Genomic DNA, 72,089 nt, shown 5'->3' on the forward strand with positions numbered 1-72,089 from the left:
AACGAAGATGGATCAACCCAGATCTGTGACTGGGGGTGAGTTTCTGAAAAAGGTCAGCAGTCCGTCCATCATCTCCTTGTGTTTGCTTTGTTCACCCTACGTTGGCAGGGTATGCTCAGACGTGGGTCCCTTGCACACTTTGCCACTGGATTCAAGCTAGCCTGGCTGATGAGGGGTTTTACCCCAAAACCTGTCCCAGGATGCTTGTTTCTGGTCCAGGGAAGATATGGCTTGGCAGTTCGGGCTGGACTGTTCGTATGAGGCACAGGGTCAAGACTGATTTGCATATAGCTGTGTCTGAACTGGAATGGCGAAGTGAACTAAAGAACGATGATGGATTCAACCCAGATCTGTGACTGGAGGTGAGTGTCAGAAAGGTTTAGCAGTGCATCCATAATCTCCTTGTGTTATCAATATTCTAATAGCGGCATTTTCAGAATTGTGACTAAAACTCTGACTTGACCATTAAAGAGGGCTTTTAATTGCAATTCTTTAGGCACCACACTCAACTGCCCCCAAGTGGAAGTTATCATTTATTAAATGTAACAGGTTAACTCAATGTTCTCCTATAGGGGAGGTGGGCCATACAATAGCGAAAAATGAATTTAAGAGATTTTTGTTTCTCTTCCTGGACATGTAAACCTTAAAAGTACATGTCTAAAAAGTTTAAATACATTGCACCCTACCCTATAGGCAGTGTATTGCCTACAGTAAGGGTGACTTAAATATATTAAAAAGGAAGTTTTGGGTCTGTCAATTTAAAAACTGCACACACAGACTGCAATGGCAGGCCTGATGCATGTTTAGATGGCTACTCAAGTGGGTGGCACAATCAGTGCCGATGGCCCACCACAACCATTACATTTAAAGGTCCTGAGTACATGCAGTACCACTTTTCTAGAGATTTGCAAGTTAACTAAATGGCTAATTAAGTGTAAGCCAATTTCACCATGTTTTAAGGACAGAGCAGAAGCACTTTAAGATTGGTTAGTAGTGGCAAAGTGTGCAGAGTCCTAAAAGCCAACCTAAAAATGCCAAGAAATCAGAAGTGGGGAGACTAAAAGTGGGAGGATTACCCTGCAGAAAGGGCCAAGTGCAACAGGAAGCTATTCTTTTTCTAAGTGAGTTTCTAAGTAAGGCAAGTTCTCCGATGGCCTTTTTCTAACAGCCTCTACTCTGTCAGGCATCAGAGTACGTTTTCTGATGGTGGAGCTAATGTGGCATCACCTTCACAAAAGGGGCAGTCACCTTGACTCATATTTGAGCTGATGGGTCAAGGATATAGAAGAGAGGGTACTCTGTTGCATTGGTGACAGGGTACTCTGCTCATTAACCTCTAAATCAGGCCCTAAGTTCCAGCTCTCCTGCCTAACCAAAAAGCAGAATGTCACGGTTGCTAGGTTAAACATCTGAAAGTCATGGGCACATTTCTCAAACATTGCCATCTCTGCAGAGAATCTTGGTTTTATCTTAGACACCATGGTGCAACTGATTAACATTTAAAAAAAATGACTAAGACAGCTTGATATCAGCCAAGAATGCTGAGCAACGTACGATCATCCATATCAAAGGATGGCATTAAATGAGCAGCAGAAGTTAAGGATATTTCATATATAGAGTACAGTAGGTACCAGTTCACTTAACAAAATATGCTTAACAATATTTTCAACTGTATGCCTTCAATATGCTCACCTTGTCACAGGCTACATGAGGTAATATTGACCCATTGGCATCCTACCAAATGGCTTATATCACTTATAGATCATTACACATGCATACTCCAAACTATCCAATAATAATTCTGTTGGAAAATGTTGTGAGAAGGAAGTCACTGCTACTGATTGAGATCATATGCATTATAGAAAAGTACCTTTAGTTATGAAGGTAATCCTCTTCATGAAATGCCAATTTACTCACAAATGTCCTGTGACTATCACAAAATTAGCTACTTCTTTTATTCTGTCAAAAGAATGCTAAAGAACTCTTACTTAAGGCAGCTGTCAAATTCCACTTAGAATAATTTATTTTCAGTTGAAGAGCTGTGTTTGTCATCCATTCAATAGGTGTCCTGATAAAAATATTTGTATTTTTGCACACATGCATAATGCCACTGATACTTTGCTGGTTTTACATAGGTCTTGCAACTGTGCATGGCCTACTCTCTCTAGCAGCCAGGTGGTTGCCCTGTAGGCCTGGTCACATGACATTTTGTCACACGGCCCTTCAGAACCCAGTAGATACAGGGATGTAGGCTAGAGGTTTGAAATTTCCAGGCCCAGGAGACAGTCCACTGTCACCACCTATTCCTAGGATGTGAAGGCATAGACTTTAATGTCTCAAGTTCACACTTCTTCATCTCTGTACCTACGTGGGACTATCTGTCAGACTTAGCTAATGACAACTACATGTGTGGACCAGGGGAATTTGCCTTTGTTGGTAGAGGAAAACAGAAACAAGCCCACTGCAGTTCAGAATCCCATTCAACCCTTTTCGTGTCCTGTTACAGGCACAGTACGCATGTGAATGCGGAGACCATTCAAATGTGTCCTCTGGACACACAGAGGTGCCCCTGGATTTCTGTAAAAAAACAAGCACACATTGCCATAGTATTCCCTATCATTGAAATGAACTAATTTGTGCGTGTATGAAAGGGAAGAATGGCATCACTCACATTGAACTTAGCCTATGGCTGATGTGAGTTGTCCCATTGATCCATGTTGTACGCTGTAGTTTAAGAAAAATGAGAATGGCACACATAACAGACCATTGGATGAAAAGGGCTGGCTGAAAGTCCCTATATTACCTATATAATTTAAGTATAATCAAAAGGTCTTGACATATGCCAGAACTAAACACTGAGGACCTAATTCACAATGGGCCTACGTACTCGTGGTGGAGGATGTGCAGTTTTGGGAGAGTCTACGCACTCGGGTGGAATCTCCGCAATGATGATTCTCATTGCGGAGATTCGCCCCAAGTGTAGAGACTCCCCCAAGATTGCAAGGCTTCCTCCATGAGTGCAGAGGGCCTTTGCGAATCAGGCCCTAAGCTGGCAACATGAACTCAGTTTAATTCTTCGGGTGCTATAGACGTTACTTCTTTAACCACAGCACTCCCAGTTGGGTGCTATGAAAGTGGAAGTCAGGTCCACTAGCCCAGCACTGGAGCTTCAGCAGTTGGGTGGCGGTTCTGAGCCCACCCTCTTGGTACACCCCCTAGGTCAGAGTGGGAGACTCATGAGGAAGTGTCCAAGGAAATGTGACTCTCCTGACAATCGCACTATGCACTGGTGGCACAATAACCTCATTGGCAGACTGACAACTAGAAAACCCTTTAATAGTTTCCCTCAGAGTGTGGAATGGTCTGAACATTGCCTCATTCTCTGTGTTCCTAGGGAATTGTGCCACAAGGGAGGTGTCATTTGGATGATGAGAAACACAGCTTTCCAGCGATACCTCCCTTTTCCTTCAATGAGTCGGACGATCACGGTAGGATGTGGTTGCCTGGCATTCCCCCCTGACAATAGGGATTTTTGGCAGGGGGAGTTGCTTCCTGGGCATGAGTCTGTGCTCACCCACCCCCTAACAAACTCAGACTCGCCCCGGGGTTGGTGGATGGTGATGATTACACCCAATCTGACAGGTGGGGGGCAGGAAACACTCTAGAAACCAGGGATTAATAGAAAAAAGCAAAAGTGTTGGGGCAGGCCACAATGGGCAGGGCCATTCCACCACGCACAAAAGATGTCAACAGTTTTTCAGCCTACTCTGGGGAGTGGATTGTGTTAACTTCTCCAACCTGCCACCTTAGGACTGTCAGATAGCCACTAGAAACCTGGAATAAGTACATAAAAGAGAAGGGTTTAGGGCAGCCCACCATGTGCCAAACCATGCCCCCACCCCAAAACAGGCACACCAGTCTTTCTTACCCCACAACAAAGGAGATGGGTGCTCATCATTTTCAGAGCCATGCCCCCACTTTATAAAGGGGCATTTCATCCTTTCTGCTCCCTTGGGTGGTTTGGGGGGGGGGGGGTGAAGTCCACTAGACACCAGGGACAAGTACACAAAGAACAGTGGATGTGGCTCACCATGCATGGAGCCATGCCCCCACCCAAATTGAGAATAACAGACTTTCTGCCCCACCTGGGAGGCAGATTGGAGGATTATTTTCAATATGCCCCCCCAATTAAAAAGGGGAACCTAGACCCATCTCTTACCCCAAAAGGGTGCAATTCAATATTTCTGCCCCACCTGGGGCCACACAGGGTAATTACCCCCATCTACCAGCTCCACAGGTGCGGAAAGCCCACTTGACACCAATGATTAAACATTTTGGAAATGCAAAGTGATACAAGGGTCCAACCCTGGCATTGGGCTATGCACCCACCCCAAAAGGGGTAACCAGTCTTTCATCACTAATGTGGAAGAGTAGCGGTTTTTCCCCAATTTGCTCAAGGGAGGCAGAAGGGCCACTAGACACCAGGGATTTAAAAATGGTAACAAAACAAACAAAAGAATGGGGGCAGTCTGCTCTGCCATCAAGCCATGCCTCTACCTCAGTAGGGGAAATAGATACATTTTCCCCCTCTTGGGGCAGGTAGGAGGGTTTTCCTGATTGGTGATGTTGCTCAATCTGCCCTTGAAGTGTAGAAAGAAAGCCCAATAGACACCATGAACTTTACATTTTGGGTGAAACAAAGAAGTGCAGATGTCCCATACTGGCAGTGGGGTGCCCCACACCAAAAGAGGCAACCCAGTCTTCCTGACCCCACCTCATGGCTCAGAAAGGGGTTTGCACCAATATGCCTGGAAGAGGCCGAGTGGCCAGGCATTTCAATACAGCACCATAACAAATAAAAAAGGATGGTGTGGCTTACCCTGGCATTGAGCTATTCCCCTCCCTAGAAGGGTAAATAAGTCTTCGTGCCCTCTAAGCGTAGGTAGGAGTTTTCTCTGAATTAGAAGGTTAAACCTAATATGCTCCCTGGGGGTCTAGAAAGTTCAGTAGACACCAGAAATGTTACATTCAAGAAGGTAAAGTTGTGTTGGCATCCAACCCTGGCTTTGGGTTATATCCTTATCCCACGAGGGGAATACCAGTCTTTCTGCCCACAAGAGCAGAGAGGGGTTTCCCTCAATTCCCCACCTAGAGTGCAGAAAAACTACTTGAGGTCAGGAATATTTTTTATAGAATAATGGGGGGGGGGGGTCGTTCCAACATGACATCAGGCGCACTCCCACCCTTAAAGTCTCAACAGTCATTCTTCCCCCCTGGGTACTAAAGCAAAACCATTCCTATGGCAAGTGACAGGAAATGTCCATTCTTTTTGGCATTGCTTTACATATGGGCCAGCAGGGTGAGTCAAAATCCCAGTATCATCCCAGTTCTCATGCAGACTGACTGCACTTTTCAGTCTTGGTTCAGCTGCCGCTTAGGGAAATCTACCAAACCCAGATATTTTTAAAACTAGACACAGAGGAGTTAAGGGTCTTATGTGAATCCCACATTTTTTCTTACCAGCAATGCCCTGCAAAACTCGAACTTTGCCTAAAACCATGCAAGAACTTTTTTTAGATTCCAGACATTTACATAACAGAATAAGGAAAATGTGTGATTTTATGCAAAGTTTGATATTTGGACGGTATTGGAGGGAATGAAAATGTCATGAGATCCACAAGAGTCACACCAAACTGTACTCCCCTTGCTGTCGAGGTTTCATACATTTCTGGGTTTGGAAGGTTTCCTTATGTGGCGGCTGAGCCTGGGCCCAATAACTGCAGCTCCACTTTGTGTTTGGGGCATTTTGTGAGGGGGCGGTGTAGTGAAGACACCAGAGATAATTATGGTTAAAGGTGTTAATCTAGAAACCTGGCACAACAGCATAAGTATAACCCCCTCGCCCTCCAGCAGCTCATCTCTCCAACTGTCTCAACTGGAATCTCACTTCACAATAATTCAAATAATAATGTAATACTGATGTAACAATAGAATAAGAATCAGAATAAGCATCATTTAATTTTATACAAGTAAAATCACAAAAGCAGACAAGACAGACAAAAGGACAAACATTTTAGACATTAATACCTCTAGATGTAAACATACAGTTCCTTCTACAATTCATCCTGTATCGAACAATAAAAAATAAACATGGGCCGTAAGATATATAAAAAAAACATTTTAAAAACGAGTGTCTTGCGCAATTAAATACATCAAAGAGTGTTAAAAAGCCCGACCTTTTGCGAGCTTTAAACACTAGTACACTTTCTAGTCCTTTATTATACTTTTTAGGAAACAAGCAAAAGCTACAGTAAAACAATAATTGTCTAAAAGTTATCAATATAAAAATGCTGGTCGACATTGCCCCATCCACCCAGCCTTAAGATAGGGAAGATCCACCTTGCTCCCTGCTTTCCATAAAATTTACAAAACAAGACCATATGCATTGTAGATTGTGTAGAAGCATCGTCACATGGACAGCAACTTAACTCTCTAGACCAGCTATTAGTTTCAGGGTAACTAATCAACCTTTGAAACTTCCCTAATCTAAATCAAGTTAAAACATATCTGTCATATCCACTTAACTTACACAATAAATACGGCTGAATATCGTATGTTATTAAAATCAATTGATGCTGTACTACTAACGGTTTGTTTACTTCCAAAGAAAATATGTCTGCCTCCAGGTGGCTCATATAAATTCTTTTAAACTCCTTCCTGGAGACAGAGTTCATAGATTCAGGGAAATTATAGTAATCAGGATACCCGAGATCATACATGAATTTTTTTATATAATCCAGTCATGCGATCTGGGTAGCTTGATCCAGCTTCATTGAATCTTTAATTATGTCTTGATTCAGACCTGTACTACTAGAAGTCCAAATCCGGTGCCATAATAATACCGGCTGGGCTTTAATGATGTCTACAATATAAGGGACGCCCAGCTCACAGTGACAATTATACACAGAAGTACTTCCTGGTACTGCTACAATAAACTTTAAAAAAGCATGTTCAACAAGCTGAATGGGTTGGAAGTCTTGAACGTCCCACAGACCCGCACCATAGATAGCAATGCTCACACATTTACCCTGATAAATCTTAAGAAGCATTGCTGGTGACCTTTTCACTAATTTTTTTGCAAAGTTAGCCACAGCCGCTGTCGACTTCATGAAAAGGAGACTCCTACTTTTGACAGCCTGGCACCAAGAACCAGTGCAAACAAGTAAAATGCCTAAATATGTAAACGTTTTAGTAGATTCTACCCTGCTTCCCCCTATGGGAAGACTCCTACATTTCTGTCTCCCCTTCCCACAAGTCATAACATATGCTTTCTTGGCATTCAGTGTTAAGCCTAGGTTGTCCACGAAGGTAGCGTAGGTGGTGAGGGCTAGTTGTAAACCTAGCTGTGTGCGGGCCATCAGCACTGTGTCGGCCGCATAGAGAAGGGAGGCTATCGGGTGTTTGTTGATATAGTGTGGGTCCCTAGCCTTTATAACCACTTGTTCCAAAGCATTTGTATAGAGAGTGAGCAAGAATGGCGCCAGGACGCAACCCTGTCTAACCCCCCCTTTCTACTCTGAATGACGCAGTGTATTCACCCTTGGTACCATATCGCACCATAGCGGCTGTCCCGCTGTACAACTGTCTCAAACACTGGACAAGTGGAGGGTCCACCCTCAATTCCAATAAGATGTCCCATAATGTACTGTGTATAACACAGTCGAATGCGGCTGTGAGATCCACAAAAGCTAGATAACATATACCTGCTTTGGTCTAGGTATACTTCCCAATTACAATACTAAGATTAAGCACTTGCTCCGTAGTACCCGGCCCTCGCCTAAAACCATATTGCACATCAGTTATGATATTTGTTTCCTCTACCCATGATTGTAGATGATTTAAAACAATGCACGCTGCTACCTTCATCAGCGAATCTAATAAAGATATTGGGCGATAACAGGCCGGATTTTGCCTTTCTCCTTTCATAAAAATGGGTAGAATGATTGACTCAGACCAGGCCTTAATAAAACCCTTCTCACAACACCAGTATTAGTAGAGGAAACTAGAGGGGGAGATTCGATTTAAACAATCAATTGGCACGCCGTCTGGGCCCGGGGCCTTTCCACCCTTACTTTCAGTTATTGCTCCAGCAACCTCCTCGTGTGTGAATTGAAGATCTCTAGGAAATAATTCATGGGGGCGTTCTCCCTGCTGGATACACAGGATCCTTTCCCCATCTTTATCCACCTGAGGATTATAGACTTTAGAAAAGAAGTCGACTCATCTATTCTCATCTATTGCAATGTCTATCGAATGGTTTATTGTGAGTTTTAAAGAACGTGGCATAAGTTAGGGATAGTAACCTTATACAGTGCAGGCGATACCTTCATGCAGTGCTAAATATGGAACATGTCACTTACCCTTATATAGCCAATATTCACCTAGTAGTTAATAACTTAAAACAATATCCCTTAAAAACCACATACCATTCTCATACCTTAAATGCACAACATAGTATAAGTATAATGGTGAGTAATGGTGGGTGCTACAGAGAGAAAAAGTTACCTAAATAACTCTAAACAAAAACATTCTGTATAGTAAGTTACACATTTTTCTAGGTTTTATGGTGAGTGATGATAGCTATTACACATTAAAAAATGTTACTCACAAATATAATCCTTAAGTCTGTTTGGTTTGTTTATGCATCCACCAAATCTTCCAAACGTCCCTGTCTGCTCTGCACTTATTTCATTACAATGTCCATTGTGAAAGGGGTTAATCTTAGTGTGGGACTGTAATGAATAAGGTTTTAACCAATTTGCCGCAGTGGACATTCCGCCGGGGTGCGGCCCCAATCCGAAGCGTGAGCAGATTGGATGGTCCCCAGCCATCCGAAGCACATGCCCACCGTGACGTCAGACGGCTGGGGGACATCGGACGCTTGTGAGGATTGTGGTGAATGGGATGTGACATCTTCCTCAACCTCATTTCTCTGTACACTCACTGGGTCATTGGCCACAGCATTAGTATCATTCTGCAGTAGCCAATTGTAATTTATATTAACAATAGGTCTATCCATAGTAACACTACCTCTGTACAAGGAGATATGGCATAAATGATACACTTTCTAATTACTGACAAGTATAAACTTGCAAACTATTTTTCCTCCTGCAAGGGTGGTGAGAATTTCCTCTCGCATTTCTTAACCAATATGTATTTTCTTACTTGCACATAATTACCTACTTTAATGATTTACTGCTTGCATTTTCGTCTATTGTCATATTATTGTCTGTTCATCTTATTATCATTTGTACACCATAAGTCAATTGTTTCCTAACTTCTGTGGGTGACCAATTTACTCTCCTGGATTCAGACATCCAGCCTAAATTATCTTTTGCAAAAGCAGTCCTACCTCTCATGAGATCCCTGCGTAAAACCTCTTTACTCCAATTCAAGTGGTATAGCACCTTTTATCACTCGGTTGAAGAGCTCTACTGCACCATTACCAGTGCGATGGTATACTGACGTTGTTTTATGAGTGATCTCATTCCTCTTTATAAAAGATTTTAAAATATCTGATGCAAATTGTGGGCCATTGTCACTAATAATAATTTTGGGATAACTTTCTCTTGATAATACGTTATCTACAAATGTTGCTACTGCCTCTGAATCTGCTTTTTGATTTCTAACCACTTCAAGAAATGATCCATAGTAACAATGAGATATTGTGGTGTATTATTTTTACTAATTGCACCTGTGATATCTATGCAAATCTTTTCCCATGGCATTTATTGGACTGCTGACAGGACACAAAGGGGCGTTCATGGTAATCTGGGTTTTATCTGCCTCATTATACCACATGCATCCTCTAACCAATCCTCTAACCAATTTCCCAATAGTTCCCTCCATACTAGGCTACCAATATGTGCAGTTCACCTTGGACTTAGTTTTGATAATCTCCAGTTTCTCTTTAAGGCTTTAGGGGGGTATCAACTTACCATTCCTCAAAATCTTTCCATCTATAATGGGATGTTCCTGTCTTAACTCCCAAACATTGTGCAATTCCTGTCTAAGAATTTCTAGACCATCCTTCTCCAACCCATTTCAAAACTTCTAGTAAAACAGGCTGTCAGTTTTGCGCACTCATTCATTCTTTCCCTGAAATACCATTTTCATCATCACAGACATCTGGGAAACAACGATCCTCAAATTCATGCTCGGCTGTATATTTTATGGGTAATATGAGATGACTAGTCTGAAATTCGGTGTATTAATCCATATAGATACTGAACCTTGAAATCAAAGCCCAAGAACCACATTGACTTACAAGCTCAATGTTTAGACATATTATTCAATCTTTTAGTGGTAACAACTTTGGTAAGGGACCTAGTATCACACTGCAGCGCTACTTGAGTACCCCAATGTACAGTTTAAAATGCTCAAGACCCCATGCACAAGCAAGTTCTTCCTGCTCAGTAACTGAATACTTCTCCTTTGTGGGAGAGAGTAAATGTGATGCAAAAGCAATCACATGTTCGATACCATCAAGGTTAAAGTGCATCAAGAATGCACATAATAATTTCCAACTCACATCAGTAGTAACAATACTCCTATGGGTTCTATCAAAGCCTTGTGAAGGTGGTGTGTTACAATCATTGTCTTTCAATTCTTGAAATATTCTCTGACACTCATCAGACCATTCACATTTGTTGTTCATTTTTAAGAGTAGTCCATTTTCATTTAGAATCTCTAAAACATGTGCAAGCTTTTTTTTATCATATTCAGATCTTGTCTCACCCATAACCAATATTCCACCTTGATAAAATATCACTTTCGTCATCTCTTTAATTAGTTCATGCATTAATGTTTAGAACATCAGCACAAACGAGGCAAGTAAAAAGGGTACTCAGACAATTTGGAAGCAAACAATGGGGGTGATAAATGATGTTAACCCTTAATTTTCCTGATGCAATGGATTTTGGTGGTAAGCAGTGGTCAGATCAATGGTATTAAACCACCTTATACTCTTGGTCAAGGATAACTTCCCATTCATTTTTAGGAGAGAAAATTGAGTAACAATGATATTCTTATTTAGATCCCTTAGGTTCACACGTAACTTTAACTTACAATTGGCCTCCTGTGCCACCACCAAGGAAGTCACTCCAACAGAGGATTCTAAAGGTTCAGTTAAACCTGCAGATTGCAGTTTTCAAGTTCCCACGAAATTCTTCCTTTAATAGGAGTAATCCTGCCTTATGGGTGCATGGTACTGTGCCTTTTTTAATACAATGCTATGTTGAAAACCATATAGGGGCCAATTGTAACAGCCTGTCAGTTGCTATCTGACTAACATCTTTATATGCAGTTTGACCGCCACATTATGATGCGGCGGAAAGAGGCAGGGGGCAGAGGGGCCGATTGCTGCCTATCGGACAGGCTCAAGGAGCCCATCAAGGCAGCAGGTGGAAAGTAATTCCCTACCATAGGGCAGTGCCTGATAAGGCACAGCCATAGGGATTATGATGCACCATTCAGGCAGCTTTCAGTGGCGGTCCAACCGTCATTAAAAGGCAGTCGGAAATGGACTTTGGAGCCTGTAGCAGAGCTCCCTCAATCTGCTGCTTCCGCTGAGAGGCCTGCGGGGGCACCTGTTGTGCCACCCAAACATCAATACCCCGTATGCCATGCACCACATGGTGACTGGATCACAGTGAATGGATGTTTTTAATCATCCATTTTCCTAATGCGGGTTGTGCAGTTGCCCTTTTCCGCAAGCTGCACAAGTCGCATTAGGAAAATGGATGTTTTCATCTGCCTCATGGGCAGTCTTTTCCAAATTCTTCAGGTGGAACTCATCAATCGGTTCCCATTCTGACACGATGCTGGTCAGACGCTTGCCCCACCACCACCATAATTAGGGCCTAAGGTACCCTGCTATCTTCCCTGAGAAGACCCCTGGGTATAACTTTAGGATTTATTTTTCTCTGTCACATTCTGTTTGCATAATCATAACTGGCTCAGGATTGTTGGGATCTAGGATAATTGTTAAAAAAACAATTTCCCTCCCGTTCTAACACCTAAGGGCCATGTTTGGAAATATAAAGTTCACATTCCGCCTGCCTATTTTTTTATTTAGAAATGATTCTCCTAAATCGAATAAGTTCTATTGTTTCTGCGGTAAAACATTTTGTTGAAATGTCTGATGGTTCTAAGTGTCCTTGCAATGTAGCAATAACCTTACCAGCCCACACTTAGTTAATAACAATGGAATAGGGCAGTGTTTCCCAAACTGTGGGTCATGCCAATGTTCTTTTTAATTATTTTTCTTGGTGTGCAACAGCGCTGTGTCTGTGTGCATTGTTTTCCGAGTTGTGTTCCCATGTACTGTCTCAGGCAAGACCTAAACACTGAAAAGACCCAAACAGTATGCCTCACAGGTCTTTTACATTGGCCAAACAAAAATAAAGTTGCTCTATGTGCATGTGGGAATTAAGGATTCCTATCACCACTTAGACACAACCTCCACTGAAGATTGATCTATATAGATGCTATCAAGTGAAGCACAGGAGATAATTCCTGAACCTCAGGCTTGTCATTCAAGACAGTCCCACTCCAGATTGCAATGAATAATTCAACCCTAAACACATCATCTCCCCACCCACTGCCGCTGCCATTCAGGTCACCCAGCAGCCAGATTGCTTTAACACTTTCAACTGCCACGCATCTGCCTTCTAAGAATACCCGTTTGGGTAATCACTAACGGTGCCAATGCTCCTACATGGTATCTCCTTATTCAAGAACTGTTGCTATATTAAGAGCCTTTTGGAAGTCTTGTGTGCTCTCCAGAACACAGATTGTCGAGTTGTCATTCACAAATGGGTTCTTTGGGTTTCAGTATCGAGGGTGATTCTACTAATGCCTCGAGGGCAACGTAAAAGCAGCCCAGTTTCTATTGTTTGTATAGATCAGAGGTATGAAGATGGTAGGATATTGCCTATCTGTTCAATCTGCAAGCAAAGGAATGTCACAGAGATACAAAATGATTTCCCACCTCTGCTTTAATGACTGATTGGGTGCAAGTGTCAGAATATATAGGCAATAATCTCTTGAGCAACACCGGTGAGTACTGTGATGACTCTGCCAAATAAATATCCTTGATATCCGTTCAGGCACATGCAAGCAGTGCTTTCTTCCGGAACTCACCACTCATGCCTTTGTCATAGGCTCAACATCTATTGATTACAAACTTCTTTAAAAACATCTTGCAAGGCTTACTAGGGTGTGTTCTGGTTCTAGATCACCTTCACAGGTCACAATGGAGGCCGTTTCGGGAAGCGATAAGCAGCTGATATCCATTATGAGGGTTGGAAACACCCTAGAACATTGACGACAGACTCAGTGACCCTTTGGCTTTCTTTTCTTTGTGTGGCGGAGGAGTTGCGGGCTTGGTTAGGGGCCTCTAAGGTTACTATCGGCACGAGGCCCACCCCCTCTTCACACAGTGAAATTAATTAGTGAATTGGCAGGTATGATTCCACTATCAATCTTATTAGTAACAATATTTTATTGAAACTTTTTTGTTGTTTGAAAACACTGAGCCAACAGCAATACTGTATATTATACTTCATTTAATTTATATAGTATTCTTTTGGGATTCTTAAAGTGTGCATTTCAGCTGTCAAAGGTCGCCTTGACTTGCTGTTGGTGCTTTGTGCAGCTTAAAGTCTTGCTGCAGTCATCAGAAATAAAACATCCTATTACAGGACGCTATCAGCAGGCCATGCATACCACAATATAATGCAGCTATTACCTCTAACCTCCTCAGGCTCCAGCGATTTCCAAGGCAATCTTTACACTTCGCATGCTAAGAGAGGCACATGTTTACCTTCATCCACTGAAAGAAAAGAGGCCCTGGTTCTCGCATGTGAATCCTGCTATAGATGTGAGGTTATGGCAAAGGAGGGCGTGTGATTTGTTCACATTCTACATTTAGCATTTCAAAGGTGCTGCTGTTGCTCCGTAGAAAAGCCCTTTGTGATGCACGCTCGCTGGTCCAGACAACCCTGCGTGGAGGGCAATGACCGAATGTGAGGCCGCCCAGGTGCACACTTTCCCGGGTACTGTGGTCACGGCCCATTAGTGGGTCACAAGCTGAATTGTGTGAGTCGCGAAAGTCCAAGCAATAAAAGATGTCTTTAAATTCTCAATTTATCTTGTCACATTTGCTGCTTTTAAAAGCCAGAGGTCAAATATCAGGCTATGTCTTCTGACAAATTGCTGGTTATATTTTTAACATACGGGATGGTGTTTACAAACAACTCGCACTTCGTAGTCAGGGAAGGAAAAGTAAATGAAACTTGTTACAATCTTGCTGGGACACAGGAAGTGTTAAAGAAAAGGCTGTAGGGTGTCATTTTTTGTCACACACAGCAAGCTAACTGTAAATGAACTGTACAAATTCAGCAGTTAGGAAAAAATAAATAAATCACTGTTAAGAAGGTTCATTACACATGTTTAAGTAAAGGAATTACTTTATTCCTAAGTACATGAACAGCACACCAGCATGACTGGAGGGGTCCGGTAAGCAGAAAGGTAGGGCAAGAATAACACTCAACTTTAAACGGTGAGAATATCAGCTGGCATTCTAGAATGCCAGCTGATGTCATAACAATGCCAGCGCGAGGGTAGGGAACGCGTGAGGATGGGGACAGCCTCAGCAGACTGTCTGAGGTACCGACGGAGAGGGCGGTGCCTCCCTGTACCTGAGTCTGAGCCAGGTGAGGTGAGTCGGATACCTCACACAGGATAGGTTTGAATAACCATCCGACCTGTGCAGAGGTATTGTACAAGATCACAAGCAGCGGTACTGTGATAATCTTAAGCTTTTCCTTTTTATGCACTTTTGTCTATCTTTGTCAAAATTGCACTGAATGCAGTAGCTTCTATTTAAAGATCCTGAAGAAAGCCGGGGTCCTGTGACCCTATACGGCTGAAACTAGTAGACCACTACATCCGGCAGATTTGTTTAACGCCGATATACTGTTTTTTAGAAAGCTCAACAGCAGTCATCAATAAAGGTATCTGGATTGCTGCTGAAACTTTTTTAACATCACTTTCACTTATTCTTTATTGTGCACTGCATTAGTGGATTGATTTGGTCAATTGCTTTTTACATTGGTCTCTTCTTATGCCCAGTCCACCAGTTTTTGGCTTGCTGCCAGAAGAGCTGAGGTGACAGGGGCACTCTGGGAGTTCCAAATGATGACACTGGCCACGAAGGGCAGTTGATGGAAATCCTTACTGTTTTCTCCCCTCCTCAGGGTTCCTTCTGTCACAGAGTTGTACATGTGTCAGTAACTGTAGTGATCACGGTCTTTAGTTCTGACGAGTGACTTGTTCGATTTTCTTAGCCTCTGTAGTGTTTTATCCTTCACTAGACCACCAGATTTTTCTATGTGTTGAAAGTGCTCCAAGCCCCACACACAAGCCAAAGCCTCGCGTGCAATCACCGAGTATCTTTCCTCGGTGGGGGTGAGTGAGCCGGAAGCAAAAACAATGGCTACCTCTTTGCGAGTTACACTTTTCTGAGTAAGGACTGCACCTATTCCCCTCCCGCTAGCATCCGTAGTGACCAAACTGTTTAGGCTTGGGTCAAAACCCTGCAGGGGTGGTGCCTCGCAAATTTCTCTTTTGAGTGCCACAAAGGCTTTATTGCAACACTGTGACCATTCAAACTTGTTCTTAGATTTTAACAATTGTCTAATGTCATATGTCGTAGTTGAAAAATTCCTTACAAACTTCAAATAGAACTCCACCAGGCCTAAGAAGGCCCTTAGTTCTTCCTGGTCTGTGGTACAGGTGCATCCCTAATTGCATTAAGTAACTCCTTCTTTGGTTTTATGCCCTCTGCTGTGATTTCATGTCCCAAATATGTGACGTTCTTTTCTGCAAACCTGCATTTAGCATACTCTGCAGTCATTCCACATTTTTGTATGGTATTAAGTACTTGTGTTAACCTTTGTTCATGGTCTGTTTGGTTTTTGCCCATTACTAGAATGTCACCTTGGAAGATGAGCACGTTTTTGACACCTTTAAAAATGTCATGCATGAGTCTTTGAGAAAAAGCGGCTGCTGATGCCAGACCAAAAGGTACTCTCTTGAATCTATAATACCCGAATGGAGATATGAAAGTGGTAAGGCACCTGCTGTCTGGGTGTAGGGGAACCTGGTGGTAAGTTGCGGTCAAGTCAATGGTTGAGAACACTTTCATGTCTTTTGTGAGGAAAAGCATTTCATTTATTTTAGGGAGAGGGTACTGGTCTACCAGAATACTTTTGTTTAGGTCCAGTAAGTCTATGCATAATCTCAACTTGCCATTGGGCTTGCGGGCTACAACTAAAGGTGCTACCCACTCAGATTATTCCGTGGGTTCAATGATGCCTGCATCGAGTAGAACATCTAGTTGTTCTTTGACCTTCTCTCTCAAGGTAAACGCAATGTGTCGCACCTTATGTAAGCTTGGAACAGCGTTTTCTTTTAACTTCATTTTATGTTGAAGCCAGTTCAACTTACTGATGGTGCAGTGGAATACTTTTGGGAGCCTACTTGCAATGGAAGACCCAAGTCCTTTATCATGTTGTGTCACTAACACATCTTTTGAACTGTTTGGATTAAGTGTTAGCCCCAATTTTCCTTGGTCTTTCCATCCCAACACGGAGGATGCTGTGGCAGAGATGTACAGTTTACTTGTGGTTTCTCTTTCCTTAAATTCAAATTTCAGTTCTCTGTAACCAACAAGCTCTATGGGTTCCCCGGTAAAAGTTTTAAGTGCGATATCAGGAGGTTCCATGACTTGTCCTAGTGTGTTCTGGAATTTCTCTCTCCATTCATCATTGTTGATAATGGTACAGGGTGAGCCCGAGTCTGCTACAATTTCAATGCTAACTCCTCCTTTTGCAACTGTACTCATATGTTTCTTTTTCTTACCTTTCTCTTTACCATTTGTTTCAGATGCCTCAATCACATTAAGTACACATAAGTTGTAATCTGACTCGTCGGAGGAATCCTCCTCATATTCAGTGTTCCCCTCAACCAACTTGACTCTTGTGCTCATTTTTCTGTGACATACTTTCTGAAAATTGCCCACTATGCCGTATTTACTACATTTGCTGTTTCACGCAGGCCATTTCCAGTCATTTCCTAGATGTCTCTGACTCCCGCAGTGATAACATTTTCTTTGAGCAAAATCATTTACCACACCTTTACGTTCATACTCCACACTGTCTTTGCTTTTACTCTTCCTTTGAACTTGGTGCCTTATCTTTTTTCCACTTATTTTAGCCACTACATTAGGTTATTCCTCCTTTGTTTTGCTCTAATTAAGTACAGCTTTTGCACATCCTCCTGTCATTTATGACCTTTTCACTATTTCAATGACATCATTTAGGGTTTTTTCTCCTTTTGCCCACAAAGCATCCTGAATGTTTGTGTTTGCTGCACCCATAAAGATCTGATCTCTTATGAATTCATCATGTAGATCCCCAAACCTGCACATAAGTGCTACATTTTTAAGTATAGAAATGTAATTCTCTATACTCTCATCCTTCCCTTGTTTTCGGTGGTAACATTTATATTGATTTACTGCAACACGGATGGTAGGCTTGTAATACCTATCTAAATCTTCCAATGCATTTTTATAAACATCACCCTGTTCGCCTACCTGTATTTTTGTTGGTCTTATTGTAAACCTTAAGTCCTCATGCCCCCAAGCAATGCAGTAATATTTTCCTTCAGGCTTAAGTGGCTCATCCTCATTATCACATGTAGAAATATAATTTTCAAAATACTCTCGCCATTCTTCCCACTTCAATGGTGGCTCACCAGATACAGCTAAAAATGATTGCAGGGGAGACAAACTGTATTTGTTGTTACTTGCCATGTCAAATGAGGTTGCACAGTATAAAGTTATTCAATATGGTGTAGTCCACAACCCCCAAATTATATGCTCAAAGTTGTTATTTTTTTTCGAATACACTTAAAATATCCCCACAATTCTCACTTGTACTCCTTTTGCTTTATTAAGTCGCTGGATGACACAACCATTCTCTGTCCCTGTTACGTGGTGTTCTGTTTCCCTTCTATTTTGAAACTGACGCGAAGAGATCACTCATCCGACAATGTATAATCTAAGATGGTCGCAAGCTATGTTAGCGTGCGTCAAGTGGAACACTGCACCGCTCATAGTATTCCTCTAAATATGGAGGCTAGAGAGCGCGCTTACATCAGCACCTCACGCAGATTCAAGATGCGCCACAGTCTTGTGAGGAGATGACCTCAAAAGTCACTCGGCATGGTTCATTCTCCTCCGAATGTTTCTTCCTCACCAATCTTCAAAACTTTTCACACAGTGAACATTCGTAAATTGACTGTACCTTCTTTTATGCCTTTTTGTTCAAAGAGCAGACGTGCTCCTCCCTCAGTTTTTCTTCCTTCAGTCCTGGACCTACCCATGGTAACAGTTCCTTTGGCAGCGCTTACTAGTTGCTCATTCCTTTCATCTTCAGTCGTTCGCCATAAGGATATTGTTCCGATGTAGGGTGCCAGGTCTCTCTTAATTTCCACCTTTTTATCGTCTTTTGCGTGGATTCCTCGGTGTGTTGTTGTGCTTGTCGCCAAAAATGTTAAGAAGGTTTCTTACACAAGTTTACTTTAATCCTAAGTACATGAATAACACACCAGCATGACCGGAGGGGTCCACATAAGCAGAAGGGTAGGGTGAGAATAACTGTAAACTGTGAGATTATCAGCTGGCGTTCTAGAATGCCAGCTGATGTCATAACAATGCCAGAGCGAGGTTAGGGGGCGCGTGAGGAGGGGGACGGAAGCCTAGGAGGGACAAGCTAAGGTGAGGAGCGTAATACAGTGCAACACAACAATCACATTTTGTTTTTTAATTTTGAAGTGTGATGGAAACAAAGATTTGAATAGGAGTAAAACAAATCAAGACACTTTACTTTGTGATGCACACATGATAAATATTCACTAAAAACAGATTTCCACTCTTTATCATTTGTGTGCTGTTTGAAATTGGGTTACTGATTGCAGGGGAACTCTACATAAGTTGGCACAACAATTCTTGTCAGGGTGAAACACAAGCAACCCCCACATTAACATGTCCTCAGCCCTCTGGTAGCTTGTCACAAAAGCAGTCAGGAATAAAGTGAAAGTACAAAACTTGAACAATCTAACACCAATTTAGTAAAATAGAGGACAATGTAATATATTATTTGACAACAAAATGGCAAAGTTCTAATTGGAGGAACTGGAGATATTGAATTGTGAAGATTTAGGTAAAAAGATACTGCTTAAAACTACAAAGCGCTAACTGTGTCTATATGATAGAGCCAAGTTACAAGTTCAGGCCAACTGTGATGGAGTGCAGCCAGATACATGAACAGAGTTAAACCTGCTGAACAAAGTACCTTAAATTCTGGTTGCGGAGCGCTGGGAGCTCTCGCGTCATGGATGCGGTTCTGAGATCCTGCGGGGCTGCAATGGAAGGTCCTGCATTGAGAATGCGTTGCACAGCAGCAGCTCTGAGGAGCTGTGAGGTCATACATCAGGGATGCATGAGCAGAGGCAGTTCCGTTGCAGAGCTGCATGGCACAGCATCATAATGCTTCAGTTCTGCAAGGACCACAGTTGAGCTGGCAGAGCACCTTCAGGTCCACTTCCAAAGGTCCAGGACTGAGGTGGCACTGTTTGCGAGGACAGGACTTGCAGAAGGAAGAGTTCAGGTGCCGGGTTGAGGGTGGCTGGAGCCTTTTCCGTCCCTGAGGCTCTGATGAGGAGGCCAGCCAACTAGCCTTTGTAGTCACTCTAATGATCCTGGGATCAAGATACAGGTTCAGTCCTTCTCGTCAGGCAGGAGGACAGCAGAGTAGCAGTCTTTCTTGCAACAGAGCAGTACAGCAGTACTTCTTTTGAGTCTTCCAGAGGTCCAGAAGTTACTGAAGAGCTGGGTCTGAGGGTTCACTACTTAGCTGTTTTTTAATTTCGTTTTCAATAATATAGTTGTTAAAAATATTGTTTGATATTTATTTGAATGTGTTTTAGTTGTTGTATTACATTTATGTTACTGTTGTTTTATAAAGGTTTTTAAAAAGAAATATAGCTTGTAATTTTAATTGCTTTATAATTGTTTTATTACTTTTTTATTGTAATGTATAGTGTTACAGGAGGTTGTTGGATTTCTAGGGGCACAAAGTGGGAAGTAAATTATTTTAAAGTTATTTTACAATTACTTATTAACAGTTAATTATTTAATTGATTTCAATTATACAATTTAAAGTAGATTTATTTATTTAACTTATATTTCAGTTGTGGGCTGCTAGGTTTGTAGGGATCTAGGGTGGGAAGTTAATGCATAATTAACAATTAAAATAATTAACATTGATTATTGTACTAATATTTATGTTGTGGGATGCTAAATTTATAGATGTATATAGTTTGCAGTTATTTAATTCATAATTGATTGATAATCAAATATTTGATTATTTTTCATTATAATTTAATTGTGGGATGTTAGATATGTAGGGCCTAGTTTGGGAAGTTAATCAAGTAATAATTATTTAACAATTATTAATTGAAGTTGGGGAAGATCCTAGAGTCCTAGCTTGTCAGGGAGAACAAAAGACTAATGTGAAACCTTTTGGGAATGTGCTACCCATAGTCTTTGTGTGTGCAAGTGTGGTAGGTGACAGCTCCACTGTCCTATCAAATTAGAGATGGCCCATCCTGCCAACACCTGTACCCCCTTTGTCTCTTAGCCTGAGAGTAATACACAAAGACTGACTTCCAGCTGCACCTATTCATGAGACCCAGAATACAGGCTGCAGTCACCAAATGGTTTAGACAAGACAATGGTGTGGACAAGACAATGCAAACTTTCTAAAAGTGACATTTTCTGAATTGTGACTTAAAATCTGACTTTGCTATTAAAGAGGGGTTTAATCACAATTCTTTAGAGACCAAAGTAAATGTTCCTACTTTCTCCTAATTGAAATTGATCACTTCATAAGTATAATAAGGTAACCCAATGTTATCCCAATGTTATCCTGTGGGAGAATGAAGCCTTGCAGTAGTGAAAAATGTATTTAAGAGATGTTCACTACCAGGAGATGTAAAAGTTAAAAGTACATGTACGCCATTCTAAACACACTGTACCTTGCACTCGTAGCTGTGTGAATTACATGAATGGAAAGGGAAGATCTAGTTCTGGCAAAAGGTTTAATTTGAAAAAAGTGATTCAAGACTGGATGTCTAGAATTAACCAGGCGCACTGCTGTATGTGGGTTTTCTTAATGAACACAAATGTTCACAAACGTTTTGACTGCTTAATGCAATGTAACACAGACACAAGTAGACAATGATTTTTCAACAGAACTTCATTTGTTGAAGATCAGATGTAGATTAACGTATTGTAAAATCTACTGCAGTTTGTAAGTCATTACTTCATGACTCAAAGTGTACAAACATAATTATTATCTATACACCATGCATATAATGTAATCACATTATTGACATAATAGCAGTATCAACGGCGATTGATGAACTTCGGCCCAATGCATTTCGAGACCTCCTGTCCCTTCCTCAGGGCCACTGCAAATACAAAATTACAACATTTGAAATCCCTTAGAGTGGGAAACCATATAACAATGTAATTACCTCATACTCATGAACATATAGCCATCAATATCAAACGAAACCATCAAGAACATAGTGTCTATAGCTTAAAAGTGATAGCGTGTCAAAGATAGACAGTAGAAAAAAGTCCTTTATGTGAGGCGTTGACCTGTGGTATTAATGTAGTGACGCTGTAGTTAGTGACCAAATACCTTTCCTAAAACAGCCTGAATAGTACTACTGTGCTACCAGGAGATGCAAGGCATGCTAAGAATCTGGAGAACACAAACGTGTGACTATGGATGTAGTCTCTAGCGATATCGTTACTGCCCTTCCTGCAATTAAATCAATGGCTGTTCAGTTTGGCTGTTTTTCTGGACATAAACTGAATATAGAAAACACTCAGGTGCTATATTCAGGTAAGGATCCCCCGGAAGATATGTCAATTATTCCAGAAGCAACATGTTTGGGAGTGAGAATAACATCTGAGGTGGAGAAGATCCCTGATCTGAATATTCTCCCTGTGATGGAGAAGGTGAATGTAACCTTGGAAAGGTTAGATCATCTTCATCTATACCTCCATGGTAGATGTAATGTATTAAAAATGTTGGTTCTTCCGAAATTTTTATATATGTTTAGAACAATCCCTTTAGAGTTCTCCTTGTCGTGTTTTATTAAATTAGAGAAGATATGCTCTAGATTTTTGTGGGGGTACCAAAGACAGAGAAGGGCATATCAGAAAAGGGTTTTACCTAGACATCGGAAGGCTGGGGAATCCCACATTTTGTAATGTATTATTGGGCAGCTATGATCCAATATTTGGGGCCCTTAGTTGTTGGGACTAAAGCTGAGATTCCCTTTTGTCATAGACCATCAATTTACGAATTTGGGCTGGGAGAAGAGATGAATGGCTGTTTAGTGAAGGTGATAGAACCAAGCTATTACAAAAAAACAAAGTTTAAGGTACTCAAGGCGGCATGTATGGTCTGGAAGCAAATTAAATGAAAGTTACGAATCTTAAATCTGAATGCTTATTCCCCTTTTTCTGCTTCTGGGACACTGTCCATAATCTTTCGGGATCAAGTAACAATCAGATAGGGCCTAAAAGGAATACAATGTTTAGGGGATCTGTTTGATAATGGTTATCTTTTAGCATTCTTAGAATTACAGGAGAAATATGGTTTAGGCAAGCAAGACTTTTTTAAATATCTCCGAATTCGAAGCTTTTTAGCTAGATTGGGGACAGGTATAGGATAACAATTTGTGAAAATCTCTTTGATCAAAAAAATGACAAAGAAAACACGAATAGGTCAATTTTATCAGCAGTTAGTGGAAGTATTTCCGGATTACTTGGATTTACGTAAAACTAAATGGGAAAACAAACTGGGTGTAGAAGAGATTAATATTAGTTTTGTTGACTGGTAGATTACGTAGTCAGCATTATATGGCCCTTTGCGATCTATATTATACTCCTAGTAAAATTGCTCGATGGGGCGTAACAGCGGAGGACAAATGTAATTGGTGTGGATTCATCTCATATGTTTACTCCTGTCCAAAACTGGGGGAGCTCGTTCAAGAAATTGAGAATTTCCTAAGTATAATATTTGGATCCCCAACTACAATCAAGGGAGAATTAGTAATCATTGGTGTAGGCTCCGATAGGGCGGCTAATTTAAGATCGGGAGATAATACTGCTCTTGTATTTATTATTATGGCGGTGGTACGGGCTTGTATCACCAATGAGTGGATTAGCACTGACCCACCTACTTTCACTAACTGGTGTTCCAGACTTCTAGCAATGTATAATTTTGAATTATCTATTTATAAGACCAAAGGGAGAAGGAAAAGAATAAGGGGCGCCAAAATTTGGTCTCCAATATCAGAGTAGATCTTATAAATATGTGTTGGACTGTAAGGTCTTATTGAATTTTAAACATTTAAATTGGGGAATGTTTGACTATTTTTATTATATGTTTGTTGTGGGTTGTTAGAAATGTAGGGGTCTAGGCTGGGAAGTTAATTAAGCAATATTTAATTAACAATTATTAATTGTTAACTAATTATTTAATTTATTGTAATTATGTGAAATTATATAAAATTATTAATGTTTTTTATTTTCTAATATATATGTGTGTGTTAGTTATTAATTTTTATATTACAAGTTTCATATAATTTCTACATTCATGGTGTTACTTATATATGTAATGTGTTTGAAGTGAAGTACTTTCCCTAATCTTGTTTTGACTGCAGTAAGAATACTAATAATAACCTCTTCGCATTTTCAGAATTTCCCTACAGTTACCCTGTTTAAACTTTAGTGGGAATAGTCTATTTCATCCCTCAAATAGTAAATGTTATCCCTCTAAAGTCCAACACTTTCCTTACTGTTGTGCTTTTTAGAGTGACAGTAAAATATACTCCTTTGCAACCTAACACTTTCCCTACTGTTGCACAGAATGGAGTGGGGATTGTAAATGTTAGTCCTCCAAAGTCTAGCACTTTCCCCACTGTTGTCCTGTTTGGAGTGGGAACAGTAAAATCCAGCCCCTCTGAAATAAAAACACTTTCCCTACTGCTGCACAGACTAGAGGGATTTTACATTTAGGCAAAGCAAAGAGCTGCAATTGACACACCCTGGCATTTGGTCACATCCCAAGCCCAAGTAGGGCAAACTAAGCTTTATATCTTCTTGGGTGACAGAGAGGGGTTTTTCCCCAGTTTTGCCTGTGGGACACAAAGCCTACTGGATGCCAGGAATATTATGAAATAATGGGGCATGGTCTGACTAATACTGACATCATGCCCACCCCTAAAGCCTAAACAGTGTTCCTGCTCCCCTGGTGACTAAAGAATCCCCATTCCTATGGCAAGCGAGAGGAAATGTTGACTCTTTTTGGAGCTGTTTTTACATATGGGCCAGCAGAGTGGAGCTATATCCCACTTGCCATGCTGAATGGCTTCACTTTTCGGGCTCGGTCAGCCACCACCTGTGGGAAACTTACCAACCCCAGACATTTCTGAAAAGTAGACAGCAATGAGTCCAGGGTGGTGTGCCTCGTGTGGATCCCCCAAAGTTTTCCTGCCCAAAATGCCCTGAAAACCTAGAACATTGACTAAAATTACACATTTTTCTTGAATTTCTGTGACATTGTGTTAATGGGCTTGTTGTGTAGTGGGCACTATGCCCACTCACGTAATTTGGGGACTGTTTCCATAGCGAGATGTGTGGAAATACTGGGTGGTAAGAAATTTGAGAATCCCCTCAGATTTCAAAACTTTTCCTCAATGAAATGAAAGGAAAGTGTGTATTTCGGCGGGCAGGGACACTGGGGCAGCGAGGGGTACAGAAGGAAAGACTGGGCAGAGGGAGCACGGGGACAGCGAGGGGAACGAAGGGAAGAAAAAGGGGCACGGACCACGTACAGGCAGCGGGAAAGACAAACAACAGCAGTCACAGACACAACAATCAAAATACAGGTAATACAATATAAGTAAGAAAGCGGAGGATGAACAAACCTACCTACGGCCTACCACTGGCCACCAGGGATGAGGTGCAGGTGGTAGCCTGCGGGTGGTGGAGGGCCTTGAACTTCCTCAGCTGCGGCAGGGGCAGCTGGGGCAGGGACTCACTGGGGGTGCCTTCAGCTTAGAAAAAGAAAATTGAAGCAAACACCGCAGATTCAGGGTCGATGTGAGGATAACCTCCGCTCAAGGCAGAATAGTTGTTGATACAGATACAGATGTGCCTTTGGCTGTCTGACGGATCATCAAACAGAATGTCAGGGTCTATGGGGGACTGAAGATAAGCACTCTGACAGGAGCTACATTTCATGACACTTTAAACTCACCCCACTGCCAACGAGACTGGGTATGTTTTATTGTATTAATTCAGTATACTGAATGCAAGCAACTTGTATTCCATTTACCTATAGATGAACCAATGATGTTCAGCAAAATAATAACACTGCCAGGATGTTTAAAGTACAGATTTTTACTTCAGGTATTTGCACTATAGGGAAATGCCAGGGAGAAAAGTTGTTAAGTCAGCCATAAACTGCGCAAGATAACAGAAATTGAAAGAGGCCTTGGTGCAGAGCTAAGTGAAGTGATCTGAGAGTTACTATTGGGCATATACAGACATAAGCAGCGTAGCAGGTTAACCCAATTGTAGATGATTCGCGGGTGAAAAAGCGAACGGTCATTGAATAATCATACAAGTATATATATAAAACATGAAGCAGCAAAACGAAATACAGCCATACAAAATATGATATGAAAATTATATGAAATATAAATAAACTGGAAAAATGCAGGCTTTACAACTGTCCTTTTTTCGCTTACAACCGTTGTTGCAATAGGAATGTCCCCTACATGATGTGCTGTAGTCTTTCCCAGCCGTGAATGCCTAAGTGTGTGTTTCTGGTATACAGTTTGTTGTTTGCCTTACTTGCCTCTACTTTGTGCTCTGGGGTCTAGGATTTTTCTTTGACACAAGTGAAGTCCGGAACCTGTATTCCTACAGGGGCTAACTGCGTGGACGACTAGGAGGGTTGGCATTCCAGGAGGTAAGTAAAATAACCATTCATAGCCAGCTCCAGCACTCAGGGCTCTACATTGTACCTGTCAACTGTTGTATGCGTTGTATTTAGTTTTGATGTGTATCATACTACTTTTCCGACTGATTTATTTATTTAAGTGAATTTGACCTGATCTGAGATCGATGCGTTAATATAAATAATATCAACCACACACACACAAAGGCACTTTTATCTATCTATCTATCTATCTATCTATCTATCTATCTATCTATCTATCTATCTATCTATCTATCTATCTATCTATCTATCTATCTATCTATCTATCTATCTATCTATCTATCTACCTCTCTGCCTGTCTGTCTGTCTGTCTGTCTGTCCGTCCGTCCGTCCGTCCGTCCGTCAGTCCGTCCGTCCGTCCGTCCGTTCGTCCGTCTGTCTGTCTGTCTGTCTGTCTATCTAAAGTTAGAACATAGAGATAGATATAACATCAACGTACCTCATAAGATAAATACATATTCAATGCAATTGTATAAATACAACAGATAATTAAAACAATTATAACACGTGTTCATTTGAAGGAGATAGTGTAAAAGACAACGTTTCACTTGAGGAGGTTACGTTATGTTTTTAAAACAGAGGGCAGAGAAGTTTTTGTATTTTTAAAATCTTACCAAAAAAAAAATGTCTGAGATCCTGGATGCCATATCTACTGAGGGGGCTGATTCATTCTATTTTTTTTGGCAACCGAGGAAGTACCTATATTTGAAAATATTGGGACACGATTAAAACACATCACCAAGATTGTTCTTCAGACCCTGAGCTCCATCACCATTTGTAACTAGGGTTGGATTCTGTTGATTTTGTCCAGTTCTGCTATTTTTCCATATTTGGTTAAGCTATGACAAAGATTCCTATCTAGTTCAAAACTTACTTGTGACACTATATTTTCCAAGGCTGCTTTTAGTTGAACAAAGGACAATTTTAACAAATTGTTTTGTATACAGGTCCAAGGGTTGACATGCAGGGACACAGGGTCGGAATTAGATCTTCGCGGCGGAAAATACTCTGTCACAAACGTGACGGATTTTCCATTCACCATATTACAATCCCATTATATCCTATAGAGATCATGATACAGCAGATGGGATATTCGTCATATTTGTGATGGAGTATTCCATCCACCGAGTTCTAAATGAGGATCCTTTACTTTCTCTTCCTTTCTAACAAATCTTGCTTTAAAACTATATTGAAAAGAGATCTTTGTCCCATGGAGTTATGGAGAGCTCCACTGAATTACTGTGGCAAGGGCAAGCATAGGAACTTTTTAAACCTAATTCAAAAATTACAAGATTGAAAAGGAAAAGAGTAATTCACTCCACATAGCCTGCATAAGATTTTTCGTCATCACTTTATTAAAGTACTGGCAAGTTGCAAAGTGTACATATTCAATCACATATAATAGCGTGGCCGGTAACTAGGCTTTAAAAATCATGATAAGATGTTCATAGTCAGTGATGAGTTGTAGAAACCCCCAACATGAGCTCAGTGCTTAATTTGTGCCAGTGGTTTCCAGTGCTTAGCACCAGCACTTATTTCTTAGGGCCAGGTCTATACGGATATGGATTTGTGCATAAAATATTTAAATTCGGAGCTGCAGCCACCTGCTGTCAACTTCTCGGGTGAGATCCCTGCCTCAAGCATAACAAACAGCAATAATAGTAGTGTTAGTGCTCTATCTATGACCAATGAAAAATTGACTCGTTTGGCCCCATCCGTTCCTCCTTGGCGCTGGCCAGCTCCACCCACTTCTTCCACTGGCCCCACCCACTTAATTAATTTGTAGCAGACACATTAATATTACCCAGGTAGCCCAGCAATCGGAATTCTAAGGAAGGTCATTTACATCAAAACAAACACGGGCAACAAATGAGAAGTGCACTTTTCCGGTTACTTATCTCAACCATTAAACATCATTGCTTCGCACTACAGTACTAATTCATATTAAAATGAAATGAATTCTTACTCTGCCTTTTGATTTTAATTAGAGGCCTGTTGCAGTGTGAGTCAACGCAACACGCTGCTTGCTTCTTGAGTCGATTTGACTGACTATCGCTGCTGCAGCTGTGCAGCCCGCCATGGTGGGTGAAAAGTGGGGACACTGGTCTGATATGCATTTGTACGACTTCTCACTCGAAAAGATGATTCAACATCAAGGAGGAAAGGATGGGGCCGCGTGCTTCCACTCCTTAACGGAGGAGCTACTAATCTCCCATGGGTTGGATGGCACCAAAGTGGCAGATTCCAGTTTTGTGTTAATCCCTGTTAACACATTTTGGAATCCTGATGGCATGACCTTCCCGCCTCTTGCCTCGCTCTGACAAGCTACCTTAGTCAACCCCAAGCCTATCTTTGGTTGACCCATAGCCACAGGCTAGTGAGGCAGTTAACACTTTCCTTTCTACTAAGAAGTGGGCAATACTTGTATCTTCTGCGCTAACTGGCTGTATGTTACTATTTGGTGAGCAAGACCTGCTGTATACATATGGAATATTGGAGATGAGTGATATAGCTAAGCTTTTTTAATTCGAAGGGGACATAGCTGAGTGCCCACCCTAAAGCTCCCCCAAAATTATTGTCATATATTGATTGTTATGATATTGGCCTTCATCTAGCCTACACCTGCTGATGCAAATTTATTTAACACATCAGAAAAATGGTTTTCGATGAATGCTAACCGATTAGTTACAAAATGAATCATTTTGTGACAAAACAAATCCAAGTGAAAAAAACAAATCCAAACTCTGCCTTGAAAGTAAAATGGCGAAGAACGCCCAAATAATTTGTAATCAACAACAATAAAGACATCACAAAAATAAATCAATGATGAGCAAAACACCAATTTGTAGCAAGAACAAATGATTTCATGGCAAAAACATTTTGCTCCCTGACTCACTCATTTTTCTGACAAATATAATTTGGTTTGTATGCGAAACCAAAACCCTTTTGACATGAAATGAACATGCGACCTGAAAATCAGAATATGGAAAATATTTCAGCCAAATTATTACAGTGAATTGACAATTAGTGGGGGCTTGGGTCCTATTTACAAATCATTTCCCCTCTACCAATGATCGGATATGATAGATTTATACTCTTGTGAGGCCCGAAACCTTCGACCATAAACCCCCTACTAGATCATGGCTGAATAAGGCCTGCCTAGCCAAAGTACTGACATACATCTTACTCTCTGCGCTGTGATTCTGCTTATCACAATCAGCCAGAGACCAGCTCTGGAGCAATGGTGCACATGTGTGACCAAAACTACAAACCAAGGGCCTGATTATGATGGCGAAAGGCCCGCCACTGACAGCCTGTCAGTGGCAGGCCCTCCGCCATCGGACTGCTGTTTTCTGTCTGCCAGATTGCCATTGCGGACGGAAACGTGGTGATCGGAAAGACCGAATGCTGTGGTTCCGACAGGAAGTCATTTTCCGACCGCCTGTCAGAGCAGCCGCATTTCCCTGAATGACAGCGGACAGGCACCGCTGGTCAATTTAGCACGTCCATCCCCGCCAGCCTTTACATGGTAGTTCAACTGCGATGAAAAGGCTGGCAGGGATGGACTTTGGGGGCCCGCTGTGGGCCCCCCCTTGGGCAGAGCAACTTCCATTGTGCACTTGGGCATTTCAAAGCACTATGTGGCAGGCACAGAGTGGTGCATATCACATAGTGCAGGGTAATGCAAAATGGGCATTTTTTTATTGTGGGGGGTGCTGCAGCCAGCAGCACATGCTGCATTGGAAAACATATGCAATGAGACTGCCTCAGTGGCGGTCGCATTGTAATTTGGCCTGTGGGACATCAGACATTATGCCAGGTGGTCCCCCTCTCCGTTAGGGTGTCCACCCGCCATCCTAATCAGTCCCCAAATGTGGAAACTAAAATCATGACCTTCTTGGGGAAACAAAGTATATAAAATAAAAAAACCTTAGCATATTAAGGATGTGGAAATAACGCTAAAAGCTCACATTAGCATTCTGGTGAAAATATGCTGTTTACCTACATCCAATGATGCGTACTCTCCCCGTGTTTGCTGCTGTACTGTGCAGAGGTGATAGGACCATAATAATCTCTTGCCTGTGCTACTGGCATCGATAGTATTACTCAGTAAGCCCGGGATTGTACGGCAGGTCATTTACATTAAGACAACGCACAGCAAATGAGAGGTGGACTTTTCCGGTCACGCACTGCAGCCATTAAAACAACATACTTGCTTCACACTACAGTACTACTAGCGCATGTTAAAATGAAATGATTACTTCAATTTTAATGGGGGGCCTGCTGCAGCTGGAGTCATCGTGACACACGCTGCTTGCTATTTGAGATGACTTAACTGACTCGTGCTGCTGCAGCTGTGTAGTACGGTATGGCGGGTGAAAAGTGAGGACACTGGTCTGATCTGCATTGGTCCAGCTCCTTGAGAGGAAACAGGGCCGGCTCTAGGCTCATGGTGGCCCTGTGCAGGGAGCGTAGGTGGGGGCCCCGGAAGAGGGGGTCCAGACGGGGCGGAGGCCAGGAAGGTGTTTTAATAATACGTCCAGAAAAGTCGTTAGATGATTGACCGGTACCTGCGGCTGATCCTACCCTTCCGAATTCGTCTCAGGAGGAGGAGGGCATTGTGACACACCACATGAGGGACTGGGCGCATCTGTGACCTGTATGGTGCATGCTTCACTTTGCAGCTGGGACATCACATTTAACTCTGTCTGTCTCTTTATACTTTGTATGAGTGACTGAGGCCGGCCTGTAACTAGACTGCACACAGATCTCGCCAGTCGCCAGCAAGTGTATTCACCACCAAAGTTAATAAGAAAAAAAATAAATAAATCAACTTCTTTTCACATCAATGTATTGTATTGTAATTGCATTTATATTGCGCTTACTACCCCTTACAAGGCGTTGAAGCGATTTTTCGGTAAGTAGCACGCTACTCCGGAACTCATAAAGGATTATTGGTGAATTAGTATAGTGGAATATGAAATTAATTTGAGTGGTGGATATTAGTTATTCGGATTGAGAAGGATAGAAGAAGGAAACAATGCTTAGCGTTTATATAGCGCTTTTTACCCCTAATGGGGTGTTGAAGCACTTTCTGGCAAGTAGCACGCTACTCTGGAACCCATAACGCATAGTGGGTAATTAGTATAGTGAAATATGAAAGTAATTTGAATGGTGGATATTATTCAGTCAATTAGATTGAGAAGGATAGCGGAGGGAAAGAGGAGGGAAAAGGTTTGCATTTATATAGCGCTTGTTACCCCTGATGGGGTGCTGAAGCGCTTTTGTTTTGGCGAGTTAGCACGCTACTCCGCAACAGCCACAGCTGTAACCCTACTGGCACCAAGATAATAAAGTGAGTAATAGGTATCTCCAACTCAAATATTAGTTTAAATGCATTTTGAAAATGCAACCATTTTTCTCCAAACATCACCTTTAGGGTTCTGAAAATTCAGACATTTCTTCCTTAAATATGGGCTTTTAAATGTTGGTATACATATAATAATTCAACCAAGCAAAAGCTATAATATTAGTAGGCTGGGAAGGAAACACAGAAGAGCTACTCACAGGGAGATAGAGAGCTACTAGCAGCTCAGGAGGCACTCGTTGGAGACACCTGTAGATGATACAAACTGCATAGCTACCTTCCTAAACCACTCAGAAAGTGCTTGGGCCTCACAATGTGTAGGAGAGCAGTATACAAATACCTAATTAAAAAACAATTTCAGGAACTGGGTGTGGTCTCGGAAGCAACCATAGTAAATGCCCACCTCACCCAATATGCTACTGAGATTTTTTTTTAAGTAGATGCCAGAGATACGTTGTTGATGCACACAACATAATAAATCTGGAACGGAGCTAACACTAATTTGGCACATTGTATGTATGAACAGGACAATAATTAAGCTCAAGCTAGGTTGATCGCCTTGGATAACTTTACAGATAATTGAAGTAAACATGCAAAACTGACAAAGCATTTGGATGGATGGCAGGATATGGCTCTCACATACACAACGTATTTTTTGTACAGGGCAAAACTGTGGCAGACCTGGTGCACATGAATTTCCCCTCCACAACAAAACTTACGAATGTTCAAAGCAGAAGCTTGGGTTGGGGCTTAAGATATACCACACTCGCTAATTAATGTAAACAGGGGTGCACTCACAGGAAGGGCACGGCGCTCGATAAATGCAGCTCCACTAAAGAAATAAATAAGTAATTCTGAACAATATTTAAGGCACATGCCATCCGGGGTGAATCCTCGCAAAGAGGGGGCGGGGCGGAGCGGCGGTGGTAAAGCACAACCACCTCTAATGAGACAACCGCACATTGCAAATACTTTCACAATGCAGGATAAGGACACCCTTTCTTGCACACATTCTACAACCTTCATTTAGGTCGTAGATGACTAGGAATAAACAAACAGTTGCAGTTGTGCATTTTTGCTGCAGCGTTGCACCTATTTGTTCCCTCTGCAGAGGATGATTCTTGTGTCTTTATACCCAGCCCGCCCCTGTCTACCAAGGGCTTACCCATGCGTGCTTTCCATCAGAGTGTTTTCTCTGGGGGCTGTAGTTAAAGTAGGCGCCGTTAGTCTCTCTACCTACCCCTATTGTAATCGGCGTGTTCGTATGCCCCCTGCCCCCCCCATCCCCCCTGTATGCTGCATGCTGTAAAGAATCCTACACAACGAGCACACAGGTGCAAATTCGAACAGGACACACAGTTATATCAATGCAAGGCGATTTTGGGCACATCAATATATTGTGAGTGGAAGATCTGGGGCATATTTGGCTCCCACCCCTGTCATGTGCTCGACACAGTAGCACTGTCCCTCCATCGGCACCCCACTCGCACCCCCCCTGCTCCTGTGCTGGGTTTCCCTCCCTGATGAACCTACAAATTAAATCCACTACTCTCAACACACTTTCTCATCAATGAACCGGGCAAAGTCAATCCAATCCGCTGGTTTCTAGCTTCGAGTCGAAAGGTACATTCAACAAAGTTTCCAGGCTACTTACAAGACAAACAACGTAAACTTCTAGGCATACATTGAAAATCTGGAGCAATTTACCAGCTTCATTTACTCTGTGACAATAAACTGTTCTTAAATTCTGAACAGCTAAAAACGGCAATGCGAGCACCCAGTAAGTTAACCGACCTTGAGTGTTATGTACGCCACCAGGCCTTTACACGACATCATGACAGGGCCTCATCGATCGCACTCCACTCGAGTCACAGGTGACAAAACCGTGCCCCATAATTAGGAGGTTGTTGTCGAAGTTTTGCACTCGCTTATCTTTCTCTTTGCCACTTTAGTGTTTCTCGTTGTCTCCGACTTACCTGAGGCCTGCAGCTTCGGTGATTGGCATGGGCGGGCTTCAGAGACCAAGGCCAGCAATTTGTTGAATTATGGTTTTGCCGTCTTTGTGCATGGGACAATCCGGCCGCCTCACTTGAAGTCACTGCGCATGACAATACTGGCCCGGCCCTGGCCCCACCACCCTGAGGCTGAAAACCACTCAGCTACATGCCGTGCAAAATTGCATCACGTACACAACCATTTAATTAATGAGGTGCTGCGGCGGGCGTTACTTTGAAAGTACATTTCAGACGAACCCTGCTGTCAGTGAATCAATGTATTGCCAAGGGGGCCCCTAGAGCTCTGAGGCCCCCCGCAATGCGGGGGCCTGTGTTACGCCCCTGTGCGCCGGTCTCTCATTCTGCGTCTAGGGGAACTAATTACGATCCTTCCGATCCTCGTCGTGGCGGCCCCTGGGGTTTGGCGGCCCTGAGCAGGTGCACACTTTGCACATGCCTAGGGCCGGCCCTGGAGGAAAAATGATTGAGTGCCAAGGAGGGCTAATCCATTTTTCAAGTGTCATTGATAGAGCACTAACACTAATATTATTGCTGTTTGTTATGCTTATCTCACCCGGAAAGTTGACGGCTGGTGGCTGCAGCTCCAAATTAAAATATTTTATGCACAAATCCATATCCGTGTAGACCTGGCACTAAGAAATAAGTGCCGGTGCTAAGCACTGGAAACCACTGGCACAAATTAAGCACTGGGGAATAGTATTTTTATCCATCCTCAATCCACACTTTCCCTACTGTTGCACCGAAAGGAGTGGGAATAGTAATTTTTTACCCCTCTGCTGTCCAAACACTTTCCCTATTGTTACACTCACTGGAGCGGGAATAGTAATTTGTACCCCTCTGCTATCAAACACTTTCCCTACTGGTGCACTTATTGGAGTAGGAATAGTCATTTTTACCCCTCCGCTATCCAACACTTTCCCTACTCTTACACTCACTGGAGTGGAAACAGTAATTTTTACCTCTCCGCTATACAACACTTTCACTACTGTTGCACTGACGGGCGTGGGAATAGTAATTTTTACCCTTCTGCTATCCAACACTTTCCCTACTGTTGCACCGACTGGAGTGAGAATAGTAAATTTTACCCCTTGGCTATCCAACACTTTTACCACCGTTCCTCTGACTGGAGTGGGAATAGTAATTTTTATCCCACCGCTATCCAACACTTTCTCTACTGTTGCACTTATTGGAGTGGGAATAGTAATTTTTACCCCTCCGGTATCCAACACTTTCTCTACTGTTGCACTCACTGAAGTGGGAATAGTAATTTTGACCACTCTGCTAGCCAACACTTTTCCTACTGTTTCACTGACTGGAGTGGAAATATTAATGTTTACCCCTCTTTTATCCAACACTTTCCCTTCTGTTGCACTGACTGGAGTGGGAATAGTCATTTTACCCCTCCGCTATCCAACACCTTCCCTATGTTGCACTGACGTGAGTGGGAAAAGAACATTTTATCCCTCCACTATCCAACACTTTCCCTACTTTTGCACTCACTGGAGTGGGAATAGTCATATTTGCCCCTCCTCTATCCAATTGTTTACCTACTGTTGCATTAGAGTGAGAAATATAAGCTTAAATATTTTTAAAACGTTTAATGTTTTAATTAATAATCAAATGTTTTTAACATACAGTTTATGTTATTGGTATGTGTGTATATATATATCAGTGATGTCATTTGAGATGTCATCAGTGATGTCATCAGTGATGTCACTGACCATGTCATGAATGATGTAATATGTGACATCATCAGCAGTGGATTGCGGGTGCGCGATATATAGTTAGTGCAACTAACTATATATGGAATTTCATTGGTTTTATGTCAATAAAATGTCCAGCTAACTATATATTGTCTCTAACCTATGGTTTTTTCAGTGAATTTTCAAGGTTTTGTAAATGCTAATTCCTAACTATATATGGTCTATAACCTATGGTTTTTTCAGTGAATTTTCAAGGTTTTGTAAATGCTAATTCCTAACTATATATGGTCTATAACCTATGGTTTTTTCAGTGAATTTCAATGGTTTTTTAATAGCAAATATCATAAGCTGTCGAATGTCAAGTACGTGGTAAGTAAAAACATTTTCGTGTTTATGCACACTGATCTGCTTTGAATGCTGCCCCCCACCCCTCATTTCTATTAGGAGTACTCTCTCTTTGCAGATAGTGAAGGGTAGTTAACGCAGCCCTTTGCCCCCTTTGTAATCCGTCGTGCCTGCTTCTCTCTCCATTTGATTGATTGTTCTCTTTGGTTCATTCTCTATTTACAAACAAGCACAGAGTCGCAATACTCTGTTTAGTCTTTGCAGATAGCGAAAAACCGTGTAAAAAAACAAAAGGAATCGAGCAAAATCAGTAGGCCACTAATGGGATCTCTTTTTGACCTCGCTAAAATAGAAACATTAGGAACAACCTGTTGAAAAAAGCAATGCGTATGTACATAAGCGGCGTTCATTTGTGTTCACAGTACCCCTTGTTGATTGTTTGAATCGAGCATTGAATTGTTCGAAGTTGGTTCTCTTAAGGATCTTCTCTGCCTGCAAACGAGGAAGAATAGGAATATTCTCTCTCCCTTTGCAGATAGTGAAGGGTAGGTAACGCAAGCCTTTAACACGTCGTACCTATTTCATTCCTCATTGATTGATTGATTGTCCGAACATTGACTGTTTGGGAATTAGTTCTTTTTGGAGGTATTCCCTGTTTGCAAATAAACGTAGGAAAATCTTTGCAAGTAGTGAAAGGGTACGTAATGCGGACCTTTCTCCCCCGTTGTAATCTGTCATGCCTATCTACTCCCCACTGATTGATGCACCTGTTTCACCCGGACCATTTACTAGACATACGTCATCTGGCCCGACCAGAGAGCACCCCTAGTGAAAAGGACATATGCAATAATAACGAAGTGATCACTGTATCCTGTTAACAGAAACTTTAGCATGAAACAACCTGGAAAGAAAAGAATAGGAAAACGAAAATCAGTAGGCCACTGATGAACATGAACTTTTATTAAACAACGAACAAAGAAACGATAACATAACGTAATGATAAAACCTGTTAATGTCCTAGAAACAAGAAAACGTTAAAATATGCCATTGGTGAGAGACCAGAAAAACAGTAAGAGAAACCAAATCACCCCTCGCTGTCCCACCGCCTGCCACGCCAAAAAAATCGATAGACTAGGGAAAATGCAAGTCAGTAGAACATCCGCCCCCACTCTGGAAACTTCCAAGGTGGAGCAGGGTTCCGGCTACGCCCAGCCGGGAGCAGCCCATATAAGGCAGGTCCTGCTGCCACGCCTCGGCCAGGAGATCCTAACGTAGGGTGTAGCCGGAGGAGAGGCCGAGACCAGCGGGACCCGGCCAGGGGATTGCCTTTACAACGCTGAACAGTTGCAGGGGGGGGGGAATGTCTCCTCGACCCTCCCCTCTCTCTCCCAGTCCGGCCGCGGTGGCCCTTGAGAGTTGCAGGTAGTCCCGCCACATGCTCTTCCGGTCCGGCCACCAACGGTCGGGGGGCCGAGGCCGACGGAATCCGGCTGCAGCCGATAAACCAAGAAACCCGTTCATGGGGCCAGAGCCAGGGGCGTCCGGCCGACATCTACCGGAAGCCCGGCCCGAAGACGGACGGGACACTTCTTCTTTCTTGTATAATTGCTGCAACAACCCTGGGGGGGGATGTCTTGCACATGCCTCCGACCCCCCCCCCCTGTCCTCATCGCCTGGTCCGGCCATAACAAATATCAAGCGAGACGCCGTGGGGTGCACTGGGAGGGAGAGACGGTGCGAACAGGCCTCTCCCGCCTCCCCAGTGGAGGCTTCCCAGCTGCACCCTCAGCGCTCCAGGCGCCCGGAAAAGAGTTCTTCCACTGTGGCCATGCTGCAACGTCTCGCCCGGCAGGGTGGAGCCCGTCCGCTCATTTGACCCCGCGATCGCCAGTAGCTACCGAACTCTCAAAATGGCGGTCGACCTGGCAAGAGCGGGCCCAGCATAAAGAAATGGCCCGGTCACTGGTTGACTCCACCACCGTAGTCCTCCACGACCTTGAAGATTCTAGAGGAGCCGCGGGAGTCTCCGACCCCCGATGGGGAATGACTGCCATGATCACCCGTGGAGTGACGAAACTGTATTCGCGGGACGTCGGCGCCAGCCTCACTTTGAATTACTAGAATCCTGCAGACCTCACTTCCGGTAAAAGCACAGTGTGACCCGGTAGGAAAAATTGTTGCACCCCCTCCCCTTTTTGACTGATAGTTCAAACCACCGATCCATTCCTTTGCCCTTTTAACGGAACTTTGGACTGCCTCCCCCTCTTTTACATTTTCTAGAGAAAACAAAACATTAACCACTACATTAGCATAGCAGTTGACACCAGAACTGTTTTCAAATTGAAAACCAACAACATCTTCAACAGAATCCTTTTTGTTTCTGCTGTGACCCTGCTACAGCACAGGCATTGTCCCCAGCAGTAATTCTGCAATGCCGGTAAGAATAGCTGTGGTGCCTACTGGACTCACTCACCCCCGCGGCGCCCCACGCCGTTATGTGCTGGGCGGCAACTTGCTAGACATCACTTTAGTGCCATCTAGATTTCAGCGCGTTCTGCTGCCTTGGAACTATTCGCACAACAGACCGCTACTGACAAGAATATTTCATTATTGGTGCTGTCAATTTCAATAAATCTATTGGATAATTCAAAAGAAATTGCCACGGTCTCTTCGTTGTTTAAATGTTTTTACTGTTTTTGTTTTGTTGTATATATTTATATGTTATTAAAGTTTTATATTCCTACTACTTTGTTGGAGTGCTATATATTTTTAATGTGAGACATAATTGTAAAAACTTTGATGTGCAAAGAGTCATTCCTGGAATCTTCCGCTTCAGGCTCGATCCCCTCCCCAATCACAATACAGGATAGTTTTCAGATAGTAGGAACACGTGTGGTGTGACGGATCTCATCGGGTGTGGGCCTTGATCTACTATAACTCCTTTGAAGAGGGGTGATTCTTTACAGCTGAGGCCATAAACTACATCTGCAGGGCTAGCTGATAGCCTGGACAATCGGACACAGAGGAAGAGGAGTGTCAGAGGGTGCGGTAGTGAATAGGGCGAAAGGGAGGTGTCGGGCGGGCACAGAGTGTGATTCTCAGGGAAGAGCAGCGCAGATGGGGGAGGTTTATTGCCCATGCATAAGACAGAGAGCGGGGGTGACCAGTGCCTGGGGAAGATGCTTGCGAGGGTGAGGAGCCATGCTACGAATCGACAGCGTGCAGAGAGTGGGTCTGGTCAAGACATCTAAAATGGCTGCCGTGCACGACAAAAGTGTGGCATTTCAAAAAAGGCAAGATGGCGCAGACAATGTTTTTCAACACTTCCTCATTTCCTTCGAATCGAACGTTAACAGACGTTGGGGCATATTACCAAAGTTAAGCGATATTTATCGCTAACGATGCTTACCAACGAATTTGTTACCGCTAAGCATCGTCAGAAATTATCAAAGATAAACCTTGCTATTATCAAGGTTTATCACAAATGCGATAATAAACGGCCGCAATGCATGAATATCACTAAACACTCAGCGATATTCATACATTACCGAGCTAATGCTCTTAGCCATGTTATCCACCTCCCATTGGATAACATGGCTAAGAACTGCTCAGGGCAGGTGTTACTTTTTGGAGATATTCGCGCTTAGCGCGAATATCTCCAAAAGTTGGTAATAGGAGATAGATATCTTGCATGTTGTAATGCAAGTTATTGTGGTATATGGAACTCATACCATAATCTCTCAGGAAAGCAGAAACTGATCCTTTTGGGACCGCCTAAAAAGGCCTAGGGGGTGAGGAGTACTCTACTTTGCCCCCTTTTCACGTTCCGAACTATTTTATTTTACTCTCTTCTGTAATTACACAAAATAGCACCGATAAGATGCATCGGAGACACACAGTGAGAGAAAGGAGGCCGGAGATGAAGAAGAGATGTCAAATACACATTGGAGATAATATAGTGGCAGAAGGGAAGTAAATATGAGTAAACTTACCATGTAACATAAAAATGTTGCACTCTATACTATAAGTCTCATTTTATACTACAATCACTTCGCTACAACCTCATAAATTAAAAATAAAAATGAATAATGTCTCAAACAATTTTTGATTTCTAAATATAAATTTATTCTTCAGAATTTTCTAAATTTGAAAGAACTAGTAACATGTCCTCATCAGCAATGTCCTCATGAAAAGTCTGCAATAATGATTCTTGTAACTCTATCGTCTCCAAACACTCGATAAATTCGCCATCAAGAGATTGATCAAAAAAATCATTCAAGTCATCTCCTCCTTCTGACAATATTTCATTATTGGTGCTGTCAATTTCAATCAATGTAGTGGAATCATTCAAGTCATCTCCTCGTGACAATATTTCATTATTGGTGCTCTCAATTTCAATCAATGTAGTGGAATCATTCAAGTCATCTCCTCCTTGTGACAATATTTCATTATTGGTGCTGTCCATTTCAATCAATCTAATGGAATCATACAAGTCATCTCCTCCTTGTGACAATATTTCATTATTGCTGCTCTCAATTTCAATCAACGTAGTGGAATCATTCAAGTCATCTCCTTGTGACAATATTTCATTCTTGGTGCTGTCCATTTCAATCAATCTAATGGAATCATACAAGTCATGTCCTCCTTGTGACAATGTTTCATTATTGGTGCTCTCAATTTCAATCAATGTAGTGGACAATTCAAAAGAAATTGCCACGGTCTCTTCATTGTGAGCCATTTTATTTTGAAATTGCTTGCTGTAAATTGCAGAAAAAAATAATCACTTTCATTTATCGTTTTTAGTAATACATAATATAAAACTAACTTTATCAAGTATTTAGTATAACAGAAGGACTGCAAATAAATAACAGAAAACATTTTTCAAATTATCTTCAAGTGTACAACATAGTTCCCCTTACAAATTAACAACTCACCTTTTCAAAAGTAGGAAAAGTGTTAGTACTGTGTAAATCAAACACCAGAAATTCACCACCCAAAATTCCTCACAAATGTACCTCAGACAGTAGTATCACAAAATGGCTGTGGTTTCCTCTCATTTGACATATATACATAACCAATTAACTTTCATCACACACAAATACAAAACCAAAGTAACATTTTAATTGGTTCTAAATTTCAACACTTTCAAATGTGTTTTCCCCATGCAATTTTCCATAGGACATTTACATACGTCTACAGCCTGAATGGCTGAACGGAATTACACCAAACTTGGCAAAATGGTACATCAAACCTAAGAGGTCAGGAAGGATCTACTATGCCCCCTTATGGTCATTTCCCCCTTCGCTTTGGCCTCCTCTTGTCTCTCAATCCTACCGAGAGACAAGATGGCGGCCGCTACGGACTGTTTGCAATGTTGACAGACGCCGGAGAACCAATCAGCTTCGCAAAGCTCCGTAACGCGAAAAGTACGCGAAGCGGAGCGCTGTTACAGATATATATCTTTTTTTGAACGTTAATTTCTCAAAATCCACTGGAGCACATATATTGAGACCTAGCAAAGGCACATCGGGCTACCAGTCCCTAATATTTTACCAAGTTTCGTGCAAATCCATTCAGCCGTTCGATTATTATTATTATTTTTTTTTTTTGCCCCGCGGGGCCCTTTTAAAACCTCCACATCAAACCTAGGGGGTCAGCGAGGATCTACTATTCCCCCTTATGGTCATTTGCCCCTTCGCTTTCGCCTCCTCTTGTCTCTCGATCCTACCGAGAGACAAGATGGCGGCCGCTACGGACTATTTGGAATGTTGACAGACGCCGGAGAACCAATCAGCTTCGCTTCACAAAGCTCCGTTGCGCGAAAAGTCCGCGTCCTGGGCCGCTGCCCAGTCCGCTGTTACAGATATATATCTTTTTTTAAACGTTAATTTCTCAAAATCCACTGCAGCACATATATTGAGACCTACAAAAGGCACATCGGGCTACCAGTCCCTACAATTTTGCCAAGTTTCGTGCAAATCCATTCTGCCGTTCGGGCTAAAAGTGAGGCCAACCGCCCTATGGAAATTAACATGGGAAAAACGCGTTTTGGGACCCCCCTTTTTTCTCGGCCCCCCCTTGACGAACCCCCCAAAATTTTCAGGGGCTGCTCAGAAACAAAATGTGCCATTTTCCTGAAAATTTCAGCCAATTCCGTCCACAAACGCCAAAGTTATTAGACATAGAATTTTCAAAAAACCCATAGAGAAAAAATCCTAACTATATATACCTACTGGCGACCGCCAGTAGGTAATATATATATATATATATATTCATTTGTTACATTTATATATATTTTGAAATAATAAAATGAATTTAAATTAATAGTTTAATTGCATTACAGTAAATATATATAATAATTATTATATCTGTGTGTTTAACTTTTGTAGGTTAAGTTCATTTGTTATTTTTATTCAAGTGTACATTAAATCGATATTTTTTTTAAATCGAGTTCATTATTTAATATATTTATTAGTTTTTATTTTATTTTATAGATATATATCTAGAAAACAATATTTTTATATGTATATTTATGCATCAATATTTTTGTACTTAACTTTATAAATAAACAATGTCCATATTTTTAACATCTATATTTATAACATGATATTGTGGTATGGGGATGTTTTGGGTGTCGATGTTTTGTCAATGATCCCTTCCATACATTTGTTTGACCTCTTTTCAATTTTCTAGCTGCTGCATCAAATTACTTAGTAGTCATTCATACTGACAATATTATTTATCCAGGTCTCATGAAGACAGTTAAGGTTTCCTCAGAATTCAACAGTGATGTTACCTTTTAATCTGACTAGAAGTAACACCACCACATTCCAGGAAGGATCAGAAAATTATTGCTAAATTGAAAATTGGACTTCAACTGAGGATTTACACCAGTCAAGAATTCCAGGAACCTAAGGCCAAGTTGAAGACTCAGAGTCATTCTTATTTGTGGTCTCTGGTTCCCACTTGGGGGTCTACTAAGATGTGAGTCGGAAAGCCTCTGATTACAGGTTAGAGGCTTTCCGACTCACATCATAGGTTTCAAAGCCGACAGCCTGATTATGATAAAGACTGCCAGATTAGAAATCGGCTGCTCGGATTAACTGTATTATGGTGAGCTCAAGGTGCCCTTCGGCCAGTCGGAGGCCAGTCATAATCCCCTTTGTTACGGCATTTATGATGTAGGGATTATGATGATGGCTTCCAACAGGCTTTTCATGTTGGGTTTTCCTACATGAAAAGCCTGTTGGAAAGTGACTTTGGGGGACCCTAGCAGGGCCCTCATGTCTTTGCAGGCTCTGGTTGGGGGCATGTGGGGCACTAGTGCCCTCCTGTAAATCAGTGCACTGTGTGGCAGGCACAGTGAGTTGCCTGCCATGTGGTGCAGGGATTTATACAAGCTCCCATTTCTCCATGGGAGCTTGTGCTATGTCCGGTTTACAGGGAAATGGGAGTATGCAACCGCTTGTGATGGCAGTGTTCGGAGCACCAACTGTTGGTCTGACGACCCAAGACTACTGCGATGTGTCCACCCAACATCATAATCAGGCCCTTGATTGTGAAGGGAAGATGTAATACTCTACCATTAGAGTTTATGTGCATGATTACTGACCTTGCCTCTGTGGTTATGTGGAATTTTAGTTCGTGTACTGAACATCATCTACACCATCTTGCAGACTCACGTATGAGCATACACGACAGCCATTTTAGGTACCATGGTCTCCCAGTCAGCACACTTCCCTGAACCTTGCAAGCCTTCCCCGCGCACCCTGGCTGCCCCCGCACTCACATGCACAAGTCATGAACCCTCCCCTCCCATGACTCTGTCTCAGGGAATCACACCCCGCGCCTGACCAACACCTCCTTTCCGTCCATGAATACCCCTCCTTTGATGACCCCTTCCTCTGAGCCCGACTGCCTGTACGAACCGCTGGTCATCCTTTAGCCCGAGGATACAGTTTATTGCCCACTACTGTATACACTCGCTTTTCCTGAAAGGAGCCACTATTGATCACGACCTCCCCACCCCCTGAGATTCGATCAGGCGCACACATTCCAAAGGAATCGGCAGAACACTCAGCTGCATGATAGCCCCCTCCCAATCATATGAGGGGAAAGGGCCTCTACTGTTGTCATGTGTTGGAAGGGGCCGGAACTGGGGGGTGCCGGGGATGTCGTTCTCATACTTCACAATGTCCTTGTTGTAATAAAGAACGTTCACATGTCTTAAACCAGTGTATAAAAGACCAGGTCTCAAAGAGGCTGGGAGAGCACCTCGAGACGATACCTTGTTGTCCGATCTGATGTGTTCTACTCCGTCGGAATAAAACTTGTTTCCTGTCTTCCTGTCTCCAGCGCCTGCCTCTTTATTGGATAACTTCGTATGGTATTAGAGGCGTTTTACGCCGGGCACATTTAACTTAGGAAACATCAACTGAAATTGCCTGACCATTTTGAATTGATCTTTATCAATTGGCGTCCCAAACGCGGGGCCCATCAGCGACACGTGGATCCAGTGGGAGAGGTCCCGACGACAGAGTGAACGACTGCAACGATCGGGAGAGCTCCTGTCCGATAGACCCTCGTCTGACAGCCGATCATCTGAACTTCACTGATTCCGAGCAGACCTCTCCCGAGTGATCTACGGTCCTGACTGGGAACCACCAGGAGTGCCGCGATAGCAACAGAGAGTAGAGGACGATCGGGCGCTGGAAGCGGAAGACGAGAAACTGTCCATGCGGTCCGGGTAAGGTCGTGACACACGACAAATTGCGAAATTGATTGATTGATTGTTTGAAAATACTAGTATTACTTATTGATTGTCTCTGAGAGATTCTCTATTTGCAAACAAGCACAGAGTCGCCATACTCTGTTTAGTCTTTGCAGATAGTGAAGGATAGGTAACGCGGACTTTTGTCCCCCATTGTAATCTGCCGTGCCTATTTTTCTCCCCATTGATTGATTGATTGAATCGAGCATTGAATTGTTCGAAGTTGGTTCTCTTAAGGATCTTCTCTGCCTGCAAACGGGGAAGAATAGGAATATTCTCTCTCCCTTTGCAGATAGTGAAGGGTAGGTAACGCAAACCTTTAACACGTCGTGCCTATTTCGTTCCTCATTGATTGATTGTTTGTCCAAACATTGACTGTTTGGAATTGGTTCTTTCTGGAGGTATTCTCTATTTGCAAACAGCGTAGAATAGAATATTCTGTCCAGTCTTTGCAAGTAGTGAAAAGATAGGTAGTGCAGGCTTTTGCCCCCCATTGTAATCCGTCATGCCTATCTTCTCCCCATTGGTTAATAGTTGGGTCAACCCGGACCGCTTATTAGAGATGAACCATCCAGCTCCACTGGAAGGCACCCCTAATAAGGACATGTTTACTAAGCAAGGACTAGTCGCTATAGCTTATAGTAAGTTATGGCATAAATATACAAAAAAGGATCCTGAAAGTCAGTGGCCACTGATAGGTTCTTTTGATGAAAATAAAATAAAAACACTAGAAGCAGCTGTAAAAATAAATAAGGCAACGCCCACTATGCTCGATAGTATTGGCATGTGGCGCAAAGAAGCAGAACAGCGAAGGAAAAGAGAAGAAGCAAAAATAGTGAAAGAATTACGAAAAACAGCCCATCTGGCCGCAAAAGAACTAGATGAAGAAATAGGAAGAAGAGAGGAAGTTAAACAAACACAAGAATCAGGACTGGCAGGCCAATGCCCTGTCAGGACCGCCCCTACACTCTACCCGGAGATGCCCTCCAAACAGCGGGCAAATGACGAGTTACTGCTCGGTCCTCCAATTATCTACATGCCTCCTCCATATGCTCCCTGCCAACCTCTAGCACAACACTCACCAGTTCAAAGTGCAGGCGTGGGTGACTCTAGCGCTAGTGCCCCGGCTCTTACGGCCTTCGCACCAGCCGCATTGGTAACAACACCAGATGAACTCGAGACTGGCAAACAGCTAACAGCCAGGCCAAATAGGTTGAGCAAAAATGAGCGGGATGGAATCGACCAGATAGCAAAGACCCTGGTAGAACGGAAGGAGAGCGAAGAATATACGATGAATATGCATAATTCACATGCCGGTAGTCACAGACGGCATTTCATTTTACGGTTCAGCTACCACACCCTGAACGCATATGAGGATAGGTACCAGAATAAGGGTCCTGCAAAACTGACGACTCTATATAGAAGGGTCGATGTTGGAGATGGGACTGAGAGCGATGTGACGGACCTCTTCATGCAAACGCTTGAGGTCTTCCGCCACCTCGCGGAACAGAAACCAGAGGTCAAGATCACAGTCCCTGAGACGATTGAGCCCTCATTAGAAGCAGCCAACACTATGATGCCTATCAGAGAAGCCGCCCCCTACTGGGTTCCCCCAAGAGGTCAGGGAACAAACAATGATATCAACCACGCAGATGCAAAAGGGAGGGTTGTGTACAACTGGGTTTACCAACCATGGGATCGGCAAGATATTTTAACTTTTAGGCAAACCCTGCCCGATTTAAGAAAGAACCCTACAGCATTTTATACCGAACTAGGCACAGCCTTGGGCTCAACCATAATGAGTCTATCGGACATTGATTTGTTTTTCGGGTTGTGTCTGCCGGCTGATGTGTGGAAGCAAATCCGGAAAGCGGACCACACAGATCTGTTCGGACACACCTGGAAACAACTCGATGAACTAGATAGGCAGCGAGAGCCCGGAAAGAAACCTGTAAAAGACATACTGGAACTCCCCGACAAAATAGTGCAGAAGCTAAAGGCGTTGATCCCAGAAAAGAAGGTAGACTGGTCGGTAGTCACGGCTTGCCGCCAGAAACCTCAGGAGGACGTATCAGAATACTTCTCCCGATTTGAGACGGTTTTCTCCGACTACAGTGGCCAAGACATGACCACCGCAACCGGACAACACCTATTCGTGCAAAACTACGTAAAAGGGCTATCGCAAGAGGTCTCCCAAAAGTTACAGACGAGTGAGAGTAGTTGGGGAGCCTCCAAACCTGCAGCTATCCTTCAGATGGCTCAGTATTATGAACACCAAAAGAACGAGAACGAGAGGGCGAATGAGAAAAAGAAAAAGGACTTAAAGGAACGAGTGATGATTGCTCAATTACATGAAGTGACTACAGGAAGGGAACGGTATAGGGGAAACTACCAGTTGAATGCCCCTAGGAATTCGCCCCCTAGAGGCCGCAACCCCACACCTGGTGCTCCACGAACCGACCTCGATGAGAACCAGTGTGCATTTTGCAAAGAATTTGAACATTGGAAGTCCCAATGCCCGGCCCTTCGAGAAATGATTAAAAATAAAGAGACAAGGGACATGACAAATGGCCCAAAAACTGGAGGGCAGGGACGAGGGCAGACCTACGACACCACCAATGACAGACCTGGCAGACCAAACACATTTGACCGCCCCCGACAGAATCAGTGCCAACAGTCCGACTGCAACAATGCTCACGACTCTGCATAGGACTGCCAGGGGCAAGGGAGGGATCCAGTCGAGCTCTGTGTTGACCAGCAAGGTCCTTACGTCACTGCTAAGGTCCTGAGTACAAAGTCTCCATTTTTGGTAGACACTGGAGCGACACGTAGTGTATTATCAAAACGACTGATTCCAAGGGCACCCTTGTCTGGCTCACACATTACCTCGATAGGTTTCGATGGAACGCCCTCCACTAATCCCCTGTCTGTACCTATCTCCTTTGACCTAGGAAACAATCCCACTGACACCACGTTTCTGCTCTCCTCCAACTCCCCTGACGCCATTATGGGTATTGATTTACTGAAACATTTCCGAGCTACTATTAGGTGTTCCCCGGATGGAGTCCGAGTCATCCTGTACGACAACCCGAGCATGTCCAGACCCTACCCCGCACGACATATGTACGCCATAACAGATGCTGACCTATCCTTGCTCGATACCCTACCCCTGTACCTATGGGCCAGAAACGACTCGGATGTAGGACGAATGATGATCGATCCTGTACACATAACTGTTCGACCAGATGCAATACTCCCGAAACTCCCACAGTACCGGATATCGCCCGAAGGCGAGAAGGCATTGGTAGCGATTATTCAGTCCTTGGTAGATGCAGGAGTGGTAGAGGAAGTGGTTAGTAATGTCTGCAATAGCCCTATCCTACCCATTGTTAAGAAGCAAGGTGAGGGAGATGAGAAAGCGAACCGCTTCATCATCGACCTGCGAGAAGTCAACAAAGTGGTGGTGCCACAGTACCCCGTAGTCTCAGACATCGCCACCATTCTGACTCTCATCCCGTCCACTGCCATCACCTTCACCGTTATTGATCTTAAAAATGCATTTTTCTCTATCCCCATCCATCCAGACAGCCGTTATCTCTTCGGCTTCACTTTAAAAAACCGTTCATACCGATTTTGTAGAGCTCCCCAGGGCTACACTGAAAGTCCCAGCATTTACAGCCAGGCCCTCAAAAGACAGCTGGACGCCGTCCAGCTACCAGATGGAGTAGTGTTGATCCAATATGTCGATGATATCCTTTTGGCGGCCGACACCACTCCACTTGCAATCACAGCCACTATCCAACTCTTGCACTTTCTTGCGGAGAATGGCCACAAAGTCTCCAAAAAGAAACTGCAGTTCTGCCAGCCCCAAGTGACATACCTAGGCCATCTCCTGTCCAAAGAAGGGAGGAAACTTACGCCCGACCGAATCCAAACCATCCTAGACACCCCCATTCCAAAAACACAGAAGCAAGTCCGTTCATTAGTGGGCCTTACTTCTTTCTGCCGACAATGGTTACCAAATTTCAGTCTCATTATAAAACCCCTACTTTCCCTGTTGGCCAAAGATGTTCCGTTCCCACTCCCTTGGACCCCCGAATGCCAAGCATCCTTTAAGGAGTTGCGGGATGCCCTTTGCTCGGCACCCGTTCTAGGAACACCAGATTACTCCAAGCCCTTCTCCCTCTTCACTCACGAAAGGGAGGGATGCGCATTGTCTGTTCTAACTCAGCCCATCGGCGCCAAACAACGCCCTTGTGCCTACTTCTCTGCCACTCTTGATCCAGTCGCCAGAGCTCTACCTGCCTGCCTTCGAGCAGTAGCCGCTGCTGCTGTCTCTATCCGCCAGAGTGAGGGAATTGTGCTTTCGAACTCTCTCACGGTATTAGTGCCCCATGCAGTTGACACCCTTTTGAACCAGACCAAGACTCAACACCTGACTAGTGCACGACTGACAGGGTACGAATTGACTCTACTTGCACCCCACATCACCCTGAAGAGATGCACGACATTGAATCCTGCTACACTGTTACCCTTGCCCGAAAATGACCCCGATGTGCCCCCTATACATGACTGTGTGACCCTCACGGACGAACAGACTAGGAGTAGAATTGACCTCCGAGACATTGCTTTTACAGATCCTGATGGAGAACTATGGGTAGATGGCTCTTGTATCAAACTCCCAGACGGCACCACTTCTGCTCCCTATGCGGTGACGACAGCTCAAACAGTAGTTGAAACAGCTCGCATCACACAACGATCCGCACAGGCAGCAGAACTAATTGCCCTCACACGAGCATGTATCATAGCAGCAGGAACCACGGCAAACATTTACACGGACAGCCAGTACGCCTTCGGGGTGGTTCATCATTTTGGGCTCCTGTGGAGGGAAAGGGGATTCCTGACGTCCCACGGTACGCCCATCCTTCACGGAGATTTAGTCTCCGCCCTGATTGAAGCAGTTCTTCTCCCCAAACAATTAGCAGTGATCAAATGCCAGGCACACAAGAAGGTGACAGATTTAGTTGGACAGGGAAACGCACTAGCCGACATCACTGCCCGAACCACAGCTGAGAATAGGACAACGACACGCATGTATGTGACCAGGTCACAAGCAGAAAAATGGACCGACGCTATGGAAACAATTAGGGACATCCAGTCGGCTAGCACACCTCTCGAACTGACTGAATGGGCACGGGTGGGTCTAAGGGGCGATGAAGGCTGCTGGCGGACAAAAGACACGAACAAATGGTTGCTGCCTGATGCATATTTGATCCCCATACTGACAATGGCACACTCCCCTGGACACATAGGCTCTGCCCCCATGATTGAACTCATTTCCAAAGTCTGGCACAACAACAAGATCCCCGACTCGGCCAAACGCCTAGTCCAGCAGTGCCTTATCTGCCTACAACACAACCCCGGGAAAGGAACTGTGGTACCCCGGGGAGGGTTTGGGATCCCCGACCACCCCTTTGAGGTCCTCCAGATGGATTACATCCAATTAGAGAGGTGCCAAGGCTTGAAGTACGTATTAGTCATTGTATGTGCCTTCAGCAAATGGGTGGAAGCCTATCCGACCCGTGATAACACTGCCATGACTACTGCCAAAGTACTACTGAAAGAGTTTTTCCCTCGCTACGGCCTTTGTCGAATTTTATGGAGCGACAATGGCCCCCACTTCATAGCTGAAGTTATCCAACTAATCCTGAAGGGGTTGGGGGTAAAACAGAGGTTCCATGCAGTCTTCCACCCCCAATCCGCTGGCCTAGTTGAACGACACAACGCTACACTAAAACTGAAACTGTCAAAAATAGTGGCCACCACAGGACTTAAGTGGCCAGATGCCCTTCCACTGGCATTACTATCGATGCGCTCCACTCCCACTAAGCACCACTTGACCCCCTACGAAGTTGTGTTTGGGCGGCCTATGAACCTCTGGACTGCCCCCAAACCGAACTCCATTCATGACGTCCCCGACGTCCTGCTGTCAGATTATTTATACAAATTAACTAAAACGTTTTCTGTCATTCATCAACAGGTGCAGCAGGCCATCCCCGATGCTTCCAGGGGTCCCGGTCACGATATCCAACCGGGGGACTACGTCCTAATCCGGAACTTTCAACGAGCGAAGAGTCTGGAACCCCGGTGGACGGGCCCCTGGCAAGTACTGATCACCACTCGGACGGCTCTTCGAGTGGAGGGGAAGAAGAACTGGCTGCACGCACACCACTGCAAGAAGGTCTCCTCGACCCTGGCCACGACAGACAACGTCAGCACCCAAGAAGAGCTCCTGAACAAAGACCGACCATCACTGAACTGCTATCCTGATACCGAGGCACTTGAACTTGCAAAACACTCTGATCCCACTGTGCCTTCCCGAGAAGGGTATTTCCTGCGTCGAAAGGAGGGAGCTTCGGCTAAGTAGGCCACTGACTAAGTTACAAATCTCAGAACGGTGACCCAAAGCAACCAAGGGTTACCCGGAGAGAAGCTAAACAAAGTCTGTGGTTCTGCCCACTACCGAGCACCTTGAAGATGAAGATGATGGAAGCGCCAGATAAGAAGATGATGGAAGCGCCAGATAGGAAGACGTCGGAAGCAACAGGAAATACCCGCTACAGAAACCCAAAGACTGATAATTTGCACAAATCAAAGACAATCGCTTTCTTCATTGTCTTCCTCTTTTGCCTCCTCCTCATGACTTCCTTCTGGATCTTGGAGGAAAGCACACCCGCTCACCAGATGTTGCCAACCACTGTCCAACCAACCACCATGAAAGAGCACCACCTGATCACCCTTTCACCTCAGCTCCGAGAAAGGCGTAAGGAGTTCTGGAACAATTCCTTCGTACAACTGTTGCACCAGCACAACCTTGCTGCAAATGCCACGAACTGCTGGATCTGTGGGTTGCTCCCACATGCTACCGGACACTCCATCCCCTTCATCCCTTCTCCTTTCTCAGTTCACGGCTCCTGCCTCGCCTGGTTGATCCTCATGCAGGAAAGCCACAAGGACAACGCCGCTTCTGGTCAAACAGTGTCACACTTCTACTATGGGTTCTGGCTGAACAAAACAGGAAAGACGTCTGCTCCCTTTTGTCCTGCAATTTCAGGTTCAACCTTCCTTACGAACATCCCTGCCAAAGAAAGGGTCGAAATGCAAGTGCTCCACAATCCAGCCAGACCCACCTTCTCCCACCTGCGGAAACAAACGGCTGCCACCCTGACCGTGGCCCTGTCTGTCATCAATGTCACAGGACTCGTATGCCTCGAAGGACAAGGAACGCAGCTGGTGGGTCACAGTTCTTGTCGCATCACCAAAACATTGGTCTCAGCTGACCCCCCCTCCTTTGTTGCTTCTCCGAATATGTACTTTGTTTGTGGCACCAAAACTTACACTTGGCTCCCAAAAGGCTGGAGGGGTACGTGCTACATCGCCTTCATTCTTCCTCCCACGTATGTGGCTTCAGCCTACCACCACCGGCAAAGGCGCGCAGGAGATGTTGAACAAGCCGACTCCACCGGAGCACAGTTCCTGGATGCAGCAAAGGGACTTGTTCCTCTGTGGGGACCAATGGCAAATAGCCGCGCTATCCGACACCTGACTCAGGCAGTAGAAACAACCATTAACATCACCGCTGGCATCCTTGCTAACAACACGGCTGAGCTTCAGGCAGTCCGCCTGGTGGCTCTTCAGAACCGCCTTGTTCTAGATGTGGTTCTGGCCGACCGTGGAGGTGCATGCCGCATCATCGGCTCCAGCTGTTGCACCTACGTGCCAGATAACTCACCTTCAGTCTACAAAGCAATCAAACACCTCCACAGACTGTCCTCGGAGGTTCACCAGGAGCAGGAAGGATGGTCGCTTGGAGGCTGGTTCTGGGACACTTTGAAGAACTGGGGATGAAGATTGTTCACATTTTTATTGATACCAATCATGATACTGTGTGGGTGTTGTTTAGGTATTCAATGTTTACCACCTTTATGTGCACTCATTTCCAACTGTATGTGCCCAAAGACTTTGAACTTTAAAACTGAGCACATGAGTCCCCTATACGAGATAGAGGTGCGTGGTCTCATGGGGATTGATCCGAACTGACAAGCTGGCGAGACATGTTAAAGGGAGGACTGTGGAATTTTAGTTTGTGTACTGAACATCATCTACGCCATCTTGCAGACTCACGTATGAGCATACACGACAGCCATTTTAGGTACCATGGTCTCCCTGTTCACGATCGCCCGTCAGCACACTTCCCTGAACCTTGCAAGCCTTCCTCGCGCACCCTGGCTGCCCCCGCACTCACATGCACAAGTCATGAACCCTCCCCTCCCATGACTCTGTCTCAGGGAATCACACCCCGCGCCTGACCAACACCTCCTTTCCGTCCATGAATACCCCTCCTTTGATGACCCCTTCCTCTGAGCCCGACTGCCTGTACGAACCGCTGGTCATCCTTTAGCCCGAGGATACAGTTTATTGCCCACTACTGTATACACTCGCTTTTCCTGAAAGGAGCCACTATTGATCACGACCTCCCCACCCCCTGAGATTCGATCAGGCGCACACATTCCAAAGGAATCGGCAGAACACTCAGCTGCGTGATAGCCCCCTCCCAATCATATGAGGGGAAAGGGCCTCTACTGTTGTCATGTGTTGGAAGGGGCCGGAACTGGGGGGTGCCGGGGATGTCGTTCTCATACTTCACAATGTCCTTGTTGTAATAAAGAACGTTCACATGTCTTAAACCAGTGTATAAAAGACCAGGTCTCAAAGAGGCTGGGAGAGCACCTCGAGACGATACCTTGTTGTCCGATCTGATGTGTTCTACTCCGTCGGAATAAAACTTGTTTCCTGTCTTCCTGTCTCCAGCGCCTGCCTCTTCATTGGATAACTTCGTATGGTATTAGAGGCGTTTTACGCCGGGCAAATTTAACTTAGGAAACATCAACTGAAATTGCCTGTCCATTTTGAATTGATCTTTATCAGTTATGTCTTCAGAAAGCACACAATTGAGTCCTGTGAGATAGAGACATCCACTGTAAGACTTGGGAATGATCTTGGTCAGTGAGGGATAAGATGCTAGATTTAGATGAAAACCTCAATAGAAGAAGAAGTCACTGGGCCAGATTCACGAAGGTTATTTGAGACAAAGTTCTAACTATACAACGTTTGGTCTTCATAGAGGTAATTTACGAGTAGTATCTTTACATCCACAGTCGGGCCAGAATCTCCAGTTCAGGCTGTACTCTAAGGCTTAGGCCGGATGAAGTGTAATAAATGGGCCGGAATGCAATTTTTACAAAAAAGAACATTAGTAACGTGTGATACAAGGTAGAGGAGGCCATGAAAATCAGTTTTGGCAGAGAAAAGGGTGTGGCCAGACACTACATCATATTGCATAAAAGTTTTCTCCTTTGCATCATGGTACATGCAGTTCACAATTTGGGCCCCCCTCAGCATTGACTGTAGTGTCAGCACTGTGTGGAGCACAATGCAATATGCGAGTATTAAAAAGTAGCAAACATACTCAAAAGTGTGAGTTACCTTTGTAAATGTGACGCTTTGTGTAAGTCATTCAGAATTCTAGAGAAAAGAGATCTGAGACAAAATACAGATGAAATGAGATAATTCTGTGCAGAGAGTCAGTGAAAAACCTATGAGAGTGAGCTGGCTAAAAGAAACAAGCCCACCAATCGGAACAAGAACTTATATGACATAACATGAAGAGCTAGAGCAACGCTATTTTCCCAGCTGAGACAGTGAAAACGGTTACTTGTTGCAGAAACTATTTTGTACAATATGACCCTTTGCCTACTCTGAGCACACCCAGCGCTCACTTTAAATGATAGGGCCCAGGACAGGCACAGCTGTCACAGGAACAGCAAAAACAAGAAAAAGGCAGCTTTGACACCCCAAGCAGAAGCAGGTATTGCCCAGCAGCCAGAGCATTTAACAGAATTTGAAAGTATACAGCACGAATAGGGGTAAGCACGAGGTATCAGTTCCCAAACGGACAACAAATGAGCACAACAGACAGTAAAGTGATCAAAAACAGTAAATACGCACAGAATATTGACAAAATGCCGTCTAAACACCAGAGCCATGGAAGGGCCTCAGACTGGAACAGGTATTAATGGTTATATTCAACAGATATCGGTAAAAAAATTACAGTATAGGAATCAGACATGAAGGCTAAAAGAAGAATATGCAGGGCAAAATTAAACACACCAAAAAGTAGTGAGATATGTTGAAAAAAGATATTAATGTCATTTAATGGAAGCCAGATGTAAAATATGGTGTAGCTTGCAATATATGGAAACAATTAAAGAGTTTTTTACTTTCCTATCATTAGTTAAGACATAAAAAATGTATTTGTTGACATAAATAACTAATTTCAGTTGAACACTCCTCGTCTAGAAAAAGGGACGAAGAAGGAAAAGACAGACTGTGTAAACTGTAGCTATAAAATTGCTTTGTGTCCTGCCTGTCCTCATGGCTGCTGGCTCTAGCAGCAGGCATTGTGATGTCAGAGCTCAACTTTAATACGTTATTAAAGTTGAGCAGCAAGTCATTACTTTACTACAGGTGACTAGATATGTCACATGCCACCTTTAATAAGGACAGTAGAGACCTGTGTAATGATGGGGCGCAGGCAGGTATAGTTGATAGCTTTATTGAGATAAGCTATTTAATACAGGTGAGTGCCAGGAGGTAGCTCATTCCCAGGATCTACTCCAGCATAACTGCCACTCCTAACCCCGTCCTGTCCACATTCCAACTCTGACCTCATACATTCTGTAGAGCACATCACGAGCTCTTAAAGTTACAAGAGAATATAACAACATAACACACCCCCCCTTAATCAAAAGAAGCAAGAAAATAAATAGAAAAGAAATTATTTAAAATAAAAAAAAAACAAGGAAATGAAACTGATAACCCACAATACATTAAGTAACATAGTCCTTAAGCCATGAAGGTAAAACACAAGTTCTTTTCCCATACTCCCTTCCCACAGCGGCGGAACCTCCCATGCCACTGTTAGCGTCAGAATCAGAAATAACATCGCTATCAGAAATAACATCGCTACCAGCAACCCCTCCCCCTTTTTCACCCACGGACGAGCTGACAACAGAAGAGTCTACTAAGACACTCTTACTGTTGTTTCCCACATCCGCAAGTTGGGATTGCAAACAACTATTTTCGAAATGATCTTCAATCCAATCATAACCATTCCGTTCACACCACACCTCAGCACTCTCCATATTGCTTTGTTCAGGATTAATAGCAATACTTTTCATGTTCCACACTCTCCCATCACTTAGTCTTACAGCATTTCTAAACACTTCCTTAACCTGTTTTGGTGGATCAAAACAACTCTCCCCCTTCGGTACCTTCCCAGGCTTCCTCACACGCACCCAATCTCCTTCAGCAATATGTATGTCTTTCGTACCATGATGAGCATCATAAAAATTCTTGCTCTTAGCGTGGAGCAACTCCAGGTCCCTCTTAACTTTAGAAGGAGACCACTGAGACACTTTCCCTTCCACCAACCACCCAGGGTTAACCTTGCTTCTAGGCAACCTTCCTCTCATCATGACAAATGGGGAGAGACCAACGCCAGTCTGTGACGTAGTTCTATAAGACCACACCGCTTTCTGCACCTGAACTTTCCAATCCAATCCCTTGTTAACAGCAGCCTGAATCACTCCCTTGATCACTCTATTAAATCTCTCGACAGTGCCGTTACCACTAGGATTGTACAAAGCAGAAGTTTTATGTTTAACACCACATTTCCGAAAATACTCCTCAGCCATATGTGACAGAAACTGAACGCCATTGTCAGTGAGACTACAACTTGGCAGACCTTCCATGATAAAAATCTTATCTAAAAATTTCAAAACAGAAGAGGTGTCCGCCTTATCAACAAACCTCACAATAGGCCACTTAGTAAATAAGTCTATAGCAACCAAACCAAATTCACTCATTGCACCCAAAGGTCCAATAATGTCAACAGTGATGGTATCCCAAGGAAGATCAGGAATCAATCCCTCACTCATGCTTGGTTTCAGAGTTCTGAGAGTCTTGTCAGCGGAACAACAAACTTTACAATTCCTTACGAATTTCTCTGTATTCTTATCAGCCACTGGCCACAAAAACATATTTTTAACAATCACTTTGTTCCTACCAATTCCAAAATGCCCTTCATGGCATAACTCCAAAATCTTTTGTCTCAACGAGACAGGGGGAATGACTCTATCGCCCCTAAAAAGTACATTCTTTTCGAGAGATAATTCCATTCTGACCTCCCAAAAGGCTTTTAAACCATCTTCTCTGAAACATTTTCTAGGCCACCCCCTACAGATATATTCTAGAACCTTCTTGAGTTCTACATCCTTCTCCTGCTCCTCTAACCATTCTTCATTGCTAATGGCAGGAGCTCCCGAATCATGCACCAGAGCTACATTAAAAGCGCCCCAAGGGTCATCCGCACACTCTTCAAGTGGAGAAGGCAACCTAGACAAACAATCTGCAATTAGATTGTCCCTGCCTGGTAAATAAATCATCTTGTATATGTACTCCCTCATGCGCATGGATAACCTGGCCATTCTTGCTGAAGCTCCAGAAATTCCCTCAGATGACAACATTTTCACCAATGGTCGGTGATCCGTGCGAATGACCACAGGTTTGCCCCAAACAAAAGCTCTGAAGTGCTCCAACGCCCATGCACACGCTAACGCCTCCCTCTCGATGATAGGGTACCTTACCTCAGCAGGTGACAGTGCTTTGGAAGCAAATAAAATTATCCTTTCTTTCCCTTGACCATCCACTTGTGCTAACACAGCCCCCAGACCCTTATCACTGGCATCAGTTGTCAACAAACATTCAGCATTAGGGTCAAACTAGCTAAGGCATTGACATGTTGTAAATCATCCTTGATCCTAACAAATTCATCTTGGCAATTCTTTGTCCAGTCAAACTTTACATTCTTTTTCAGTAAATTCCTTATGTTAAATGTTTTAGATGCAAAATTGCTCACAAATTTCGGACAATACTCCGCCATCCCAAGGAATGCCCTCACCTCTTCTTTGGTACAAGGTGCTCCCGAATTCATGATATTCTCAATCAATTCTGGTTTGGGCCTAACCCCTTCCTCACTAATGATGTGACCTAAATAAGATACGTTCCTCTGACTAAATTTACATTTTGACAATTCAACTGTAAGCCCAGCTTTCTCCAACACCTTTAAAACCTGTCTTAATTTGACATCATGATCTTCTTGGTTCTTAGCAGCAACTAAAATATCATCCTGGAAAAATGAGATCATCTCCATGTCTCCTAACAACCTGTACATCAGTCGCTGGAAGACAGCGGCAGCTGATGCCAGTCCGAAAGGCATCCGTTTGAACTTATAGCAACCAAACGGCGTGATGAATGCCGTAAGACTTCTTGATTCCGGTTCTAACTCTACCTGGTGGTACGCAGCTGAAAGGTCTATGGTTGAGAACCATGAAGCACCATCAAGCAAGGAAACCATTTCATTAATTTTTGGTAATGGAAATTTCTCCACAACAATGTTATTATTAACACCTTGACCGCGGCGCCGATTCCGCCCCTGTGCTGGACATTCCAGAACAGGGCGCGGTCGTGACGGAACCGTTCCGTCATCAGCACAGCTCAGCCGTGACTGATGACAGAACGGTTCCGTCACCAGCATCGAAGGGGTTAAGATGGCATAAATCAATGCACAGCCGGATCTTGCCATTAGGCTTACGTGCGACAACAATAGGACTAATCCACTCAGATGCTTCCACTTCTTCTATGATCCCCTTCGCTAACAGACCCTGCAACTCTTTTCTTACTTCCTCTCTGATTAACATCGGAATGGTTCTCACCTTGTGAACCTTAGGCACCGCTCTAGTCTTAAGTTGTATTTTGTGCTCAAAACCTTGTAATTTCCCAACACTTCACCAAACACTCTTGGGAATTCTTTGCACAAAACATCACTCAATTTACTCTGCTCATCTACCACCAACACTTTTTCCTCACTATTGGGGTCTAGGATGATGTTCAAAATTTTCTGGTCAAACCACCCCAATACTGACGGCCCAACCTTAGATACATACAATTTCCCTCTTGTGTTCCTTCCCTTAAACAAAAATGTTAGCCATCTGTAACCTAGCATTTCAATTCTCTTGCCTGTGAATCCAATGGGATTAATATCCGACTCATACAACTGACCTCCTATTTTTCCCACAAAATTCTTCTTCCATACATCTTCATTGACAATAGTGTAGGGAGACCCAGAGTCCGCATACACTTCCACAATTACGCCACCTAAGGAGATATTACACAAGGGTTTGCCTTGTAACTAAGCATGGGCGGATTTTGCGGATCCACGATTCACGAATTTGCGTATTCACGGATCGTGGATCCGCAAAATCCGCGGATTTTGCGGATCGGCGGATTTGGGGGCGGGGCTTCCATGCCAGGACCATCGTGCCAGATTGAACCCTGCCCTTCATATTTATTCAAGAAGACGCCACCGTTTTGTGCCATACCTCTACTCAACTGGAGTACTTTCTACTGGATAATCAGTAAGTGCTACCTCGTTGGGTAAATGTATAGTGCTTTTACTACACTACAGCTACCTAAAGTGCCCGAGAGTTGTCAACAGCGACCAGGTGTGTGTTACTATGCAATCGCGCCGAATGGCGCAGGGGCCCCTTGAGTGACCTATCATAGTGGGTAAATGGCGGGAAGACGGTGCACACCTCGAGTGTGTGGGCGGGGCCAAACGGACGGGGCTTCCATGCGAGTGCACATGCCTCTTGTGTGTATAAAAGGTCAGAGACTGATCAGAGCAACAGATGTAGAGACAGAAGCTCCTGGTCACAGAACAGCACGGGGATTGCGCTCGTGAAGGTCAAAGATGCAAAGGCCTGTATCCAGCGTCACAGCTGATTTTCAACGGTATATTTGGGAAGAAGGCACACCTGCCCAGCCTCCACAACGCTCAGGATTGTTTTTGGGCTGATGAATGAGTCACTGAATTAAAGCTTCAACTAGGGCACATGCTGTATTGATACCTGTAAGTGCTTCCTGTTGAGGTTTAATGTTTGTGCCAGGACCGTCGTGCCAGAATGAACCCTGCCCTTCATATTTATTCAAGAAGACACCACCGTTTTGTGCCTGTTGTAACTAATTTACGATGGCGCCGGCAAGCTGCCAGCGCCATCCTAAAATAGTTACTAAATTAGCTTCAACAGGAAGCTCTAATTGGTAAAATAAAGCAGGCGCTCGAGCCCCTGCTTTATCTTATATATTAGAGCTTCCTGCTGAAGCTAATTAAGTAACTTTAGGATGGCGCTGGCAGCTTGCCGGCGCCATCGTAAATTAGTTACAGACCAGCAAGGCTTGAACTTTTGACCGAGGAATCCGCCGCTCGCGAATTGCGAATTTTCGGTAAATTCGCGAGAGTTCGCGGATCGCGGATTTACCGAAAATCCGCAAAATCCGCGATCGGAGCGGATTTTGCGCTCATGCTTACTTGTAACGACTCTTCCGAAATATTAATCACATAATTGCCCCTCACATTTTTCACACATTCACTTTCATCCTCAACTTGTTCAATTTCTTCCTCATCCCATATGTATTTAACATTGCTTCTTCTTCGACACATTTTGCTAAAATGGCCTAATAATCCACATATTGAACATTTCTTTCTTAAAGCAGGACAATTTCTGCTGAATGCTAAGTGTTCCTTGCTATCACAGCGATAGCATCTTCGTTCCTCTCTTTTCACATCAAATTTCTGAAATCTAGAAGGTTGACTCAAACCCTTTTCCTGTAAGCTTGGTTGAAATTTACTCTGTGGTTTGTAGGTGGTCTGTATTTTACAAACTGCACTTGTGCTCTTATCCTCCTCTGCTTCTTTTACCACTGATGAACATCTGCCCGACATTTCTGCTTTTCTCATAATGGCCAAAACGTCATCCAAAGGCGCATCCCCGTTCACCCATAACCTATCCTGTAATGTAGTATTATTGTTATGCATGACCAGTTGGTCCCTTATTAGTTCATCATGCAAGTCTCTGAAATTGCAATCAATAGCCAGTTTCTTCAAGTCGTCCACCCAGTCATCAACAGTCTCCTGCTTCGTTTGCTTCCTTTGGAAGAATTTATGTCTCGTTACACCAATGCATACCTTGGGAGCGAAATACTTATCCATATCCTTAATGCAATTTCAAAAACATCCAAATTCGAGTCTTCAACCTTGCTCATGCGTGAATGAGTTTTTAAACCAATCGGGCCCAATGAATGTAACAAAATCCTTTTCTTTTGCTCTGGTTTCATTTTTTTTCTTCATCAATCGCTTCGACATAGTTTATAAAATACTCCTTCCATTCGATCCATTTAATAACCGGCTTTGTACCAGTTGCCCAAAAAGGTTCAGGGGCATTAATCGTAAAATTCTGTTGAGCCATTACTATACTTGTACTTCCACTGGTTTCACTTCTATCACCTTGGTCCATCACATACAACTTCTACTTTTTTTTAAATAAATAATTCAACATAACACTCCTAGAAGAATTGTAGCAAGTCTATTTGCTCCTGCCCGACTCCCTCACCTGTATAAAAAAATTATTGTTCTGCCTTAAAAATAATTTCCCTCTGCGCCCAACATACCATAGATTTCACATGAGTAATGTAGTCAATAAGGAGGGAATATCAAAGAGAAAAAAAAATAAAGTCACCGTTAATTTTCTCTTCAGTGCGTCTCTCTGTTTAGATTTGTCCATAGAAATCTTCTCCTCACTCGCGTTGTTCTGGTGGAACAGGAATTGCAATCCAAAATGTCCTCCACGTAAGGTCACGCAGCGTGGCCTCGCGTAGTTAGGACTTTTTCTCTAATTCTGACATCATCCGGTGTTTCCTGGTAGCTTTCGCTTCTCGCGCTACAGCTGAGCGCAGCCCGTGCTGGATCTCGCTCCCCCTTTGAAAAATGCCGCTAGGAGGATTTCCAACGGAAACCATGCGACCGGGCCAATTTAGAGAAGACAAGTAAGTGTAATTTTTCTTTTTAACGTTACCTTTTTCCACCATACACCGGCGTGTCCACAGTGATTCCTTCCACCTGAGATGAAGTCTTCGAGGGTGTCCACACTTTAAGTTGGTTTTCTCTTCTTCAGGAAATCGATAAAATTACCAGAATTGATTTTCTTCTTTTATAAATGGGTTCATTCGTTTGTCCATCGTCGCCAATTGTAATGATGGGGCGCAGGCAGGTATAGTTGATAGCTTTATTGAGATAAGCTATTTAATACAGGTGAGTGCCAGGAGGTAGCTCATTCCCAGGATCTACTCCAGCATAACTGCCACTCCTAACCCCGTCCTGTCCACATTCCAACTCTGACCTCATACATTCTGTAGAGCACATCACGAGCTCTTAAAGGTACAAGAGAATATAACAACATAACAACCTGCTTCTCTAGGGGGATTACTGGCTCCCATGTACTATACTTCATTACTATCAGTTGGTACTCTAGAGGCTGAATCCAATATTGTCATAATGTGGTCTGAAGGCATTCAATACATTTTTTATTTTTGCATGAATATTTTATGAAAATATATTTCATGGCAACCCCTTCCCCTATCAGGACTGAACTGGACACTGAAACTTACATGTTTTGGTAAATGCTTTAAAATATGCTCCTTGCTAAATGAACCTAGGGCAAATCCTGCATACGTTCAGTGCTGGATGAGGTGTGGATTCCTCCACCTGTTCATCCCTTTAAGCAGCCTATTATCCCCTAGCCTTCCAGTGGTGTTTGTTTTGCCCCACTTGGTCTGCCCATAAATTTCTCCTGGACTAGCCGTGATGTTCATTTTGATGAAAAATTTTTTGTTTTCTTTTTGGTTAAATATGTCAAAAAAATAAGGTCGTGAAATACGATATTATGCAAATATTTTACATATGCTGTCAACAATGTGGCTGTTGACATATCATAAAAACGTACTCAATAAAAGAAAAAATATGTCTTTCATGTTCAACTAATAATCCGAGTATTTAATACCTATATATTAAGAAAATGTTGACTAACTTTCCCTAAGTAATTCCCTCCTAATCAGGAGAGAATCAAAGGACATATCAGTAATTATCAGTAACAAAAATTCTCCAAGAGCAGGTAAATACATTTTGTGTGGTGCAATCTTCCACTGAGCAAGGAATACCTGCACGTCCCTAATTAAACAAGTTCACTAATAGTTTAGAAAAAGTTCAATCATGTTGTGGGACTGGGAATGTGGGGACTACCATTGGTAATAGCATACTTGGGATCTGCGTCCTATGCAGAACCAACCCCTATATGTAATCTGAAGATCAAAGACAGAAAAAATAAAAAATAAAATAGTGAACTCTCACAGTTTGCACTAGCAGTGTGAATACTGGGTTATAGACGAAAGAGAGGACATGGGGGCCCTGCAAAGACAACTTCATAAGTAGGTTCCACAGGAAACATGGCATATTATTGTAAGCTAGATGGACACAATAATACATTACAAACATAACGTATATCCCATCAGACTTGTTTCAAGTGCCTTAGGATTAGGCTCAGGTGTAAAACTCCACTCAGCCCATGGAGTTTGGGAATTTGGAAACTCCACTGTATGTGGAGTAGCTCGTAGTTCCTGGATTCCACCGTCTGGCACAATGCAGAGTTTCTGATCTGTTTGAGATTTGGTTTTGGTGCTCTGTTGTGAGCACCACAATTTTCTCCTGCCACAAGCAAGCGCATGTGTGATTTCACCCACATGCGCACAGCTTCAGGCCATGATGGCGCCAATATAGTGCAACTCGTGATCACAAACGCACCTCAAGTAGCTTTTTTAGCTTGAGAAGCAGCTGAATCTACTCAAAGATTTTCAACTGGATTTTCTTCTCCAATGGACCATACAAGTTGTTTTTAGTGCAAGAAACTTTTTTAATTCATTTTTCCAACAGGAAGGATGTGCCCCAGAGACATCATCTTTCTGTTCCTGTCCAGCAGGCTCCTCCCAGTGCTCTGTCCATCTTCTGGTAACTTTTCATATGAATTTGGAGCTGGAAGAATCACACTTTGTCTTCTATATATACCATTGGCCTTAAGGATTTTGCATATGAAATTTCGCAAGTACGTTCAAAAGCTCTTTTAAAAGAGTGCTGTTGTTTGATAGAGGGCAGTCACCAGTATTTATTTGCCATTTTCTTAGATTTTTCAAACATATTGTGGTTGGTGGCCTACTGTTTCAGTAGGGGCCAAGATATATTTTTTGGGTTCAATTTTCTGTCTTATGTAAAGGAACAAATGTGCACGGTTCAGTAAATGTTCTCCATGTTTGTGAAATTTCAAATGTTTCTTTAACTATTTTACTATGTGGCCTAGTCTGCCAATCGGCCATTCAGTCAGTAGGCCCGGGCCAGTACTAGTCATGGGTGCATGAAACAACTATTTCTGTGGTATATGTTGTTTTAAAACATAATTTAGGGCTGGAATAGCATTTGATTTAATTGGAAATGTGGTAGTTTTTTGTATTTCACTTTTTTTGGTACAAAAAGTGTATATGTGGGGTAATATTTGATGTCTTGGGAGGATGTGTGCTGTATGATTTTTATGGCTCTGATTTTTTTTGGCATTGCTGAATTAATAGTAGTGTGTTCTTCGGTGTTATCATGCTTATACTGTCTAGACTGTGAGTGTGCTTGCCACAGGCCACTATTTGTCTTTGTTCTACATACCATGTGACCAGGGACCCTTTTGCGAGAGTCTGGGTCCATAGGCCTGAATGTGTTCTCTTTGCTTCCCATTCCACCTTGCTCATTTTCGTTGGTTGATCATGTGGCTCGCAGCCATTTTCTGCATTTAACCAGTGTGTTTTGCAATAGGTTTCATGTGTTCTTTGTTTCCCATGCCTCCTTGCTCGTTGTTGTTGGTTGGCCATGTGGCTGGCAGCCATTTTCTGCATTCAACCAGTGTGTTTTGTCATAGGCTTGCATGTGTTTGTTGTTCCCCATGCCTCCTTGCTTGCAGCTGTTGTTTGATCATGTGGCTGGCAGCCATTTTCTACATCCAGCCACTGTGTTTTGCCATACGCTTGCATGTGTTCTTTATTCCCAATAATCCTTGCTCGCTGTTGTTGTTTGACCATGTGGCTGGCAGCCATTTTCCGCATCTAGCCGGTGTGTTTTTATTTTAAGCTTGTTTTTATTGTAATCTATTTATTTTTTATATTATTTAAAAAAAATATATATATTTTTTTTAATGTGTTTATTTATAAAAAAAATTCTGTTTGCATTTTGCCTCATCCATCTATCTATCCACCATAGGCGCAGTCAGTTTTTTTAGGTATAACTCCATTTCCTCCTGGACACACTGGCTGCGGTGCACTGCAAACACATCAGCATCATTCTTTTTATTAATGATTAGGCCATTTCCTGCCTGCCATAGGCGCACACTAACCTTCTTTTTTTAAAATATTCTTATTTCATTTTTCCATGATGGACATAAAGCAAAGAGCTATATCTGTATGTGTGTTATCCTGATTTGAAATTAAATGTTATTGCATGTTGATGTGGTTTATTGGATTTAAAGTGGTTGATTTCCTAATACCTAAGTAACCAACCACACCAATATTACACTTCTCTGTAATAATACAAACTGCATCAATGCAACGTTTCACTAAAAGTTTTCTTGCTTGTTTGCTTTTAGGTACACAAGAGATAAAGAGATATTACCTGCAATACAAACCAAACAGAAGGTCTGTATAGTGACTTCAGTCCGCCAATCTCTTCTGCTTGTGCAGCTTGTGCCACTGCCAACTGAGAGCTTTAAGATGGCCCTAAAGAAAGTTGCTCTCAAGAAAGTGGTCAGTAAGAAGGAGTACCTTTCCACCAGTTGCATGCCAACCACAGAGAGATAAACGGTTAAGGGGGGGTCCGAGGGGAATTTTTTTTTATTATAGACCTACTGGTACCTAGTCCCCCAACTAGACACTAAAACACACGGAAGGTACAGAAGGTCTCAGAAATACAGAGGGAGAGAAAAGAAAATAGCAAATCTCTCTATTGGGACCTAATAGTGTCCTCTTTACATGCCCAGAATACACAGTTAAACTGGAAACAGCCAAGAAAACAAAAACAAGAGAAGATACACAAGGAGAGGAAACTCCAACGACCAACAGTGGGGAACCCTTTTTGATAAGAGGGGAGATCGAACGATTTTTCAGAACCATCAGGCTGCACTATTTCTTCAAAAACAAAGAAACAGATACCCCGACTGAAGATACAAACACAGGTCTTAAAGTTAGATCCACTTTCATGCCCCTGTTGCAACAAGTACCATCCAAAGTTGGCACTTTTGAGGCTGCAATACTACAAGACCTCAAATCTATGGACTTTTCCAAAGAGGGGAACTACCAGAATATATCAAAAAGAGACAGATCAGCTCTGGACACTCTCTCGAAAGACACGGGGATAGTGATTAAACCAGCGGACAAGGGGGGTGCCATAGTCATTCTTAACACTACTGACTACCGAGCTGAATGCCTGAGACAACTAGGCAATGCACAGTCCTACACCCTCCTTGCTGAAAATCCCACGCCAAGACTAACTAATGAGATCAAACATCTGGTAGAGGAAGCCAGCGCAGAAGGCTGGATTACTCCAAAAGAGGCAATCTTTTTAGTCACCAAGTGTCCCATCACTACCTACTTTTACATCCTCCCAAAGATTCATAAGCCTGCGAGACCCCCTCCGGGCCGTCCAATCATTTCGGGCATTGGATCTTTGCTCGAACCTCTGTCCTCCTTTGTTGACATCTTTTTAAGTCCCATTGTTAAGACAATGCCGACCTACCTTCAGGACACCAAAGATGTCCTGCGCATTCTACCTGAGGTGACCTTCGACATTAATACTGACATTTTAGCTAGTTTTGATGTCGAATCTTTGTACACTTGTATTCCTCAAATGGATACACTACAAACTGTACAAGAACTTTTAGAGGCTTTCCCTTCTACCTTGACAACTCCCACTCACTTTGTCATGGAATTAGCTCGGATTGCTATGACCGAGAACTTTTTTGCCTTTGAGGATTCCCTGTATTTACAAACCTCGGGGACATCAATGGGCAGCAAATTTGCCCCCAGCCTGGCTAATTTGTATGTCCACCAGTTTGAGACCCACCACGTGTTGAGCACCAACAACCCTCATCATCATCAATTGATGATGTGGAAGCGGTACATCGACAACATTCTTGTCGTCTGGCGTGGCGATGTACCTTCCCTCTTGTTGTTTCAAGAGTGGCTGAATGGTCAGAATGCTTTTTTGAGGTTTACCCTTGAGCATAGTAGAACAGAGCTCCCCTTCTTGGATCTTGTCATCTTTCCAGAAGATGGCCATTTGGCGAGCTCCTTGTATCGGAAACCCATGGCTCGGAACTCCCTGCTGAGATTCGATAGCCATCACCCCCGGTCCCTCCGTGAGAACCTCCCCTTTGGACAGTTCTTGAGGGTCCGGAGGAATTGTTCAAACATTCCAGACTTCCGCCGAAAAGCGAAAGATCTCTCCATGAAGTTGAAAGTGAGACGCTATCCGAATAACCTTGTCCGGACTTCAATGAAACGCGCTGCGAATAACCATCGCGAAGCGCTGCTTGAGCCTCCAGTTGTCAAACCACCACTAGACAGATTGGTGTGCGTGACAACGTACAACACATCATCTTCTAAAATCCAAAAGATGATCAGGAAAAGGTGGCGCATTCTGAATAGCTCCGGTGAGACCATTCCCCTTCCACTCTTTTCTTTTAAAAGAGGGAACAACTTGAGAGACTCTCTTGTGCATACACGACCTCGGCAAGAAGTATGTGAACCCCCGCAAACTCTATGGGGTCTGCCCCCGGTACGAGGACATCATCCCTGCGGGAATTGCTCAGTATGCCCACTGACCAGCAAAACACTTGAAGTGGACATTGGGACCTCGCGACCATGGCAATTGAAACACCACACTAATTGCAACAGTGAGAAAGTGATATACCAGATTACCTGCCCTTGTGGACTAAGGTATATCGGCATGACCGCAAGAAAAATCAAATTGCGCGTGCAGGAACATATGAGCACCATGAGACGCAGAAAACAGGCAACACGGCTCACCACTCACTTCCTTGACAAGAGACATAGTCCAGATGAACTGAGATGGTTGGTTCTAGAACAACCTTACATACCTAGTCACGTCACGGATGTTTCACTTTTCCTATTGAGGAAAGAACAGAAGTGGGTTTTCAAACTTCATAGTGACACAGAAGGATTGAATGATGACATTCCTTGGATGCAGCTGTGATTGCGCAGATTGTGTTTCCGAACACAGAGTCCTTGTGCTAACAGCCTTTGGCATAAGGGTTACCCCCATTGAGCTCTAACACCCTCACTGGGTAGGGTTCCCCTTCTCATGTTCTATATATGTTGAATATATGTAGCCAGTGTCTATATCAGTTTAAGCCCCCGGTACTATCCGACTGGAAGTTGGCAAACGGCTAAATTAGCGCGCGACCTCTGAACATTGCCCTCTAGCAGTATAAATAAACACACCTAGTTAATGCCATCATTCTGGTGTGTTTCTGTCAGCTGAACTGTGTAGGTCACGGTTGGCTGCCTGTGAGCCGATTCCCATTGGCCTACACATGAGCCAATCAAATTTTGAAACAAAGGAGTTTCCTTTCAGGTCCACTGCAGGCTTATCAGTGTAGGTCACGGTTGGCTGCCTGTGAGCCGATTCCCATTGGCCTACAAATGAGCCAATCAAATTTTGAAACAAAGGAGTTTCCTTTCAGGTCCACTGCAGGCTTATTAGTGTAGGTCACCGTTGGCTGCCTGTGAGCCGATTCCCATTGGCCTACACATGAGCCAATCAAATTTTGAAACAAAGGAGTTTCCTTTCAGGTCCACTGCAGTGTATTTAACATCGCGTGTGACCATCAGTCGTCGCCTCCCCCTCGGCTCAGTTTTCACTCCGAGGCAACGACGGAGAGGTCAGTGGTGGTGGGACAGTCAATAGCATTATTGCTTTGGTCTTTGGTCTTTGAGTACTAGGTGGAAAGCACAGGAGTAGGCGCCTCTATTCCCAGTGACTGCGGCTGGCTACCTGGGCCTTTGTACTTTATAGGTCTACAGGTTTGTGCAAGCAGTGCAGTCAGTGAGGCTTTGTGGTATACTTTCCTGATGCAAGAGGAAACCAGTCTGGCCATTGTGTCACCATGTGTGTCTCTGATTTATGTGTTTTGAATCCAGTTTTTCTTGTCTGTATATTGTGTTTCTACTACCACTGGTTATAACTTTCTAAGTGTTCTGTTTATTTCCAGTGCGTGGCCTCCTTTTCTTCCTGAGCAGTGGCCAGGTGAGGTGAGGTTTTCTCTCCCCACAATAAGGGTGAGTGTCTTTCAAGTGTTCATAGCCATATTATAAAGACCATAGAAACGAGAGTTTGCAGTCTGTGCACTTCTTTTTGTTGACATAATTTGTCCATGTCTCTGTTTCTGTCTTTTGTATTGTGTCTATGCAGGAGAAGATACACTCTTTTCAGTTTGGAAAGCAGATGTAGATCCCACTTTCACATCACTTAAGTAAGTGTTGCAGTAGCACCATAGGTCCTGACGAAAGCCCTTGAGGCTGAAACATGTTGACCGAATAACAACATTGGTGGGTAGCAATTCCTTACATGCTATCAGCATACTGTTTTTAACCATACCACTTTGATGGTCAGCCCTAATAAAGTATTTCATGACATCATAGTAGGTATTTTTAGAATCACTTGGATTATTTTCCTTTTCTTCTTCCTTTTCTTTGAGCACTGCAACCTCAACCCCTCCCGCTCATATACTGTCATCTGTTGGTGAAATGTTCTGGGTCCATCACTAGGCAGTCCTATGGATTGTTTCCAAGGCAGACCCTAGAGGACACCATTTACCAACATATACCCAGATGACGAGATTCCACTTATGAGTGGGCTGATGGGTATCTTTTTCCTCTCCTTGTGTATCTTCTCTTGTTTTTGTTTTCTTGGCTGTTTCCAGTTTAACTGTGTATTCTGGGCATGTAAAGAGGACACTATTAGGTCCCAATAGAGAGATTTGCTATTTTCTTTTCTCTCCCTCTGTATTTCTGAGACCTTCTGTACCTTCCGTGTGTTTTTGCATGCCAACCACAACCTTTTTTGGGAGCTGTGCGCCTGCCAACCCCTCCTTCGGGGAGGAACCTCGGAACTGCAATCTTGCATCAATAGCACCACCCCAACTTAAACCCAAGACTATCATGTCTGTCAGTGAGGTAGCCACAGCAATCATGCCAACGCTGACGAGCAGTGATGCTAAATTTGATTTGTCCCTTTTGCAAAGTACAACCCAATAATTACAGGAAACAGAGCAAAGTGGACAACAGCCACAGCCAGCAATAGTAGCTATTCCTAAAGTTGGAGCAAAGCAGGAGTTTGAGCTTCCTGCTGAGTAAGAACCTTCTCACTGGCACTCAGATCTCCAATAAGGATGAGGAAGAGTACTACTCATGGGCAAATGGTATTATTGGGCATAGGGGGTGTTGACTCCCAAAAATAAAAAGGAGGAGAAGCTCACAGTGTCTGTAGCACATGTGCTGGGGAAGAAGAACTTACAGTGCAACTATAATTGTAGTGTTAACCCAGTCCTCCTGGTTTCATTCTTGCTTCAGAGTAGCAGTAAACAGAGGTGTCATAGCTGCCCAGTGTCTTTCTGGACTGGCAAAGGAAGGAGTATCCCCTATGACTTAGAAGAACAGACGTATCTGGAGGATTGGTTCTTGGCAAAAAGAAGGAAATTCATCCTTTTGATAGAAACCCCTCACTCACCACCTAGTGGTGACATGCTTCATCATTGGGGTCCACCTTGGCGTCCTAGCGACACCAAGGTGTGCTACAACACCTGGACTACAGTGGAGCGGGTTGTGGCTGTAAGTGCAAAAAAATGTTAAAAATTGTCCTGGTTGTACTCAGAAAAAGTAATTTTATTTATAGAGCAACTGAACAATGTTTTAAAATTAATACTGGCGAGATCCTGATAGGGAGGGTTACGACCCTGGGATCTCTATATGTGTTGGATGGTCAACATGTTTCTACCATAAGGGCTATTGCCCGGTATTCCTCAGGACCAGAAAAACAGGTGGACAGGGGGTGCGTGCTCCCTAAAAAGCACTCCCAGCCTTGATCCCCTGTGTGCCTACTGGCAAAAAATTGCCAGTGGTAAATGCCGCTCAATAAAATAAGCGAGCTGGCGGGTTAAAACAAGAGACCTGTAAGGAGAGAAGAGTGGATAAAAGGTAATCAGGTATTGAGTGATAGACTTACTCTCCTGTAACGTCGTGCAGTCTCTCAGTGCAATTGATATATAGTGCCAAATAGGGTGGATGGATCTCCAGATATACGTAATGCCGAGGTGAGGTGATGCTAGTCAACATCTATGGAAAAGGGTGGGTGCCCGCAAAAAGCATATAGTGCTAGCACGACCCTGGGGGGGTGAGGGTATTAGATATAAAATACTTGTGCTACACGGAACTGGTCTGTCACGTGGTGCTTAGGCTACTAGCTGGATATTATATGCCGTGGCGGAACCTGTTTCATTGCAGTGGAAGTAAGGTGAGGTGACTTATGGCATAGACGTAACTCGGTAGTGCTATATACATTTGTCAGCAACCGACTTAAAACGTGTAAGTGAATAACATTAGGTCAACAAACAGGGACAGACATACATGTAACACTGAAGGACACACTTAAGTTCAGAATGGCTAGTAAACATGCTTACTCCAATTAGAGTACTCTGCGCTTCAACGGGCAGGGCGTAAGGTCAATGCCTGTATAATCACAATTTCTGTAAGAGATAAACAGTGCGCGAGCGGTGTAAATCTCTGCGCCGTTCAGGGCGTTTCTAAGGGTGGCGCCCTCGTGGACCCGGTATATGGATGTGTATCCGGGGCTTAGTCTTATAAATCTACTTACAGTTTTAGGCAGGTAAGATCAGAATCGACCTACTCCTCGCGTCCACTGCTCGGCTAGTGGTTCCGATGGCAGCAGGACGCGGTAAAGAGGAGTCGACCGCTTCCGGGTTTGGGCGCGGCCTGGGCGTGTCGGGGGCGGGGCTAGCAGTGCGCAGTGACGTGCTATCGGTAGCTAGGCTACCGTTAGGATGCAGCCAGCAGGATAGGTGGTGGCACATCAACTAGCAGGGGCGGTAGGCTCGCCACTGGGAGCTCCGCAGTGATGAAAAAATAGCGTGAGGGCACCCCGGGACTGGCAAAGTGGGATTATGCAGCATAGTGACTGTGGGCATATATAATTAACGCTGCTTTGAAACTGAAGACCAGTGTCCAAACGCTGGTAAATGGAGTGCCTCACTAACAAAAGGAGCCTTATTTCAAGGTTGTTGGGGGTGATATAATAAATTATACAAAGTAACCAAAATTAACCGATTGGGTCAATTTGGAAAAAAACGCCGTTGCGTCAGAGCGGATCAGTGGGGCCAGGGTGATTTATGCTAAGGAGTTCCGTGGTGCGAGGAA

Source organism: Lissotriton helveticus, chromosome 11 (genome assembly GCF_964261635.1).
Source record: "Lissotriton helveticus chromosome 11, aLisHel1.1, whole genome shotgun sequence".
Lineage (NCBI taxonomy): Eukaryota > Metazoa > Chordata > Amphibia > Caudata > Salamandridae > Lissotriton > Lissotriton helveticus.